Source organism: Leuresthes tenuis, unplaced genomic scaffold (genome assembly GCF_036924035.1).
Source record: "Leuresthes tenuis unplaced genomic scaffold, fLeuTen1.0.hap1 SCAF_10, whole genome shotgun sequence".
In the NCBI taxonomy this organism is placed as follows: domain Eukaryota; kingdom Metazoa; phylum Chordata; class Actinopteri; order Atheriniformes; family Atherinopsidae; genus Leuresthes; species Leuresthes tenuis.
Window position 1 is genome coordinate 25,755,135 of NW_027325364.1, and position 56,191 is coordinate 25,811,325.

General features: G+C 43.5%; 9 non-coding genes and 1 pseudogene across 9 annotated transcripts; 4 read left to right on the forward strand and 6 right to left on the reverse strand.

Annotated features, from left to right (window-relative positions):
* Nucleotides 1–14,108: 14,108 nt before the first annotated feature.
* Nucleotides 14,109–14,222, forward strand: LOC140317388 (U5 spliceosomal RNA). The gene has a single exon (XR_011917707.1). It is a non-coding gene; the product is annotated as a U5 spliceosomal RNA (small nuclear RNA).
* A 316-nt stretch (nt 14,223–14,538) lies between these two features.
* Nucleotides 14,539–14,729, forward strand: LOC140317012 (U2 spliceosomal RNA). The gene has a single exon (XR_011917366.1). It is a non-coding gene; the product is annotated as a U2 spliceosomal RNA (small nuclear RNA).
* Nucleotides 14,730–17,358: 2,629 nt separating this feature from the next.
* Nucleotides 17,359–17,549, reverse strand: LOC140317013 (U2 spliceosomal RNA). Its single transcript, XR_011917367.1, has one exon. It is a non-coding gene; the product is annotated as a U2 spliceosomal RNA (small nuclear RNA).
* A 316-nt stretch (nt 17,550–17,865) lies between these two features.
* LOC140317199 (U5 spliceosomal RNA) lies at nt 17,866–17,979 on the reverse strand. The gene has a single exon (XR_011917533.1). It is a non-coding gene; the product is annotated as a U5 spliceosomal RNA (small nuclear RNA).
* Nucleotides 17,980–20,259: 2,280 nt separating this feature from the next.
* Nucleotides 20,260–20,443, reverse strand: LOC140317081 (U2 spliceosomal RNA). The gene has a single exon (XR_011917429.1). It is a non-coding gene; the product is annotated as a U2 spliceosomal RNA (small nuclear RNA).
* Nucleotides 20,444–20,751: 308 nt separating this feature from the next.
* On the reverse strand, nt 20,752–20,865 carry LOC140317311 (U5 spliceosomal RNA). Its single transcript, XR_011917636.1, has one exon. It is a non-coding gene; the product is annotated as a U5 spliceosomal RNA (small nuclear RNA).
* Nucleotides 20,866–33,203: 12,338 nt separating this feature from the next.
* LOC140317312 (U5 spliceosomal RNA) lies at nt 33,204–33,317 on the forward strand. Its single transcript, XR_011917637.1, has one exon. It is a non-coding gene; the product is annotated as a U5 spliceosomal RNA (small nuclear RNA).
* A 316-nt stretch (nt 33,318–33,633) lies between these two features.
* On the forward strand, nt 33,634–33,824 carry LOC140317200 (U2 spliceosomal RNA). The gene has a single exon (XR_011917534.1). It is a non-coding gene; the product is annotated as a U2 spliceosomal RNA (small nuclear RNA).
* Nucleotides 33,825–36,458: 2,634 nt separating this feature from the next.
* Nucleotides 36,459–36,649, reverse strand: LOC140317212 (U2 spliceosomal RNA). The gene has a single exon (XR_011917546.1). It is a non-coding gene; the product is annotated as a U2 spliceosomal RNA (small nuclear RNA).
* Nucleotides 36,650–36,965: 316 nt separating this feature from the next.
* Nucleotides 36,966–37,092, reverse strand: LOC140317458 (U5 spliceosomal RNA; annotated as a pseudogene).
* Nucleotides 37,093–56,191: the final 19,099 nt, after the last annotated feature.

The following is a 56,191-nucleotide window of genomic DNA, read 5'->3' on the forward strand; positions in this document are numbered from 1 at the left end:
ACCTCCGCTCCCGCTTTTTATGGTGTATAGTCGGGCATTCGAACCTTTTCTTACCCGCTATTTACAAACTATGGTAGGACATTCAAACCTTCGTGTATCCGAAAACCTCCGCTCTCTCTTTTGATCATACATTTTCGGACATTCGCACCTTTTCTTACCCGCTTTTTACAAACCATGGTCGGACTGTCACACCTTCTTGTAGCCGAACACATCCGCTCCCGCTATTGATTGTGTACAGTCGGGTATTTTAACCTTTTCTTACCCGCTTTTTACCAAGTATGGTCGGACATTCACAACTTCGTACAGCGGAACACCTCCGCTCCCTCTTTTGATGGTGTATGTTCGGGCATTCAAACCTTTTCTTACCCGCTTTTTCCAAACTATGGTCGGCTATTCACAGCTTCCTCTCCACCATACTTGTATGGTGGGATATTCACACCCACTTGCATCCGAAGACCTCCGCCCCCACTTTTGTTGATATTTAGTCGGTCATTCGCAGCTTACCCGCTTTTGGCAAACTATGGCCTTCTTGCAGCCAAACACCTCTGATCTCGCTTTTGATGATGTAAGGTTGGGCATTCAGACCTTGCTTCACCTGCTTTTCACCAAATATAGTCGGACATTCACACCTTCTTGCAGCCGAACACTTCCGCTCCACCTTTTAGTGTTCTATCACACCTTTTTTTTCACCGCATTTTATACATTAAGGTTGGAAATTTTCAACCAATTTCATCCGAAGACCTCTCCTCCCGCTTTTGTTAATATATTTGAACTTTAGTTTGACATTCAAACCTTCTTGCAGCTGAACCACCTCCGCTCCCTGTTTTGATCATATATGGTCTGGCAATACTACCTTTTCTTACCCGTTTGTGAGTAATTATGGCTGGACATTCACACCTACTCACAGCCGAACAACTCCGCTCCCGCATTTGATGATGTATAGTCGGGCATTCTCACCCTTTCTCATCAGCTTTTTGCAAATTATGATCTGACATTCACACCTACTTGCAGTCGAACAGCTCTGCTCCCGCTTTTGATTATGTTTGGTTGGATATTCGAACCTTTTCTTAACTTCTTTTTACATATTTTGGTTGGACGTTCACACCTTCTTGTAGCTGAACACTTCCACTCCTGCTTTTGATGATGTATGGTTGGGCATTCACACCTTTTTTTTGCCCATTTTTCAGGAATTATGGGTGGACATTCACACCTTGCAGCTGAACACCTCCTATCCCACTTATGATCATGTGCGGTTTGATTTTCGAAAAGTTTCTTTCATGTTTTCTAGCAATTATTGATGGACATGTAGACCTTCTTGCAGCTGAACACCTCCGCTCCCGCTTTTGATCATACATTGTCAGGCATTCGCACTTTGTCTTACCCACTTTTTACAAACTTTAGTCGAACAGTCACACCTTTTTGCAGCCGAACACCATCTCTACCGCTTTTGATGATGTATGGTCCAGCATTCTTACCTTTTCTAACACATTCTTCAGCAATTATGGTCGGACATTCACACCTACTCAGAGCCGAACACCTCCGCTCCCGCATTTGATGGTCTATAGTCGGGCATTCTACAGCGGAAAAGACTCATTCTTATGTTTGGTTAGATATTCGAACCTTTTCTTAACTGCTTTTTACAAACTTTGGTCGGACGTTCACAATATCTTGCAGCCGAACACCTCCGCTTCCGCTTTTGATGGTGTATATTCGGGCATACGAACCTTTTCTTACCCGCTTTTTACAAACCAAGGTCGGACTTTCACACCTTCTCTTAGCTGAACAACTCCGCTCCCTCTTTTGATTGTGTACAGTCGGGTAATTTAACCTTTTCTTACCCGCTTTTTACCATCTATGGTCGGACATTCACACCGTCTTACAGCGGAACATCTCCGCTCCCTCTTTTGATGATGTATGGTTAGGCATTCGCACCTTTTCTTACCCATTTTTCAGTAATTATGGGTAGACATTCACACCTTCTTGCAGCTGAACACCTCCTCTCCTGCTTATGATCATGTGCAGTTTGATATTCGAAAATTTTCTTTCATGTTTTCTAGCAATTATTGATGGACATTCAGACCGTCTTGAAGCTGAACACCTCCGCTCCCACTTTTGATGGTGTATAGTCGGGCTTTCGAGCCTTTTCTTCCCCGGTTTTTACAAATTATGGTTGGACATTCAGACCTTCTTGCAGCCGAAAACCTCCACTCCCTCTTTTGATCATACATTGTCGGGCATTCGCACCTTTTCTTACCCGCTTTTTACAAACCATGGTCGGACTTTCACACCTTCTTGTAGCCGAACAACTCCGCTCCCGCTATTGATTGTGTACAGTCGGGTATTTTAACCTTTTCTTACCCGCTTTTTACCAACTATGGTTGGACATTCACACCGTCTTACAGCGGAACACCTCCGCTCCCTCTTTTGATGGTGTATGTTCGGGCACTCGAACCTTTTCTTACCCGCTTTTTACAAACTATGGTCAGACATTCAAACCTTCTTGTAGCGGAACATATCCACTCTTGCTTTTGATGATGGGTATTCAAACCTACTTGTTGCCCGCTTTTCATTAATTATGGGTGGACATACACACCTTGTCGCAGCCAAACACCTCCGCTCCCTGTTTTGATCATGTATGATTGGACATTCGCACCTTTTCTCACCCGCTTTTTACTATGGTCGGCCATTCACAGCTTCCTCTCCACCATACTTGTATGGTGGGATATTCACACCCACTTGCATCCGAAGACCTCCGCCCCCACTTTTGTTAATATTTAGTCGGTCATTCGCAGCTTACCCGCTTTTGGCAAACTATGGCCTTCTTGCAGCCAAACACATCTGATCTCGTTTTTGATGATGTAAGGTTAGGCATTCAGACCTTGCTTCACCTGCTTTTCACCAAATATAGTCGAACAGTCACACCTTCTTGCAGCCGAACACTTCTGCTCCACCTTTTAGTGTTCTCTGGGGTATTCACACCTTTTTTTTCACCGCATTTTATTGATTATGGTTGGAAATTCTCACCCACTCTTATCCGAAGACCTCTCCTCCTGCTTTTGTTAATATATAGTCGGGCATTCAAACCTTTTCTTACCCGCTTTTTACAAATTATGGTCGAACATTCACACCTACTTGCAGCCGAACACCTCCGCTCCCGCTTTTGATGGTGTATAGTCGGGCTTTCGAGCCTTTTCTTCCCCGGTTTTTACAAATTATGGTTGTACATTCAGACCTTGCAGCCGAAAACCTCCGCTCCCTCATTTGATCATACATTGTCAGGCATTCGCACCTTGTCTTACCCGCTTTTTATAAACTTTAGTCAGACATTCACACCTTGCAGCTGAACCACCTCCGCTCCCTGTTTTGATAATGTATGGTCTGGCAATACTACCTTTTCTTACCGGTTTGTGAGTAATTATGGCTGGACATTCACACCTACTTGCAGCCGAACACCACTTTTCCAGCTTTTGATGATGTATGGTCCGGCATTCTAGTCTTTTCTAACACATTTTTCAGCAATTATGGTTTGACATTCACACCTACTCACAGCCTAACACTTCCGCTCCCGCATTTGATGGTGTATAGTCGGGCATTCTCACCCTTTCTCATCAGCTTTTTGCAAATTATGATCTGACATTCACACCTACTTGCAGTCGAACAGCTCTGCTCCCGCTTTTGATTATGTTTGGTTGGATATTCGAAACTTTTCTTCACTGCTTTTTACAAACTTTGGTTGGACGTTCACACCTTCTTGCAGCCGAACACCTCCGCTTCCGCTTTTGATGGTATATATTCGGGCATTCGAACGTTTTCTTACCCGCTTTTTACAAACCATGGTCGGACTTTCACACCTTCTTGTAGCCGAACAACTCCGCTCCCGCTATTGATTGTGTACAGTCGGGTATTTTAACCTTTTCTTACCCGCTTTTTACCAACTATTGTTGGACATTCACACCGTCTTACAGCGGAACACCTCCGCTCCCTCTTTTGATGGTGTATGTTCGGGCATTCGAACCTTTTCTTACCCGCATTTTACGAACTATGGTCGGACATTCAAAACTTCTTTTAGCCGAACACATCCACTCCTGCTTTTGATGATGTATGGTTGAGCATTCGCACCTTTTCTTACCCATTTTTTACAAACTATGGTCGGACATTCACACCTTCTTGCAGCTGAACACCTCCTCTCCCGCTTATGATGATGTGTGGTTTGATATTCGAAAATTTTCTTTCATGTTTTCTAGCAATTATTGATGGACATTCAGACCTTCTTGCAGCTGAACACCTCCGCTCCCGCTTTTGATGATGTATAGTCGGGCTTTCGAGCCTTTTCTTCCCCGGTTTTTACAAATTATGGTTGGACATTCAGACCTTCTTGCAGCCGAAAACCTCCACTCCCTCTTTTGATCATACATTGTCGGGCATTCGCACCTTTTCTTACCCGCTTTTTACAAACCATGGTCGGACTTTCACACCTTCTTGTAGCCGAACAACTCCGCTCCCGCTATTGATTGTGTACAGTCGGGTATTTTAACCTTTTCTTACCCGCTTTTTACCAACTATGGTTGGACATTCACACCGTCTTACAGCGGAACACCTCCGCTCCCTCTTTTGATGGTGTATGTTCGGGCACTCGAACCTTTTCTTACCCGCTTTTTACAAACTATGGTCAGACATTCAAACCTTCTTGTAGCGGAACATATCCACTCTTGCTTTTGATGATGGGTATTCAAACCTACTTGTTGCCCGCTTTTCATTAATTATGGGTGGACATACACACCTTGTCGCAGCCAAACACCTCCGCTCCCTGTTTTGATCATGGATGATTGGACATTCGCACCTTTTCTCACCCGCTTTTTACTATGGTCGGCCATTCACAGCTTCCTCTCCACCATACTTGTATGGTGGGATATTCACACCCACTTGCATCCGAAGACCTCCGCCCCCACTTTTGTTGATATTTAGTCGGTCATTCGCAGCTTACCCGCTTTTGGCAAACTATGGCCTTCTTGCAGCCAAACACATCTGATCTCGTTTTTGATGATGTAAGGTTAGGCATTCAGACCTTGCTTCACCTGCTTTTCACCAAATATAGTCGAACAGTCACACCTTCTTGCAGCCGAACACTTCTGCTCCACCTTTTAGTGTTCTATGGGGTATTCACACCTTTTTTTTCACCGCATTTTATTGATTATGGTTGGAAATTCTCACCCACTCTTATCCGAAGACCTCTCCTCCTGCTTTTGTTAATATATAGTCGGGCATTCAAACCTTTTCTTACCCGCTTTTTACAAATTATGGTCGAACATTCACACCTACTTGCAGCCGAACACCTCCGCTCCCGCTTTTGATGGTGTATAGTCGGGCTTTCGAGCCTTTTCTTCCCCGGTTTTTACAAATTATGGTTGTACATTCAGACCTTGCAGCCGAAAACCTCCGCTCCCTCATTTGATCATACATTGTCAGGCATTCGCACCTTGTCTTACCCGCTTTTTATAAACTTTAGTCAGACATTCACACCTTGCAGCTGAACCACCTCCGCTCCCTGTTTTGATAATGTATGGTCTGGCAATACTACCTTTTCTTACCGGTTTGTGAGTAATTATGGCTGGACATTCACACCTACTTGCAGCCGAACACCACTTTTCCAGCTTTTGATGATGTATGGTCCGGCATTCTAGTCTTTTCTAACACATTTTTCAGCAATTATGGTTTGACATTCACACCTACTCACAGCCTAACACTTCCGCTCCCGCATTTGATGGTGTATAGTCGGGCATTCTCACCCTTTCTCATCAGCTTTTTGCAAATTATGATCTGACATTCACACCTACTTGCAGTCGAACAGCTCTGCTCCCGCTTTTGATTATGTTTGGTTGGATATTCGAAACTTTTCTTCACTGCTTTTTACAAACTTTGGTTGGACGTTCACACCTTCTTGCAGCCGAACACCTCCGCTTCCGCTTTTGATGGTATATATTCGGGCATTCGAACGTTTTCTTACCCGCTTTTTACAAACCATGGTCGGACTTTCACACCTTCTTGTAGCCGAACAACTCCACTCCCGCTATTGATTGTGTACAGTCGGGTATTTTAACCTTTTCTTACCCGCTTTTTACCAACTATTGTTGGACATTCATACCGTCTTACAGCGGAACACCTCCGCTCCCTCTTTTGATGGTGTATGTTCGGGCATTCGAACCTTTTCTTACCCGCATTTTACGAACTATGGTCGGACATTCAAAACTTCTTTTAGCCGAACACATCCACTCCTGCTTTTGATGATGTATGGTTGAGCATTCGCACCTTTTCTTACCCATTTTTTACAAACTATGGTCGGACATTCACACCTTCTTGCAGCTGAACACCTCCTCTCCCGCTTATGATGATGTGTGGTTTGATATTCGAAAATTTTCTTTCATGTTTTCTAGCAATTATTGATGGACATTCAGACCTTCTTGCAGCTGAACACCTCCGCTCCCGCTTTTGATGATGTATAGTCGGGCTTTCGAGCCTTTTCTTCCCCGGTTTTTACAAATTATGGTTGGACATTCAGACCTTCTTGCAGCCGAAAACCTCCACTCCCTCTTTTGATCATACATTGTCGGGCATTCGCACCTTTTCTTACCCGCTTTTTACAAACCATGGTCGGACTTTCACACCTTCTTGTAGCCGAACAACTCCGCTCCCGCTATTGATTGTGTACAGTCGGGTATTTTAACCTTTTCTTACCCGCTTTTTACCAACTATGGTTGGACATTCACACCGTCTTACAGCGGAACACCTCCGCTCCCTCTTTTGATGGTGTATGTTCGGGCACTCGAACCTTTTCTTACCCGCTTTTTACAAACTATGGTCAGACATTCAAACCTTCTTGTAGCGGAACATATCCACTCTTGCTTTTGATGATGGGTATTCAAACCTACTTGTTGCCCGCTTTTCATTAATTATGGGTGGACATACACACCTTGTCGCAGCCAAACACCTCCGCTCCCTGTTTTGATCATGTATGATTGGACATTCGCACCTTTTCTCACCCGCTTTTTACTATGGTCGGCCATTCACAGCTTCCTCTCCACCATACTTGTATGGTGGGATATTCACACCCACTTGCATCCGAAGACCTCCGCCCCCACTTTTGTTGATATTTAGTCGGTCATTCGCAGCTTACCCGCTTTTGGCAAACTATGGCCTTCTTGCAGCCAAACACATCTGATCTCGTTTTTGATGATGTAAGGTTAGGCATTCAGACCTTGCTTCACCTGCTTTTCACCAAATATAGTCGAACAGTCACACCTTCTTGCAGCCGAACACTTCTGCTCCACCTTTTAGTGTTCTATGGGGTATTCACACCTTTTTTTTCACCGCATTTTATTGATTATGGTTGGAAATTCTCACCCACTCTTATCCGAAGACCTCTCCTCCCGCTTTTGATTATGTTTGGTTGGATATTCGAAACTTTTCTTCACTGCTTTTTACAAACTTTGGTTGGACGTTCACACCTTCTTGCAGCCGAACACCTCCGCTTCCGCTTTTGATGGTATATATTCGGGCATTCGAACGTTTTCTTACCCGCTTTTTACAAACCATGGTCGGACTTTCACACCTTCTTGTAGCCGAACAACTCCGCTCCCGCTATTGATTGTGTACAGTCGGGTATTTTAACCTTTTCTTACCCGCTTTTTACCAACTATTGTTGGACATTCACACCGTCTTACAGCGGAACACCTCCGCTCCCTCTTTTGATGGTGTATGTTCGGGCATTCGAACCTTTTCTTACCCGCATTTTACGAACTATGGTCGGACATTCAAAACTTCTTTTAGCCGAACACATCCACTCCTGCTTTTGATGATGTATGGTTGAGCATTCGCACCTTTTCTTACCCATTTTTTACAAACTATGGTCGGACATTCACACCTTCTTGCAGCTGAACACCTCCTCTCCCGCTTATGATGATGTGTGGTTTGATATTCGAAAATTTTCTTTCATGTTTTCTAGCAATTATTGATGGACATTCAGACCTTCTTGCAGCTGAACACCTCCGCTCCCGCTTTTGATGATGTATAGTCGGGCTTTCGAGCCTTTTCTTCCCCGGTTTTTACAAATTATGGTTGGACATTCAGACCTTCTTGCAGCCGAAAACCTCCACTCCCTCTTTTGATCATACATTGTCGGGCATTCGCACCTTTTCTTACCCGCTTTTTACAAACCATGGTCGGACTTTCACACCTTCTTGTAGCCGAACAACTCCGCTCCCGCTATTGATTGTGTACAGTCGGGTATTTTAACCTTTTCTTACCCGCTTTTTACCAACTATGGTTGGACATTCACACCGTCTTACAGCGGAACACCTCCGCTCCCTCTTTTGATGGTGTATGTTCGGGCACTCGAACCTTTTCTTACCCGCTTTTTACAAACTATGGTCAGACATTCAAACCTTCTTGTAGCGGAACATATCCACCTTTGCTTTTGATGATGGGTATTCAAACCTACTTGTTGCCCGCTTTTCATTAATTATGGGTGGACATACACACCTTGTCGCAGCCAAACACCTCCGCTCCCTGTTTTGATCATGTATGATTGGACATTCGCACCTTTTCTCACCCGCTTTTTACTATGGTCGGCCATTCACAGCTTCCTCTCCACCATACTTGTATGGTGGGATATTCACACCCACTTGCATCCGAAGACCTCCGCCCCCACTTTTGTTGATATTTAGTCGGTCATTCGCAGCTTACCCGCTTTTGGCAAACTATGGCCTTCTTGCAGCCAAACACATCTGATCTCGTTTTTGATGATGTAAGGTTAGGCATTCAGACCTTGCTTCACCTGCTTTTCACCAAATATAGTCGAACAGTCACACCTTCTTGCAGCCGAACACTTCTGCTCCACCTTTTAGTGTTCTATGGGGTATTCACACCTTTTTTTTCACCGCATTTTATTGATTATGGTTGGAAATTCTCACCCACTCTTATCCGAAGACCTCTCCTCCTGCTTTTGTTAATATATAGTCGGGCATTCAAACCTTTTCTTACCCGCTTTTTACAAATTATGGTCGAACATTCACACCTACTTGCAGCCGAACACCTCCGCTCCCGCTTTTGATGGTGTATAGTCGGGCTTTCGAGCCTTTTCTTCCCCGGTTTTTACAAATTATGGTTGTACATTCAGACCTTGCAGCCGAAAACCTCCGCTCCCTCATTTGATCATACATTGTCAGGCATTCGCACCTTGTCTTACCCGCTTTTTATAAACTTTAGTCAGACATTCACACCTTGCAGCTGAACCACCTCCGCTCCCTGTTTTGATAATGTATGGTCTGGCAATACTACCTTTTCTTACCGGTTTGTGAGTAATTATGGCTGGACATTCACACCTACTTGCAGCCGAACACCACTTTTCCAGCTTTTGATGATGTATGGTCCGGCATTCTAGTCTTTTCTAACACATTTTTCAGCAATTATGGTTTGACATTCACACCTACTCACAGCCGAACACTTCCGCTCCCGCATTTGATGGTGTATAGTCGGGCATTCTCACCCTTTCTCATCAGCTTTTTGCAAATTATGATCTGACATTCACACCTACTTGCAGTCGAACAGCTCTGCTCCCGCTTTTGATTATGTTTGGTTGGATATTCGAAACTTTTCTTCACTGCTTTTTACAAACTTTGGTTGGACGTTCACACCTTCTTGCAGCCGAACACCTCCGCTTCCGCTTTTGATGGTATATATTCGGGCATTCGAACGTTTTCTTACCCGCTTTTTACAAACCATGGTTGGACTTTCACACCTTCTTGTAGCCGAACAACTCCGCTCCCGCTATTGATTGTGTACAGTCGGGTATTTTAACCTTTTCTTACCCGCTTTTTACCAACTATTGTTGGACATTCACACCGTCTTACAGCGGAACACCTCCGCTCCCTCTTTTGATGGTGTATGTTCGGGCATTCGAACCTTTTCTTACCCGCATTTTACGAACTATGGTCGGACATTCAAAACTTCTTTTAGCCGAACACATCCACTCCTGCTTTTGATGATGTATGGTTGAGAATTCGCACCTTTTCTTACCCATTTTTTACAAACTATGGTCGGACATTCACACCTTCTTGCAGCTGAACACCTCCTCTCCCGCTTATGATGATGTGTGGTTTGATATTCGAAAATTTTCTTTCATGTTTTCTAGCAATTATTGATGGACATTCAGACCTTCTTGCAGCTGAACACCTCCGCTCCCGCTTTTGATGATGTATAGTCGGGCTTTCGAGCCTTTTCTTCCCCGGTTTTTACAAAATTATCGTTGGACATTCAGACCTTCTTGCAGCCGAAAACATCCGCTCCCTCTTTTGATCATACATTGTCGGGCATTCGCACCTTCTCTTACCCGCTTTTTACAAACCAGGGTCGGACTTTCACACCTTTTAGTAGCCGAACAACTCCGCTCCCGCTATTGATTGTGTACAGTCGGGTATTTTGACCTTTTCTTACCCGCTTTTTACCAACTATGGTCAGACATTCATACCTTCTTACAGTGGAACACCTCCGCTCCCTCTTTTGATGGTGTATGTTCGGGCATTCGAACCTTTTCTTACCCGCTTTTTACAAACTATGGTCGGACATTAAAACCTTCTTGTAGCCGAACACATCCACTCCTGCTTTTGATGATGTATGGTTGGGCATTCGTACCTTTTCTTACCCATTTTGCAGTAATTATGGGTGGACATTCACACCTTTTTGCATTTTAACACCTCCTCTCCCGCTTATGATCATGTGCGGTTTGATATTCGAAAATTCTCTTCCATGTTTTCTAGCAATTATTGATGGACATTCAGACCTTCTTGCAGCTGAACACCTCCGCTCCCTCCTTTGATGGTGTATGTTCGGGCATTCGAACCTTTTCTTACCCGCTTTTTACAAACTATGGTCAGACATTCAAACCTTCTTGTAGCCGAACACATCCACTCCTGCTTTTGATGATGGGTATTCAAACCTACTTGTTGCCCGCTTTTCATTAATTATGGGTGGACAAACACACCTTGTCGCAGCCAAACACCTCCGCTCCCTGTTAGGATCATGTATGGTTGGGCATTCGTACCTTTTCTTACCCATTTTGCAGTAATTATGGGTGGACATTCACACCTTCTTGCATTTGAACACCTCCTCTGCCGCTTATGATCATGTGCGGTTTGATATTCGAAAATTCTCTTCCATGTTTTCTAGCAATTATTGATGGACATTCAGACCTTCTTGCAGCTGAACACCTCCGCTCCAGCTGTTGATGGTGTATAGTCGGGCTTTCGAGCCTTTTCTTCCCAGATTTTTACAAAATATGGATGGACATTCAGACCTTGTTTCAGCCGAAAACCTCCGCTCCCTCTTTTGATCATACATTGTCGGGCATTCGCACCTTTTCTTACCCGCTTTTTACAAACCATGGTCGGACTTTCACACCTTTTAGTAGCGGAACAACTCTGCTCCCGCTATTGATTATGTACAATCGGGTATTTTAACCTTTTCTTACCTGCTTTTTGCCAACTATGGTCGGACATTCACACCTTCTTACAGCGGAACACCTCCGCTCCCTCCTTTGATGGTGTATGTTCGGGCATTCGAACCTTTTCTTACCCGCTTTTTACAAACTATGGTCAGACATTCACACCTTCTTGCAGCCGAACACTTCCGCTCTACCTTTTAGTGTTCTATGGGGTATTCACACCTTTTTTTTCACCGCATTTTATAGATTTTGGTTGTAAATTCTCACCCACTCTTATCCGAAGACCTCTCCTCCTGCTTTGGTTAATATATAGTCGGGCATTCGAACCTTTTCTTACCCGCTTTTTACAAATTATGGTCGAACATTCACACCTACTTGCAGCCGAACACCTCCGCTCCCGCTTTTGATGGTGTATAGTCGGGCTTTCGAGCCTTTTCTTCCCCGGTTTTTACAAATTATGGTCGGACATTCAGACCTTGCAGCCGAAAACCTCCGCTCCCTCTTTTGATCATACATTGTCAGGCATTCGCACCTACTTGCAGCCGAATACTTCCGCTCCACCTTTTAGTGATGTATGGTTGGCATTTGCACCTTTTCTTACCCTTTCTTACCCTACTGATTGCTTACGATTAAGTTGTTTTTTCTCAAACTACAACATTTTTTTAATTGTTGAAACTTGATTTGAAGTGGATAAATAAGGAGGACAAACAGTTTTGAGTCAGGCTGATAGAAGGAATTAATTTTATAGCAAAATCTGTATTTCGTCATATGTCGAGAGATGCTTATTGCTGAAGAAGTACAAAGTACAACGTTGTTTATCGTTGAAACTTGATTAGACATGAATAAATATGAAGGACAAAGCAGTCTTAACTTGGTTAGAGTTAAGGTTTTATAGGAGAATCCGAATTCGTGCATAACTCGTAAAATAGAGCTTATTTTCGGATTCCTGAAGAATGAGTCTGGTTCTTTCTCATAATACAAAGTTTGTTGTTTATTGTTGAAACTTCATCAGAAGTGAAGAAATAAATGAATGCCTATCAACAAATGTGGGATCTAAACTCTAGTGCTTCCTCTAAAATAATTTCCTTTCTCAATTCAGAAATGTGTGTGTGTAAGTTACAACACCCGTGACACCAAAACGGCTTTCTTTTCTCTCTTTTCTCTACACTCTGCACTGTGAGAACACACACCAAATCAGAAAGGCTTTTTTCTCTCTTTTCTACGTTATGGACTGTGGGGACACAAAACCGCTCTCTCTTTTTTTTTTTGATTGTGTGCCAGGGCGTTGTCTCACGTATTAGATTATGCTTACGATACGAATGGGTTTATCAGTCACATCAGAATCCATACATACTGATCCTCCCGTAATAAAATGGTCGGATCTTATCAAACACACTTTGTTTCTTGTGACAATCAAGTCAGCGAAACAGCGTATACACGTCAAGACACTGAATCAAGTTTGCCACAAGAACTCATAAGTTTGGCAGTATTGCTCTGCCGTCAGCAATCATACACCCATTTTATTTTCGTGAGACATGTGCAGGCACCTGTTCATCTACTGTTCTATCACTATGAATTAGTTTATCTATTATCAATAAGGATACTTCTACAACTACTATCAAAGTATGTCCAGACTTCTTATGTTGTCAGTTGCTATATATGAATAAGTGGGTAGCTACTGACAAGCATTAAGCATGTCACACAGCCCAAACATATAACATTTCAGGACACACCACACAGTTAACAACCACCGTGAAGTGTCAAAGCCCAAACATGTAACATTCAACAGGACACATTCAAATCAAACAGTCAGACAACATACAAGAACATATACCCCAGCCGGCATTGCTCCCTGCCTATTTTCCTACAGCTCACTATGTGTGCGCACACCTTTATTCACAAACTCTTCAACTTATACTCTTTTACCGAAGCTGCTACAGCTCGATTGGCCGAATACCGAATAATCCTAATTCGGTGAATTTGACATCTGCCTTACATGTAACAGATTAGCGGTTTAGCAGTTTTAATTTAGTTTGAGTGAAGGAATTCATTTTATAGCAAAATCCGAAATCGTGAAGAACTCATGAAAGTAAGCTTATTCTCGGATTCCTGAAACTTTGGATTTGCTATTTCATTTACTGCAAAGTACAACGTTGGTTTTTTTGTTTAAATCTTTCAAGACAAGGTAAATATGAAGGACAAAGCAGTTTTAACATAGTTTGAGTGAAGGAATTCATTTTATTGATAAAATCCCAAGAGTCTACTGAGAAAAGAGAGTGAATGCGAAGTAGACTTTAACACGGCTCTGGGAGCGAGCCGAGTGCGGGCTAACCGGGAGAATTGCTTGAAAGAAACGCGACACCGAATGAGCGGTCAGAACAAAGCCTCAATACGGTTTTCCCGTGGTGTTTTTGTTGCTGCCTTGTCTTTTGCACAGAGTAAAAGACAAGGCAGCCATCGAATAGGGCCCGATTGTTCCTACTTGGTCAGCCGAGGAGCAAGGGGGGGGGGGGGGGGGGGGGGGGAGCAAGCGTTTCAACCAAGCAAAGCTCACCATGGGGAAGGTGGCTATGCCAACTAGCCTGATGCCCTGCTCCCGCAGTGACGGATAATCGTACTCTGGTTTCTCTTCATAACGTACAAGTCTTTCACCTTTTACTAAAGACTTCTGTGGAGAGCAGCACTAATGAGTTGTTTCTATTTTTGGCAGGCTTTACCTTTGCGGGTGAAGCCCTTTCTGTCTGTGCAAAAGAAATCTTGTTACTGTGCAGAGTGACTTCTCTGAGTAGAGTCGCCTTACTTGTTGCGACTGTGCCGATGTTCGAAGCTGGAGTGCAAAGTTGTTGCTTGAATGGTGCTTGCTGGAGCGTGCGGGAGTGCAAAGTTATACCATTTAAAAGGGCTGAAGAGTGCTCAGTGCAGCGGGTGGGCGGAGGTGCAAAGTGACACTCTGGCCACCTATGGCCATAAAAAGAACAGGGGTGTTAGCGGACAAGTGCGCATTGTGCCAGGAAGGGCCCTCGGACGTGAACCAGTGGACAGTTGTCGCTTCTCGGCCTTTTGGCTAAGATCAAGTGTAGTATCTGTTCTTATCAGTTTAATATCTGATATGTCCTCTATACGAGGACTACATATTAAATGGATTTTTAGCAATAGGAGTTGAAAAAGTAGCTTGCTCCGTTCACTCCAACCATTGACCCCGTACTGCAGTGCCGCTGGGAACGGTGCGCTCTTCTCTACTCTTGTGAAAAAGCAAACAGCGGTGCAGGATGCAAGTTTCAGGGAGCCCAAGATGAAACTTTCTTTTAGTCTGCTGAGAAAAGAGAGTGAATGCGATGTAGACTTTAACCCGGCTATGGGAGCGAGCCGAGTGTCGGCTAACCGGGAGAATTGCTTGAAAGAAACGCCATACCAAATGAGCGGTCAGAACAAAGCCTCAATACGGTGTTCCCGTTGTGTTTTTGTTGCTGCCGCTGTTTGCTTTTTCACAAGAGCGCACCTGTTGAGGGGGGCTCTGGGGGGGCCTGGGTGATGGTGGGTCTCAGGCCCGGGCTGCTGCGACTGGTGTGACCGGGTGGTTTGTTTGTTTGTTGTTGTTTGTTTGTTTTTTGTAAAGGTCCTCCGGAGTGGGGTTGGGTTGAGTGGGGTGGGGCGGGATGGGTACCTTCTGGGGGTACAGTAGCTCCCAGAATATGGTCGCTGCAGGCCCCGAGCCTGGTGGACATCAGGCCCTCCTGTCCTGTGTTGGCTCCCTGGTAGCGGGGATGCCTATTGCAGCCAGTCCCTGGCTGCCCCCAGTGTATATCCCCATTCTCCCTTCTGGCTCCTGTACACAGCACACACTCACACATGAAGGGTTTTGGGGGCGTGTGTGTTCGGTGGGGTGTAGTGGACTCTGCAGTAGTTGCACTCTGCAGTTCCCACCCCTGTTTTAATTACACCTTAGACATTACTACTTATCAAACACACTCACACACACACATTAGGTCTTGGGGGGTGGTTACACTGAGTGGCATCTGGTGGGCGGGGCTCTTTGGGTATGTAGGCTGCCCAGAGGGCCACGCTCCCAGTTCTACAAGTTTGGCTGCCCCTCAATTTTAATTGCTCACTATTAGAAAATATTGAAGAGCCAGAAGGGTGAGGGGAGGGGTCTTCTTCGCACACCCCTGCTTCCTGGTTGCTGCTCGGGGCGGGAGGGGCCAGGAGGATTAATTAATTGTTCTGCTGGTTTGGGGTCTGTGGTGGCTGGGGGGCTGCTGGCCCCCTGGTGTGCCCGCTGCACTACACCCCAGCGGAGTCGAGGGAGGGAGGACGTGTGGATGTATGGGACATGAAAGTGTGTGTGGTAATGATTGGGCCTGGATCTTGGACTTGCTGTCGCCTGGCCTGCCTGTACTTCTCCCGATGGGGGGGGGCGGCGTGGCCTCTCTCCGCTGCTCGCGACTTCACCCACCTGTGGGCACGTCTTGACTCCCAGGGCACTTGGCCAGGGGTGCTGGGGCAGGCGCTGACCCACTGTGTGGCTGTCTGGGGCGCTTGGCCCTCCTGGGTATTGGGTGGGGCCTCTGTCGGGGGGTTTGGGGGCGCTCGGGCTCCTGGGGCCCGGATCCAGTGCACGGCCCATGTCTGGGCGGCTGGGGCCTGGCGACGTCGGTGGGCTGTTGCCCCTGGCTCCCGGAGAGCCTCTGCCCTATGCTTATGGGGGCTCTTTCCGGGGGCTTCCTCTGCAGTCTTCTGGGTGGATGCGTGGTTGCCCCTGCGGTGGGCTTCCTGGGTTCTGTGCTCTGTGGGGGCTGCTGGTGGCCTGGGTCTTGTGGCCCTCTCTGCCTGCTTCTGATTGCTTGGGGGGGCTGTGGATTGTGGCCCTGTACGCTTATACACTCATAACTAAGCACGGTTATCATGTAGGTCCTGTGCCATGGGTGTTGCATGTTCTCACACACACACAACCACATTCATTAGTCCAGTAGCATGGTCGCTAAGCAGTTGATGTATTATCATGTCGTCTCAGGTCATCTATATCCACAGCTGTGTTGTATGCGATGTATGTTCTGTTTTTCTCTTCTTTCCTCTTCTTCTTTCCTTGTCCCCCGGTCCGGTTCAGTTCTATTACATGTCATATATTGTAAACAGAAATAAATAAATGGGCATCAAGGGGAGCTTTACATTTATAAAACTTCCCTTGGCAAAGCAAATCTGTTTGGCATCAAAGGTATTCAGACTACAATTCTGCTGCCATAATGCTGAACACGATAAGGGGAAAAAAAAAAAAAGTAAAGAAGACAGTTCTGCCGAAAGCCAGGGACTAGACCTGTTCTAAGTTCTGTACTTTTTAAAAGGGAGCCAACACAGGACAGGAGGGCCTGATGTCCACCAGGCTCGGGGCCTGCAGCGACCATATTCTGGGAGCTACTGTACCCCCAGAAGGTACCCATCCCGCCCCACCCCACTCAACCCAGCCCCACTCCGGAGGACCTCTACAAAAAACAAACAAACAACAACAAAAAACAAACAAACAAACCACCCGGTCACACCAGTCGCAGCAGCCCGGGCCTGAGACCCACCATCACCCAGGCCCCCCCAGGCCCCCCCCTCAACAGGTGCGCTCTTGTGAAAAAGCAAACAGCGGCAGCAACAAAAACACAACGGGAACACCGTATTGAGGCTTTGTTCTGACCGCTCATTTGGTATGGCGTTTCTTTCAAGCAATTCTCCCGGTTAGCCCGCACTCGACTCGCTCCCAGAGCCGTGTTAAAGTCTACTTCGCATTCACTCTCTTTTCTCAGCAGACTAAGAGAAAGTTTCATCTTGGGCTCCCTGAAACTTGCATCCTGCACCGCTGTTTGCTTTTTCACAAGAGTAGAGAAGAGCGCACCGTTCCCAGCGGCACTGCAGTACGGGGTCAATGGTTGGAGTGAACGGAGCAAGCTACTTTTTCAACTCCTATTGCTAAAAATCCATTTAATATGTAGTCCTCGTATAGAGGACATATCAGATATTAAACTGATAAGAACAGATACTACACTTGATCTTAGCCAAAAGGCCGAGAAGCGACAACTGTCCACTGGTTCACGTCCGAGGGCCCTTCCTGGCACAATGCGCACTTGTCCGCTAACACCCCTGTTCTTTTTATGGCCATAGGTGGCCAGAGTGTCACTTTGCACCTCCGCCCACCTGCTGCACTGAGCACTCTTCAGCCCTTTTAAATGGTATAACTTTGCACTCCCGCACGCTCCAGCAAGCACCATTCAAGCAACAACTTTGCACTCCAGCTTCGAACATCGGCACAGTCGCAACAAGTAAGGCGACTCTACTCAGAGAAGTCACTCTGCACAGTAACAAGATTTCTTTTGCACAGACAGAAAGGGCTTCACCCGCAAAGGTAAAGCCTGCCAAAAATAGAAACAACTCATTAGTGCTGCTCTCCACAGAAGTCTTTAGTAAAAGGCGAAAGACTTGTACGTTATGAAGAGAAACCAGAGTACGATTATCCGTCACTGCGGGAGCAGGGCATCAGGCTAGTTGGCATAGCCACCTTCCCCATGGTGAGCTTTGCTTGGTTGAGACGCTTGCTCCCCCCCCCCCCCCCCCCCCCCCCCTTGCTCCTCGGCTGACCAAGTAGGAACAATCGGGCCCTATTCGATGGCTGCCTTGTCTTTTACTAAAAGACAAGGCAGCAACAAAAACACCACGGGAAAACCGTATTGAGGCTTTGTTCTGACCGCTCATTCGGTGTCGCGTTTCTTTCAAGCAATTCTCCCAGTTAGCCCGCACTCGGCTCGCTCCCAGAGCCGTGTTAAAGTCTACTTCGCATTCACTCTCTTTTCTCAGCAGACTTTTGGGATTTTATCAATAAAATGAATTCCTTCACTCAAACTATGTTAAAACTGCTTTGTCCTTCATATTTACCATGTCTTGAAAGATTTAAACAAAAAAACCAACGTTGTACTTTGCAGTAAAAGAAATAGCAAATCTAAAGTTTCAGGAATCCGAGAATAAGCTTACTTTCATGAGTTCTTCACGATTTCGGATTTTGCTATAAAATGAATTCCTTCACTCAAACTAAATTAAAACTGCTAAACCGCTAATCTGTTACATGTAAGGCAGATGTCAAATTCACCGAATTAGGATTATTCGGTATTCGGCCAATCGAGCTGTAGCAGCTTCGGTAAAAGAGTATAAATTGAAGAGTTTGTGAATAAAGGTGTGCACACACATGGTGAGCTGTAGGAAAATAGGCAGGGAGCAATGCCGACTGGGGTATATGTTCTTGTATGTTGTCTGACTGTTTGATTTGAATATGTTGTGTAAGTGTCCTGTTGAATGTTACATGTTTGGGCTTTGACACGCTTCACTGTGGTTGTTAACTGTGTGGTGTGTCCTGAAATGTTATATGTTTGGGCTGTGTGACATGCTTAATGCTTCTCAGTAGCTACCCACTTATTCATATATAGCAACTGACAACGTAAGAAGTCCGGACATACTTTGATAGAGTAGTTGTAGAAGTATCCTTATTGATAATAGATAAACTAATTCATAGTGATAGAACAGTAGATGAACAGGTGCCTGCACATGTCTCACGAAAATAAAATGGATGTATGATTGCTGACGGCAGAGCAATACTGCCAAACTTATGAGTTCTTGTGGCAAACTTGATTCAGTGTCTTGACGTGTATACGCTGTTTCGCTGACTTGATTGTCACAAGAAACAAAGTGTGTTTGATAAGATCCGACCATTTTATTACGGGAGGATCAGTATGTATGGATTCTGATGTGACTGATAAAACCCATTCGTATCTTAAGCACAATCTAATACGTGAGACAACGCCCTGGCACACGATAAAAAAAAAAAGAGAGAGCGGTTTTGTGTCCCCACAGTCCATAATGTAGAAAAGAGAGAAAAAAGCCTTTCTGATTTGGTGTGTGTGCTCACAGTGCAGAGTGTAGAGAAAAGAAAGCCGTTTTGGTGTCACGGGTGTTGTGACTTACACACACACATTTCTAAATTGAGAAAGGAAATTATTTTAGAGGAAGCACTAGAGTTTAGATCCAACATTTGTTGATAGGCATTCATTTATTTCTTCACTTTTGATAAAAATGATAAGACTGACCTAAAGAATTGGAGGCCCATCACACTTTTAAACTTTGACTGTAAACTTTTTAGCAAGGTTTTAACGACACGGATGTCCTCTGTTTTAGAGGAGGTAATTCACCCAGACCAGGCTTGTGCCATCTCAGAGAGACAACTCACCGACAGCCTCGTACTGATTCGAGACATCATTGATTACGCTAGAGACAGAAACACCCGGCTTGTCATCTTAAATTTAGACTTTGAAAAAGCTTTTGATCGGGTCTCGCATCAATATCTCTTTCAGGTGTTGCAGCAATCGAATAGGGCCCGATTGTTCCTACTTGGTGAGATTTGCTTGGTTGAGACGCTTGCTCCCCCCCTTGCTCCTCGGCTGACCAAGTAGGAACAATCGGGCCCTATTCGATGGCTGCCTTGTCTTTTACTCTGTGCAAAAGACAAGGCAGCCACAAACACCACGGGAACACCGTATTGAGGCTTTGTTCTGACCACTCATTCGGTGTCGCGTTTCTTTCAAGCAATTCTCCTGGTTAGCCCACACTCGGCTCGCTTCCAGAGCTGTGTTAAAGTCTACTTCGCATTCACTCTCTTTTCTCAGCAGATTAAAAGAAAGTTTCATCTTGGGCTCCCTGAAACTTCCATCCTGCACCGCTGTTTGCTTTTTCACAAGAGCAGAGAAGAGCGCACCGTTCCCAGCGGCACTGCAGTACTGGGTCGATGCTTGGAGTGAACGGAGCAAGCTTCTTTTTCAACTCCTATTCTTAAAAATCCATTTAATATGTAGTCCTCGTATAGAGGACACATTAAACTGATAAGAACAGATACTACACTTGATCTTAGCCAAAAGGCCGAGAAGCGATAACTGTCCACTGTTTCAGGTCCGAGGGCCCTTGCTGGCACAATGCGCACTTGTAGCAGTGTTCTTTTTATGGCCATAGGTGGCCAGAGTGTCACGTTGCACCTCCGCCCACCCGCTGCACTGAGCACTCTTCAGCCCTTTTAAATGGTATAACTTTGCACTCCCGCATGCTCCAGCAAGCACCATTCAAGCAACAACTTTGCACTCCAGCTTCGAACATCGGCACAATCGCAACAAGTAAGGCGACTCTACTCAGAGAAGTCACTCTGCACAGTAACAAGATTTCTTTTGCACAGACAGAAAGGGCTTCACCCGCAAAGGTAAAGCCTGCCAAAAATAGAAACAACTCATTAGTGCTGCTCTCCACGAAAGTCTTTAGTAAAAGGCGAAAGACTTGTATGTTATGAAGAGAAACCAGAGTACGATTATCCGTCACTGCGGGAGCAGGGCATCAGGCTAGTTGCCATAGCCACCTTCCCCATGGTGAGCGTTGCTTGGTTGAAACGCTTGCCCCTGTGCAATCGACAAGGCAGCAACAAAAACACCACGGGAACACCGTATTGAGGCTTTGTTCTGACCGCTCATTCGGTGTCGCGTTTCTTTCAAGCAATTCTCCCAGTTAGCCCACACTCGGCTCGCTCCCAGAGCCGTGTTAAAGTCTACTTCGCATTCACTCTCTTTTCTCAGCAGACTCTTGGGATTTTATCTATAAAATGAATTCCTTCACTCAAACTATGTTAAAACTGCTTTGTCCTTCATATTTACCATGTCTAGAAAGATTTAAACAAAAAAAAAACAACGTTGTACTTTGCAGTAAAAGAAAGAGCAAATCTAAAGTTTCAGGAATCCGAGAATAAGCTTACTTTCATGAGTTCTTCACGATTTCGGATTTTGCTATAAAATGAATTCCTTCACTCAAACTAAATTAAAACTGCTAAACCGCTAATCTGTTACATGTAAGGCAGATGTCAAATTCACCGAAATAGGATCTAAGGGTATACGGCCAATCGAGCTGTAGCAGCTTTGGTAAAAGAGTATAAGTTGAAGAGTTTGTGAATAAAGGTGTGCGCACACATAGTGAGCTGTAGGAAAATAGGCAGGGAGCAATGCCGGCTGGGGTATATGTTCTTGTATGTTGTCTGACTGTTTGATTAGAATGTCTTGTGTAAGTGTCCTGTTGAATGTTACATGTTTGGGCTTTGACACTTCACGGTGGTTGTTAACTGTGTGGTGTGTCCTGAAATGTTATATGTTTGGGCTGTGTGACATGCTTAATGCTTGTCAGTAGCTACCCACTTATTCATATATAGCAACTGACAACATAAGAAGTCTGGACATACTTTGATAGTAGTTGTAGAAGTATCCTTATTGATAATAGATAAACTAATTCATAGTGATAGAACAGTAGATGAACAGGTGCCTGAACATGTCTCACGAAAATAAAATGGGTGTATGATTGCTGACGGCAGAGCAATACTGCCAAACTTATGAGTTCTTGTGGCAAACTTGATTCAGTGTCTTGACGTGTATACGCTGTTTCGCTGACTTGATTGTCACAAGAAACAAAGTGTGTTTGATAAGATCCGACCATTTTATTACGGGAGGATCAGTATGTATGGATTCTGATGTGACTGATAAACCCATTCGTATCGTAAGCATAATCTAATACGTGAGACAACGCCCTGGCACACAATAAAAAAAAAAAAGAGAGAGCGGTTTTGTGTCCCCACAGTCCATAATGTAGAAAAGAGAGAAAAAAGCCTTTCTGATTTGGTGTGTGTTCTCACAGTGCAGAGTGTAGAGAAAAGAGAGAAAAGAAAGCCGTTTTGGTGTCACGGGTGTTGTAACTTACACACACACATTTCTGAATTGAGAAAGGAAATTATTTTAGAGGAAGCACTAGAGTTTAGATCCCACATTTGTTGATAGGCATTCATTTATTTCTTCACTTCTGATGAAGTTTCAACAATAAACAACAAACTTTGTATTATGAGAAAGAACCAGACTCATTCTTCAGGAATCCGAAAATAAGCTCTATTTTACGAGTTATGCACGAATTCGGATTCTCCTATAAAACCTTAACTCTAACCAAGTTAAGACTGCTTTGTCCTTCATATTTATTCATGTCTAATCAAGTTTCAACGATAAACAACGTTGTACTTTGTACTTCTTCAGCAATAAGCATCTCTCGACATATGACGAAATACAGATTTTGCTATAAAATTAATTCCTTCTATCAGCCTGACTCAAAACTGTTTGTCCTCCTTATTTATCCACTTCAAATCAAGTTTCAACAATTAAAAAAATGTTGTAGTTTGAGAAAAAACAACTTAATCTTAAGCAATCAGTAGGGTAAGAAAGGGTAAGAAAAGGTGCAAATGCCAACCATACATCACTAAAAGGTGGAGCGGAAGTATTCGGCTGCAAGTAGGTGCGAATGCCTGACAATGTATGATCAAAAGAGGGAGCGGAGGTTTTCGCTGCAAGGTCTGAATGTCCAACCATAATTTGTAAAAACCGGGGAAGAAAAGGCTCGAAAGCCCGACTATACACCATCAAAAGCGGGAGCGGAGGTGTTCGGCTGCAAGTAGGTGTGAATGTTCGACCATAATTTGTAAAAAGCGGGTAAGAAAAGGTTCGAATGCCCGACTATATATTAACCAAAGCAGGAGGAGAGGTCTTCGGATAAGAGTGGGTGAGAATTTACAACCATAATCTATAAAATGCGGTGAAAAAAAAGGTGTGAATACCCCATAGAACACTAAAAGGTAGAGCGGAAGTGTTCGGCTGCAAGAAGGTTTGAATGTCTGACCATAGTTTGTAAAAAGCGGGTAAGAAAAGGTTCGAATGCCCGAACATACACCATCAAAGGAGGGAGCGGAGGTGTTCCGCTGTAAGAAGGTGTGAATGTCCGACCATAGTTGGCAAAAAGCAGGTAAGAAAAGGTTAAAATACCCGAATGTACACAATCAATAGCGGGAGCAGAGTTGTTCCGCTACTAAAAGGTGTGAAAGTCCGACCATGGTTTGTAAAAAGCGGGTAAGAAAAGGTGCGAATGCCCGACAATGTATGATCAAAAGAGGGAGCGGAGGTTTTCGGCTGAAACAAGGTCTGAATGTCAATCCATATTTTGTAAAAATCTGGGAAGAAAAGGCTCGAAAGCCCGACTATACACCATCAACAGCTGGAGCGGAGGTGTTCAGCTGCAAGAAGGTCTGAATGTCCATCAATAATTGCTAGAAAACATGGAAGAGAATTTTCGAATATCAAACCGCACATGATCATAAGCGGGAGAGGAGGTGTTCAAATGCAAGAAGGTGTGAATGTCCACCCATAATTACTGAAAAATGGGTAAGAAAAGGTACGAATGCCCAACCATACATGATCCTAACAGGGAGCGGAGGTGTTTGGCTGCGACAAGGTGTGTTTGTCCACCCATAATTAATGAAAAGCGGGCAACAAGTAGGTTTGAATACCCATCATCAAAAGCAGGAGTGGATGTGTTCGGCTACAAGAAGGTTTGAATGTCTGACCATAGTTTGTAAAAAGCGGGTAAGAAAAGGTTCGAATGCCCGAACATACACCATCAAAGGAGGGAGCGGAGGTGTTCCGCTGTAAGAAGGTGGGAATGTCCAACAGTAATTGCTAGAAAACATGAAAGAAAATTTTCGAATATCAAACTGCACATGATCATAAGCAGGAGAGGAGGTGTTCAGCTGCAAGAAGGTGTGAATGTCTACCCATAATTACTGAAAAATGGGTAAGAAAAGGTGCGAATGCCTAACCATACATCATCAAAAGAGGGAGCGGAGGTGTTCCGCTGTAAGACGGTGTGAATGTCCGACCATAGATGGTAAAAAGCGGGTAAGAAAAGGTTAAATTACCCGACTGTACACAATCAAAAGAGGGAGCGGAGTTGTTCAGCTAAGAGAAGGTGTGAAAGTCCGACCTTGGTTTGTAAAAAGCGGGTAAGAAAAGGTTCGTATGCCCGAATATACACCATCAAAAGCGGAAGCGGAGGTTTTCGGCTGCAAGATATTGTGAACGTCCGACCAAAGTTTGTAAAAAGCAGTTAAGAAAAGGTTCGAATATCTAACCAAACATAAGAATGAGTCTTTTCCGCTGTAGAATGCCCGACTATAGACCATCAAATGCGGGAGCGGAGGTGTTCGGCTCTGAGTAGGTGTGAATGTCCGACCATAATTGCTGAAGAATGTGTTAGAAAAGGTAAGAATGCTGGACCATACATCATCAAAAGCGGTAGAGATGGTGTTCGGCTGCAAAAAGGTGTGACTGTTCGACTAAAGTTTGTAAAAAGTGGGTAAGACAAAGTGCGAATGCCTGACAATGTATGATCAAAAGCGGGAGCGGAGGTGTTCAGCTGCAAGAAGGTCTACATGTCCATCAATAATTGCTAGAAAACATGAAAGAAACTTTTCGAAAATAAAACCGCACATGATCATAAGGGTAAGAAAAGGTTAAAATACCCGACTGTACACAATCAATAGCGGGAGCGGATGTGTTTGGCTACAAGAAGGTGTGACAGTCCGACCATGGTTTGTAAAAAGCGGGTAAGAAAAGGTGCGAATGTCCGAAAATGTATGATCAAAAGAGAGAGCGGAGGTTTTCGGATACACGAAGGTTTGAATGTCCTACCATAGTTTGTAAATAGCGGGTAAGAAAAGGTTCGAATGCCCGACTATACACCATAAAAAGCGGGAGCGGAGGTGTTCCGCTGTAAGACGGTGTGAATGTCCGACCATAGTTGGTAAAAAGCGGGTAAGAAAAGGTTAAAATACCCGACTGTACACAATCAATAGCGGGAGCAGAAGTGTTCGGCTACAAGAAGGTGTGAAGAAGATGCAGTAGAAGAAGTTGAAATCCAAATACACATTGATAAATATGAAGGACAAAGCAGTTCCCACTTGCCCATAAGAAAATAAGCTTATTCTCGGATTCCTGATCCTTCAGTGTTGCTCTTTCTTCTACTGCAAAATACAGTGTTGTTCTTTGTTGAAGTCGATCTAGACATTGATAAATATGAAGGAAAAAGCAGTTTTAACTTGGTTTGAGTGAATGAATTCATTTTATACATAAAATCCGAAATCGTGCAGAACTCATGAAAATAAGCTTATTCTCGGATTCCTAAAACTTTTGATTGGCTCTTTCTTTTACTGCAAAGTACAACGTTGTTTTTTTGTTTAAATCTATCGAGACATTGATAAATATGAAGGTAAAAGCCGTTTTAACATAGTTTGAGTGAAGGAATTGATTTTATAGAAAAAATCCCAAATCATGCAGAACTCCTCAAAAGGGGCGTATGGCTTAATCACAAGTGTGGTTCTTTCTCATTCAGGGTAGTATGAGGAAGTTTATGCTTGAAATATATGTAGAAATGGGTACATATGAAGGACAAAGCAGTGTTAACTTAGTTTGAGAGAAGGAATTCATTTTATACATAAAATCCCAAATCATGCAGAACGTATGAAAAGAAGCTTATTCTCGGATTCCTGATCCTTCAGTTTTGCTCTTTCTTCTACTGCAAAATACAATGTTGTTCTTTGTTGAAGTCGATCTAGACATTGATAAATATGAAGGAAAAAGCAGTTTTAACTTGGTTTGAGTGAATGAATTCATTTTATACATAAAATCCGAAATCGTGCAGAACTCATGAAAATAAGCTTATTCTCGGATTCCTAAAACTTTTGATTTGCTCTTTCTTTTATTGCAAAGTACAACGTTGTTTTTTTGCTTAAATCTATTGAGACATTGATAAATATGAAGGAAAAAGCAGTTTTAACTTGGTTTGAGTGAATGAATTCATTTTATACATAAAATCCGAAATCGTGCAGAACTCATGAAAATAAGCTTATTCTCGGATTCCTAAAACTTTTGATTGGCTCTTTCTTTTACTGCAAAGTACAAAGTTGTTTTTTTTTTTGTTTAAATCTATCGAGACATTGATAAATATGAAGGTAAAAGCCGTTTTAACATAGTTTGAGTGAAGGAATTGATTTTATAGATAAAATCCCAAATCATGCAGAACTCCTCAAAAGGGGCGTATGGCTTAATCACAAGTGTGGTTCTTTCTCATTCAGGGTAGTATGAGGAAGTTTATGCTTGAAATATATGTAGAAATGGGTACATATGAAGGACAAAGCAGTGTTAACTTAGTTTGAGTGAAGAAATTCATTTTATACATAAAATCCGAAATCGTGCAGAACGTATGAAAAGAAGCTTATTCTCGGATTCCTGATCCTTCAGTTTTGCTCTTTCTTCTACTGCAAAATATAATGTTGTTCTTTGTTGAAGTCGATCTAGACATTGATAAATATGAAGGAAAAAGCAGTTTTAACTTGGTTTGAGTGAATGAATTCATTTTATACATAAAATCCGAAATCGTGCAGAACTCATGAAAATAAGCTTATTCTCGGATTCCTAAAACTTTTGATTTGCTCTTTCTTTTATTGCAAAGTACAACGTTGTTTTTTTGTTTAAATCTATCGAGACATTGATAAATATGAAGGTAAAAGCCGTTTTAACATAGTTTGAGTGAAGGAATTAATTTTATAGATAAAATCCCAAATCATGCAGAACTCCTCAAAAGGGAGGTATGGCTTAATCACAAGTGTGGCTCTTTCTCATTCAGGGTAATATGAGGAAGTTTATGCTTGAAATATATGTAGAAATGGGTACATATGAAGGACAAAGCAGTGTTAACTTAGTTTGCGTGAAGAAATTCATTTTATACATAAAATCCGAAATCGTGCAGAACTCATGAAAATAAGCTTATTCTCGGATTCCTAAAACTTTTGATTTGCACTTTCTTTTACTGCAAAGTACAACGTTGTTTTTTGTTGAAATCTATCTAGACATTCTAAATACCAGCCGAAACTCTGCTGCCGCTTTTGATAATTTATGGTTGGGCATTCTTACCTTTTCTTACCCGCTTTTTACAAATTATGATCTTACATTCACACCTACTTGCAGTCGAACACATTCTCATCCACTTATGATCATGTGCGGTTGGGCTTTCGCACCTTTTCTTACCCATTTTTCAGTAATTATGGGTGGACATTCAGACCTTCTTGCAGCCGAAAACCTCCGCTCCTCTTTTGATCATACATTGTCGGGCATTCACACCTTGTCTTACCCGCTTTTTACAAACTTTAGTCGGACATTCAAACCTTCTTGCAGCTGAACCACCTCCACTCCCTGTTTTGATCATATATGGTCTGGCAATAGTACCTTTTCTTACCCGTTTGTAAGTAATTATGGCTGGACATTCACACCTTCTTGCAGCCAAACACAACCTCTCCCGCTTTTGATGATATATGGTCCGGCATTCTTACCTTTTCTAACACATTTTTCAGCAATTATGGTCGGACATTCACACCTACTCACAGACGAACACCTCCGCTCCCACATTTGATAGTGTATAGTCGGGCATTCTCACCCTTTCTCATCAGCTTTTTGCAAATTATGATCTGATATTCACACCTACTTGCAGTCGAACAGCTCTGCTCCCGCTTTTGATTATGTTTGGTTGGATATTCGAACATTTTCTTAATGCTTTTTACAAACTTTGGTCGGACGTTCACACCGTCTTGCAGCCGAACACCTCCGCTTCCGCTTTTGATGGTGTATAGTCGGGCATTCGAGCCTTTTCTTACCCACCTATTACTTACTATGGTTGGACATTCAAACCTTCTTGTAGCCGATCACATCCGCTCCTGCTTTTGATGATGTGTGATTTGGCATTCGCACCTTTTCTTACCCATTTTTCAGTAATTATTGGTCGGACATTCAGACCTTCTTGCACCTGAACACCTCTGCTCCCGCTTTTGATGGTGTATAGTCGGGCTTTCGAGCCTTTTCTTCCCCGATTTTTACAAATTATGGTTGGACATTCAGACCTTGCAGCCGAAAACCTCCGCTCCCTCTTTTGATCATACATTGTCGGGCATTCGCCCCTTGTCTTACACGGTTTTTACAAACTTTAGTCAGACATTCACACCTTGCAGCTGAACCACCTCCATTCCCTGTTTTGATCATGTGCGGTCTGGAAATACTACCTTTTCTTCCCCCGTTTGTGAGTAATTATGGCTGGACATTCACACCTACTTGCAGCCGAAAAACCACCTCTCCCGCTTTTGATGATGTATTGTCCGGCATTCTAGTCTTTTCTATCACATTTTTCAGCAATTATGATCTGACATTCACACCTACTTGCAGTCGAACAGCTCTGCTCCCGCTTTTGATTATGTTCGGTTGGATATTCAAACCTTTTCTTAACTGCTTTTTACAAACTTTGGTCGGACGTTCACACCTTCTTGCAGCCGAACACCCCCGCTTCCGCTTTTGATGGTATATATTCAGGTATTCGAACCTTCTCTTACCCGCTTTTTACAAACCATGGTTGGACTTTCATACCTTCTTGTAGCTGAAAAACTCCACTCCTGCTTTTGATGATTTATGGTTGGACATTCGCATCTTTTCCTACCCATTTTTCAGTAATTATGGGTGGATATTCACATCTTCTTGCAGCTGAACACCTCCTCTCCCGCTAATGATCATGTAAGGTTTGATATTCGAAAATTTTCTTTCATGTTTTAAAGCAATTATTAATTGACATTCACACCTACTTGCAGCCGAACACCACCTCTCCCGCTTTTGATGATGTATGGACCGGCATTCTTACCTTTTCTAACACATTTTTCAGCAATTATGGTTGGAGAATCACACCTACTCACAGCCGAACAACTCCGCTACAGCATTTGATGGTGTATAGTCGGGATTTCTCACCCTTTCTCATCAGCTTTTTGCAAATTATTCTCTGACATTCACACCTACTTTGCAGTCGAACAGCTCTGCTCCCGCTTTTGATTATGTTTGGTTAGATATTCGAACCTTTTCTTAACTGCTTTTTTACAAACTTTGGTCGGACGTTCACACCTTCTTGCAGCCGAACACCTACGCTTCCGGTTTTGATAGTGTATATTCGGGCATACGAACCTTTTCTTACCCGCTTTTTACAAACCATGGTCGGACTTTCACACCTTCTCTTAGCTGAACAACTCCGCTCCCTCTTTTGATTGTGTACAGTCGGGTATTTTAACCTTTTCTTACCCGCTTTTTACCAACTATGATCGGACATTCACACCGTCTTACAGCGGAACACCTCCGCTCCCTCTTTTGATGGTGTATGTTCGGGCATTCGAACCTTTTCTTACCCGCTTTTTACAAACCAGGGTCGGACTTTCACACCTTTTAGTAGCCGAACAACTCCGCTCCCGCTATTGATTGTGTACAGTCGGGTATTTTAACCTTTTCTTACCCGCTTTTTACCAACTATGGTCGGACATTCACACCGTCTTACAGCGGAACACCTCCTCTCCCGCTTATGATCATGTACGGTTTGATATTCGAAAATTTACTTTCTTATTTTAAAGCAATTATTGATGGACATTCAAACCTTCTTTTTGATGGTGTATAGTCGGGCTTTCGAGCCTTTTCTTCCCGATTTTTACAAACCATGGTGTGACTTTCACACCTTCTTGTAGCCGAACAACTCCGCTCCCGCTATTGATTGTGTACAGTCGGGTATTTTAACCTTTTCTTACCCGCTTTTTACCAACTATGGTCGGACATTCACACCGTCTTACAGCGGAACACCTCTGCTCCCGCTTTTGATCATGTAAGGTTTGATATTCGAAAATTTTCTTTCATGTTTTAAAGCAATTATTAATGGACATTCACACCTACTTGCAGCCGAACACCACCTCTCCCGCTTTTGATGATGTATGGACCGGCATTCTTACCTTTTCTAACACATCTTTCAGCAATTATGGTTGGAGAATCACACCTACTCACAGCCGAACAACTCCGCTACCGCATTTGATGGTGTATAGTCGGGATTTCTCACCCTTTTTCATCAGCTTTTTGCAAATTATTCTCTGACATTCACACCTACTTGCAGTCGAACAGCTCTGCTCCCGCTTTTGATTATGTTTGGTTAGATATTCGAACCTTTTCTTAACTGCTTTTTTACAAACCTTGGTCGGACGTTCACACCTTCTTGCAGCCGAACACCTACGCTTCCGGTTTTGATCGTGTATATTCGGGCATACGAACCTTTTCTTACCCGCTTTTTACAAACCATGGTCGGACTTTCACACCTTCTCTTAGCTGAACAACTCCGCTCCCTCTTTTGATTGTGTACAGTCGGGTAATTTAACCTTTTCTTACCCGCTTTTTACCATCTATGGTCGGACATTCACACTGTCTTACAGCGGAACACCTCCGCTCCCTCTTTTGATGATGTATGGTTAGGCATTCGCACCTTTTCTTACCCATTTTTCAGTAATTATGGGTAGACATTCACACCTTCTTGCAGCCGAACACTTCCGCTCTACCTTTTAGTGTTCTATGGGGTATTCACACCTTTTTTTTCACCGCATTTTATAGATTATGGTTGTAAATTCTCACCCACTCTTATCCGAAGACCTCTCCTCCTGCTTTGGTTAATATATAGTCGGGCATTCGAACCTTTTCTTACCCGCTTTTTACAAATTATGGTCGAACATTCACACCTACTTGCAGCCGAACACCTCCGCTCCCGCTTTTGATGGTGTATAGTCGGGCTTTCGAGCCTTTTCTTCCCCGGTTTTTACAAATTATGGTTGGACATTCAGACCTTGCAGCCGAAAACCTCCGCTCCCTCTTTTGATCATACATTGTCAGGCATTCGCACCTACTTGCAGCCGAATACTTCCGCTCCACCTTTTAGTGATGTATGGTTGGCATTTGCACCTTTTCTTACCCTTTCTTACCCTACTGATTGCTTAAGATTAAGTTGTTTTTTCTCAAACTACAACATTTTTTTAATTGTTGAAACTTGATTTGAAGTGGATAAATAAGGAGGACAAACAGTTTTGAGTCAGGCTGATAGAAGGAATTAATTTTATAGCAAATTCTGTATTTCGTCATATGTCGAGAGATGCTTATTGCTGAAGAAGTACAAAGTACAACGTTGTTTATCGTTGAAACTTGATTAGACATGAATAAATATGAAGGACAAAGCAGTCTTAACTTGGTTAGAGTTAAGGTTTTATAGGAGAATCCGAATTCGTGCATAACTCGTAAAATAGAGCTTATTTTCGGATTCCTGAAGAATGAGTCTGGTTCTTTCTCATAATACAAAGTTTGTTGTTTATTGTTGAAACTTCATCAGAAGTGAAGAAATAAATGAATGCCTATCAACAAATGTGGGATCTAAACTCTAGTGCTTCCTCTAAAATAATTTCCTTTCTCAATTCAGAAATGTGTGTGTGTAAGTTACAACACCCGTGACACCAAAACGGCTTTCTTTTCTCTCTTTTCTCTACACTCTGCACTGTGAGAACACACACCAAATCAGAAAGGCTTTTTTCTCTCTTTTCTACATTATGGACTGTGGGGACACAAAACCGCTCTCTCTTTTTTTTTTTGATTGTGTGCCAGGGCGTTGTCTCACGTATTAGATTATGCTTACGATACGAATGGGTTTATCAGTCACATCAGAATCCATACATACTGATCCTCCCGTAATAAAATGGTCGGATCTTATCAAACACACTTTGTTTCTTGTGACAATCAAGTCAGCGAAACAGCGTATACACGTCAAGACACTGAATCAAGTTTGCCACAAGAACTCATAAGTTTGGCAGTATTGCTCTGCCGTCAGCAATCATACACCCATTTTATTTTCATGAGACATGTGCAGGCACCTGTTCATCTACTGTTCTATCACTATGAATTAGTTTATCTATTATCAATAAGGATACTTCTACAACTACTATCAAAGTATGTCCAGACTTCTTATGTTGTCAGTTGCTATATATGAATAAGTGGGTAGCTACTGACAAGCATTAAGCATGTCACACAGCCCAAACATATAACATTTCAGGACACACCACACAGTTAACAACCACCGTGAAGTGTCAAAGCCCAAACATGTAACATTCAACAGGACACTTACACAAGACATTCTAATCAAACAGTCAGACAACATACAAGAACATATACCCCAGCCGGCATTGCTCCCTGCCTATTTTCCTACAGCTCACTATGTGTGCGCACACCTTTATTCACAAACTCTTCAACTTATACTCTTTTACCAAAGCTGCTACAGCTCGATTGGCCGAATACCCTTAGATCCTATTTCGGTGAATTTGACATCTGCCTTACATGTAACAGATTAGCGGTTTAGCAGTTTTAATTTAGTTTGAGTGAAGGAATTCATTTTATAGCAAAATCCGAAATCGTGAAGAACTCATGAAAGTAAGCTTATTCTCGGATTCCTGAAACTTTAGATTTGCTCTTTCTTTTACTGCAAAGTACAACGTTGTTTTTTTTTTGTTTAAATCTTTCTAGACATGGTAAATATGAAGGACAAAGCAGTTTTAACATAGTTTGAGTGAAGGAATTCATTTTATAGATAAAATCCCAAGAGTCTGCTGAGAAAAGAGAGTGAATGCGAAGTAGACTTTAACACGGCTCTGGGAGCGAGCCGAGTGTGGGCTAACCGGGAGAATTGCTTGAAAGAAACGCGACACCGAATGAGCGGTCAGAACAAAGCCTCAATACGGTGTTCCCGTGGTGTTTTTGTTGCTGCCTTGTCGATTGCACAGGGGCAAGCGTTTCAACCAAGCAACGCTCACCATGGGGAAGGTGGCTATGGCAACTAGCCTGATGCCCTGCTCCCGCAGTGACGGATAATCGTACTCTGGTTTCTCTTCATAACATACAAGTCTTTCGCCTTTTACTAAAGACTTTCGTGGAGAGCAGCACTAATGAGTTGTTTCTATTTTTGGCAGGCTTTACCTTTGCGGGTGAAGCCCTTTCTGTCTGTGCAAAAGAAATCTTGTTACTGTGCAGAGTGACTTCTCTGAGTAGAGTCGCCTTACTTGTTGCGATTGTGCCGATGTTCGAAGCTGGAGTGCAAAGTTGTTGCTTGAATGGTGCTTGCTGGAGCGTGCGGGAGTGCAAAGTTATACCATTTAAAAGGGCTGAAGAGTGCTCAGTGCAGCAGGGGGGCGGAGGTGCAAAGTGACACTCTGGCCACCTATGGCCATAAAAAGAACAGGGGTGTTAGCGGACAAGTGCGCATTGTGCCAGGAAGGGCCCTCGGACGTGAACCAGTGGACAGTTGTCGCTTCTCGGCCTTTTGGCTAAGATCAAGTGTAGTATCTGTTCTTATCAGTTTAATATCTGATATGTCCTCTATACGAGGACTACATATTAAATGGATTTTTAGCAATAGGAGTTGAAAAAGTAGCTTGCTCCGTTCACTCCAAGCATTGACCCCGTACTGCAGTGCCGCTGGGAACGGTGCGCTCTTCTCTACTCTTGTGAAAAAGCAAACAGCGGTGCAGGATGCAAGTTTCAGGGAGCCCAAGATGAAACTTTCTTTTAGTCTGCTGAGAAAAGAGAGTGAATGCGAAGTAGACTTTAACACGGCTCTGGGAGCGAGTCGAGTGCGGGCTAACCGGGAGAATTGCTTGAAAGAAATGCCATACCAAATGAGCGGTCAGAACAAAGCCTCAATACGGTGTTCCCGTTGTGTTTTTGTTGCTGCCGCTGTTTGCTTTTTCACAAGAGCGCACCTGTTGAGGGGGGGCCTGGGGGGGCCTGGGTGATGGTGGGTCTCAGGCCCGGGCTGCTGCGACTGGTGTGACCGGGTGGTTTGTTTGTATGTTTTTTGTTGTTGTTTGTTTGTTTTTTGTAGAGGTCCTCCGGAGTGGGGTTGGGTTGAGTGGGGTGGGGCGGGATGGGTACCTTCTGGGGGTACAGTAGCTCCCAGAATATGGTCGCTGCAGGCCCCGAGCCTGGTGGACATCAGGCCCTCCTGTCCTGTGTTGGCTCCCTTTTAAAAAGTACAGAACTTAGAACAGGTCTAGTCCCTGGCTTTCGGCAGAACTGTCTTCTTTACTTTTTTTTTTTTTCCCCTTATCGTGTTCAGCATTATGGCAGCAGAATTGTAGTCTGAATACCTTTGATGCCAAACAGATTTGCTTTGCCAAGGGAAGTTTTATAAATGTAAAGCTCCCCTTGATGCCCATTTATTTATTTCTGTTTACAATATATGACATGTAATAGAACTGAACCGGACCGGGGGACAAGGAAAGAAGAAGAGGAAAGAAGAGAAAAACAGAACATACATCGCATACAACACAGCTGTGGATATAGATGACCTGAGACGACATGATAATACATCAACTGCTTAGCGACCATACTACTGGACTAATGAATGTGGTTGTGTGTGTGTGAGAACATGCAACACCCATGGCACAGGACCTACATGATAACCGTGCTTAGTTATGAGTGTATAAGCGTACAGGGCCACAATCCACAGCCCCCCCAAGCAATCAGAAGCAGGCAGAGAGGGCCACAAGACCCAGGCCACCAGCAGCCCCCACAGAGCACAGAACCCAGGAAGCCCACCGCAGGGGCAACCACGCATCCACCCAGAAGACTGCAGAGGAAGCCCCCGGAAAGAGCCCCCATAAGCATAGGGCAGAGGCCCTCCGGGAGCCAGGGGCAACAGCCCACCGACGTCGCCAGGCCCCAGCCGCCCAGACATGGGCCGTGCACTGGATCCGGGCCCCAGGAGCCCGAGCGCCCCCAAACCCCCCGACAGAGGCCCCACCCAATACCCAGGAGGGCCAAGCGCCCCAGACAGCCACACAGTGGGTCAGCGCCTGCCCCAGCACCCCTGGCCAAGTGCCCTGGGAGTCAAGACGTGCCCACAGGTGGGTGAAGTCGCGAGCAGCGGAGAGAGGCCACGCCGCCCCCCCCATCGGGAGAAGCACAGGCAGGCCAGGCGACAGCAAGTCCAAGATCCAGGCCCAATCATTACCACACACACTTTCATGTCCCATACATCCACACGTCCTCCCTCCCTCGACTCCGCTGGGGTGTAGTGCAGCGGGCACACCAGGGGGCCAGCAGCCCCCCAGCCACCACAGACCCCAAACCAGCAGAACAATTAATTAATCCTCCTGGCCCCTCCCGCCCCGAGCAGCAACCAGGAAGCAGGGGTGTGCGAAGAAGACCCCTCCCCTCACCCTTCTGGCTCTTCAATATTTTCTAATAGTGAGCAATTAAAATTGAGGGGCAGCCAAACTTGTAGAACTGGGAGCGTGGCCCTCTGGGCAGCCTACATACCCAAAGAGCCCCGCCCACCAGATGCCACTCAGTGTAACCACCCCCCAAGACCTAATGTGTGTGTGTGAGTGTGTTTGATAAGTAGTAATGTCTAGGGTGTAATTAAAACAGGGGTGGGAACTGCAGAGTGCAACTACTGCAGAGTCCACTACACCCCACCGAACACACACGCCCCCAAAACCCTTCATGTGTGAGTGTGTGCTGTGTACAGGAGCCAGAAGGGAGAATGGGGATATACACTGGGGGCAGCCAGGGACTGGCTGCAATAGGCATCCCTGCTACCAGGAAGCCAACACAGGACAGGAGGGCCTGATGTCCACCAGGCTCGGGGCCTGCAGCGACCATATTCTGGGAGCTACTGTACCCCCAGAAGGTACCCATCCCGCCCCACCCCACTCAACCCAACCCCACTCCGGAGGACCTCTACAAAAAACAAACAAACAACAACAAAAAACAAACAAACAAACCACCCGGTCACACCAGTCGCAGCAGCCCGGGCCTGAGACCCACCATCACCCAGGCCCCCCCAGAGCCCCCCTCAACAGGTGCGCTCTTGTGAAAAAGCAAACAGCGGCAGCAACAAAAACACAACGGGAACACCGTATTGAGGCTTTGTTCAGACCGCTCATTTGGTATGGCGTTTCTTTCAAGCAATTCTCCCGGTTAGCCGACACTCGGCTCGCTCCCATAGCCGGGTTAAAGTCTACATCGCATTCACTCTCTTTTCTCAGCAGACTAAAAGAAAGTTTCATCTTGGGCTCCCTGAAACTTGCATCCTGCACCGCTGTTTGCTTTTTCACAAGAGTAGAGAAGAGCGCACCGTTCCCAGCGGCACTGCAGTACGGGGTCAATGCTTGGAGTGAACGGAGCAAGCTACTTTTTCAACTCCTATTGCTAAAAATCCATTTAATATGTAGTCCTCGTATAGAGGACATATCAGATATTAAACTGATAAGAACAGATACTACACTTGATCTTAGCCAAAAGGCCGAGAAGCGACAACTGTCCACTGGTTCACGTCCGAGGGCCCTTCCTGGCACAATGCGCACTTGTCCGCTAACACCCCTGTTCTTTTTATGGCCATAGGTGGCCAGAGTGTCACTTTGCACCTCCGCCCACCCGCTGCACTGAGCACTCTTCAGCCCTTTTAAATGGTATAACTTTGCACTCCCGCACGCTCCAGCAAGCACCATTCAAGCAACAACTTTGCACTCCAGCTTCGAACATCGGCACAGTCGCAACAAGTAAGGCGACTCTACTCAGAGAAGTCACTCTGCACAGTAACAAGATTTCTTTTGCACAGACAGAAAGGGCTTCACCCGCAAAGGTAAAGCCTGCCAAAAATAGAAACAACTCATTAGTGCTGCTCTCCACAGAAGTCTTTAGTAAAAGGTGAAAGACTTGTACTTGTACGTCGGGCCCTATTCGATGGCTGCCTTGTCTTTTACTCTGTGCAAAAGACAAGGCAGCAACAAAAACACCACGGGAAAACCGTATTGAGGCTTTGTTCTGACCGCTCATTCGGTGTCGCGTTTCTTTCAAGCAATTCTCCCGGTTAGCCCGCACTCGGCTCGCTCCCAGAGCCGTGTTAAAGTCTACTTCGCATTCACTCTCTTTTCTCAGCAGACTCTTGGGATTTTATCAATAAAATGAATTCCTTCACTCAAACTATGTTAAAACTGCTTTGTCCTTCATATTTACCATGTCTTGAAAGATTTAAACAAAAAAACCAACGTTGTACTTTGCAGTAAAAGAAATAGCAAATCTAAAGTTTCAGGAATCCGAGAATAAGCTTACTTTCATGAGTTCTTCACGATTTCGGATTTTGCTATAAAATGAATTCCTTCACTCAAACTAAATTAAAACTGCTAAACCGCTAATCTGTTACATGTAAGGCAGATGTCAAATTCACCGAATTAGGATTATTCGGTATTCGGCCAATCGAGCTGTAGCAGCTTCGGTAAAAGAGTATAAGTTGAAGAGTTTGTGAATAAAGGTGTGCACACACATAGTGAGCTGTAGGAAAATAGGCAGGGAGCAATGCCGGCTGGGGTATATGTTCTTGTATGTTGTCTGACTGTTTGATTTGAATGTGTTGTGTAAGTGTCCTGTTGAATGTTACATGTTTGGGCTTTGACACTTCACGGTGGTTGTTAACTGTGTGGTGTGTCCTGAAATGTTATATGTTTGGGCTGTGTGACATGCTTAATGCTTGTCAGTAGCTACCCACTTATTCATATATAGCAACTGACAACATAAGAAGTCTGGACATACTTTGATAGTAGTTGTAGAAGTATCCTTATTGATAATAGATAAACTAATTCATAGTGATAGAACAGTAGATGAACAGGTGCCTGCACATGTCTCACGAAAATAAAATGGGTGTATGATTGCTGACGGCAGAGCAATACTGCCAAACTTATGAGTTCTTGTGGCAAACTTGATTCAGTGTCTTGACGTGTATACGCTGTTTCGCTGACTTGATTGTCACAAGAAACAAAGTGTGTTTGATAAGATCCGACCATTTTATTACGGGAGGATCAGTATGTATGGATTCTGATGTGACTGATAAACCCATTCGTATCTTAAGCATAATCTAATACGTGAGACAACGCCCTGGCACACAATCAAAAAAAAAAAGAGAGAGCGGTTTTGTGTCCCCACAGTCCATAATGTAGAAAAGAGAGAAAAAAGCCTTTCTGATTTGGTGTGTGTTCTCACAGTGCAGAGTGTAGAGAAAAGAGAGAAAAGAAAGCCGTTTTGGTGTCACGGGTGTTGTAACTTACACACACACATTTCTGAATTGAGAAAGGAAATTATTTTAGAGGAAGCACTAGAGTTTAGATCCCACATTTGTTGATAGGCATTCATTTATTTCTTCACTTCTGATGAAGTTTCAACAATAAACAACAAACTTTGTATTATGAGAAAGAACCAGACTCATTCTTCAGGAATCCAAAAATAAGCTCTATTTTACGAGTTATGCACGAATTCGGATTCTCCTATAAAACCTTAACTCTAACCAAGTTAAGACTGCTTTGTCCTTCATATTTATTCATGTCTAATCAAGTTTCAACGATAAACAACGTTGTACTTTGTACTTCTTCAGCAATAAGCATCTCTCGACATATGACGAAATACAGATTTTGCTATAAAATTAATTCCTTCTATCAGCCTGACTCAAAACTGTTTGTCCTCCTTATTTATCCACTTCAAATCAAGTTTCAACAATTAAAAAAATGTTGTAGTTTGAGAAAAAACAACTTAATCTTAAGCAATCAGTAGGGTAAGAAAGGGTAAGAAAAGGTGCAAATGCCAACCATACATCACTAAAAGGTGGAGCGGAAGTATTCGGCTGCAAGTAGGTGCGAATGCCTGACAATGTATGATCAAAAGAGGGAGCGGAGGTTTTCGGCTGCAAGGTCTGAATGTCCAACCATAATTTGTAAAAACCGGGGAAGAAAAGGCTCGAAAGCCCGACTATACACCATCAAAAGCGGGAGCGGAGGTGTTCGGCTGCAAGTAGGTGTGAATGTTCGACCATAATTTGTAAAAAGCGGGTAAGAAAAGGTTCGAATGCCCGACTATATATTAACCAAAGCAGGAGGAGAGGTCTTCGGATAAGAGTGGGTGAGAATTTACAACCATAATCTATAAAATGCGGTGAAAAAAAAGGTGTGAATACCCCATAGAACACTAAAAGGTAGAGCGGAAGTGTTCGGCTGCAAGAAGGTGTGAATGTCTGACCATAGTTTGTAAAAAGCGGGTAAGAAAAGGTTCGAATGCCCGAACATACACCATCAAAGGAGGGAGCGGAGGTGTTCCGCTGTAAGAAGGTGTGAATGTCCGACCATAGTTGGCAAAAAGCAGGTAAGAAAAGGTTAAAATACCCGATTGTACACAATCAATAGCGGGAGCAGAGTTGTTCCGCTACTAAAAGGTGTGAAAGTCCGGCCATGGTTTGTAAAAAGCGGGTAAGAAAAGGTGCGAATGCCCGACAATGTATGATCAAAAGAGGGAGCGGAGGTTTTCGGCTGAAACAAGGTCTGAATGTCCATCCATATTTTGTAAAAATCTGGGAAGAAAAGGCTCGAAAGCCCGACTATACACCATCAACAGCTGGAGCGGAGGTGTTCAGCTGCAAGAAGGTCTGAATGTCCATCAATAATTGCTAGAAAACATGGAAGAGAATTTTCGAATATCAAACCGCACATGATCATAAGCGGGAGAGGAGGTGTTCAAATGCAAGAAGGTGTGAATGTCCACCCATAATTACTGCAAAATGGGTAAGAAAAGGTACGAATGCCCAACCATACATGATCCTAACAGGGAGCGGAGGTGTTTGGCTGCGACAAGGTGTGTTTGTCCACCCATAATTAATGAAAAGCGGGCAACAAGTAGGTTTGAATACCCATCATCAAAAGCAGGAGTGGATGTGTTCGGCTACAAGAAGGTTTGAATGTCTGACCATAGTTTGTAAAAAGCGGGTAAGAAAAGGTACGAATGCCCAACCATACATCATCAAAAGCAGGAGTGGATGTGTTCGGCTACAAGAAGGTTTTAATGTCCGACCATAGTTTGTAAAAAGCGGGTAAGAAAAGGTTCGAATGCCCGAACATACACCATCAAAAGAGGGAGCGGAGGTGTTCCACTGTAAGAAGGTAAGAATGTCTGACCATAGTTGGTAAAAAGCGGGTAAGAAAAGGTGAAAATACCCGACTGTACACAATCAATAGCGGGAGCGGAGTTGTTTGGCTACTAAAAGGTGTGAAAGTCCGACCCTGGTTTGTAAAAAGCGGGTAAGAGAAGGTGCGAATGCCCGACAATGTATGATCAAAAGAGGGAGCGGAGGTTTTCGGCTGCAAGAAGGTCTGAATGTCCAACAATAATTTTGTTTAAACCGGGGAAGAAAAGGCTCGAAAGCCCGACTATACATCATCAAAAGCGGGAGCGGAGGTGTTCAGCTGCAAGAAGGTCTGAATGTCCATCAATAATTGCTAGAAAACATGAAAGAAATTTTTCGAATATCAAAGCACACATCATCATAAGCGGGAGAGGAGGTGTTCAGCTGCAAGAAGGTGTGAATGTCCGACCATAGTTTGTAAAAAATGGGTAAGAAAAGGTGCGAATGCTCAACCATACATCATCAAAAGCAGGAGTGGATGTGTTCGGCTAAAAGAAGTTTTGAATGTCCGACCATAGTTCGTAAAATGCGGGTAAGAAAAGGTTCGAATGCCCGAACATACACCATCAAAAGAGGGAGCGGAGGTGTTCCGCTGTAAGACGGTGTGAATGTCCAACAATAGTTGGTAAAAAGTGGGTAAGAAAAGGTTAAAATACCCGACTGTACACAATCAATAGCGGGAGCGGAGTTGTTCGGCTACAAGAAGGTGTGAAAGTCCGACCATGGTTTGTAAAAAGCGGGTAAGAAAAGGTTCGAATGCCCGAATATATACCATCAAAAGCGGAAGCGGAGGTGTTCGGCTGCAAGAAGGTGTGAACGTCCAACCAAAGTTTGTAAAAAGCAGTGAAGAAAAGTTTCGAATATCCAACCAAACATAATCAAAAGCGGGAGCAGAGCTGTTCGACTGCAAGTAGGTGTGAATGTCAGATCATAATTTGCAAAAAGCTGATGAGAAAGGGTGAGAATGCCCGACTATACACCATCAAATGCGGGAGCGGAAGTGTTCGGCTGTGAGTAGGTGTGAATGTCAAACCATAATTGCTGAAAAATGTGTTAGAAAAGACTAGAATGCCGGACCATACATCATCAAAAGCTGGAAAAGTGGTGTTCGGCTGCAAGTAGGTGTGAATGTCCAGCCATAATTACTCACAAACCGGTAAAAAAAGGTAGTATTGCCAGACCATACATTATCAAAACAGGGAGCGGAGGTGGTTCAGCTGCAAGGTGTGAATGTCTGACTAAAGTTTATAAAAAGCGGGTAAGACAAGGTGCGAATGCCTGACAATGTATGATCAAAAGAGGGAGCGGAGGTTTTCGGCTGCAAGGTCTGAATGTCCGACCATAATTTGTAAAAACCGGGGAAGAAAAGGCTCGAAAGCCCGACTATACACCATCAAAAGCGGGAGCGGAGGTGTTCGGCTGCAAGTAGGTGTGAATGTTCGACCATAATTTGTAAAAAGCGGGTAAGAAAAGGTTTGAATGCCCGACTATATATTAACAAAAGCAGGAGGAGAGGTCTTCGGATAAGAGTGGGTGAGAATTTCCAACCATAATCAATAAAATGCAGTGAAAAAAAAGGTGTGAATACCCCATAGAACACTAAAAGGTGGAGCAGAAGTGTTCGGCTGCAAGAAGGTGTGAATGTCCGACTATATTTGATGAAAAGCAGGTGAAGCAAGGTCTGAATGCCCAACCTTACATCATCAAAAGCGAGATCAGAGGTGTTTGGCTGCAAGAAGGCCATAGTTTGCCAAAAGCGGGTAAGCTGCGAATGACCAACTAAATATCAACAAAAGTGGGGGCGGAGGTCTTCGGATGCAAGTGGGTGTGAATATCCCACCATACAAGTATGGTGGAGAGGAAGCTGTGAATGGCCGACCATAGTAAAAGGCGGGTGAGAGAAGGTGCGAATGTCAAACCATACATAATCAAAAAAGGGAGCGGAGGTGTTCTGCTGTAAGAAGGTGTGAATGTCCAACCATAGTTGGTAAAAAGCGGGTAAGAAAAGGTTAAAATACCCGACTGTACACAATCAATAGCGGGAGCGGAGTTGTTCGGCTACTAAAACGTGTGAAAGTCCGACCATGGTTTGTAAAAAGCGGGTAAGAAAAGGTGCGAATGCCCGACAATGTATGATCAAAAGAGGGAGTGGAGGTTTTCGGCTGCAAGAAGGTCTGAATGTCCAACCATAATTTGTAAAAACCGGGGAAGAAAAGGCTCGAAAGCCCGACTATACACCATCAAAAGTGGGAGCGGAGGTGTTCAGCTGCAAGAAGGTGTGAATGTCTACCCATAATTACTGAAAAATGGGTAAGAAAAGGTGCGAATGCCTAACCATACATCATCAAAAGAGGGAGCGGAGGTGTTCCGCTGTAAGACGGTGTGAATGTCCGACCATAGATGGTAAAAAGCGGGTAAGAAAAGGTTAAATTACCCGACTGTACACAATCAAAAGAGGGAGCGGAGTTGTTCAGCTAAGAGAAGGTGTGAAAGTCCGACCTTGGTTTGTAAAAAGCGGGTAAGAAAAGGTTCGTATGCCCGAATATACACCATCAAAAGCGGAAGCGGAGGTGTTCGGCTGCAAGATATTGTGAACGTCCGACCAAAGTTTGTAAAAAGCAGTTAAGAAAAGGTTCGAATATCTAACCAAACATAATCAAAAGCGGGAGCAGAGCTGTTCGACTGGAAGTAGGTGTGAATGTCAGATCATAATTTGCAAAAAGCTGATGAGAAAGGGTGAGAATGCCCGACTATACACCATCAAATGCGGTAGCGGAGTTGTTCGGCTGTGAGTAGGTGTGAATCTCCAACCATAATTGCTGAAAAATGTGTTAGAAAAGGTAAAAATGCCGGTCCATACATAATCAAAATCGGGAGAGGTGGTGTTCAGCTGCAAGAAGGTCTAAATGTCCATCAATAATTGCTAGAAAACATGAAAGAAAATTTTCGAAAATCAAACCACACATGATCATAAGTGGGAGAGGAGGTGTTCAGCTGCAAGAAGGTGTGAATGTCCACCCATAATACCTGAAAAATGGGTAAAAAAAAGGTGCGAATGCCCAACCATACATCATCAAAAGCAGGAGTGCATGTGTTCGGCTACAAGAAGGTGTGAACGTCCAACCAAAGTTTGTAAAAAGCAGTTAAGAAAAGGTTCGAATATCCAACCATACATAATCAAAAGCGGGAGCAGAGCTGTTCGACTGCAAGTAGGTGTGAATGTCAGATCATAATTTGCAAAAAGCTGATGAGAAAGGGTGAGAATGCCCGACTATACACCATCAAATGCGGGAGCGGAGTTGTTCGGCTGTGAGTAGGTGTGAATCTCCGACCATAATTGCTGAAAAATGTGTTAGAAAAGGTAAGAATGCCGGTCCATACATCATCAAAAGCGAGAGAGGTTGTGTTCGGCTGCAAGTAGGTGTGAATGTCCAGCCATAATTACTCACAAACGGGTAAGAAAAGGTAGTATTGCCAGACCATATATGATCAAAACAGGGAGCGGAGGTGGTTCAGCTGCAAGAAGGTTTGAATGTCCGACTAAAGTTCAAATATATTAACAAAAGCGGGAGGAGAGGTCTTCGGATGAGAGTGGTTGAAAATTTCCAACCATAATGTATAAAATGCGGTGAAAAAAAGGTGTGATAGAACACTAAAAGGTGGAGCGGAAGTGTTCGGCTGCAAGAAGGTGTGAATGTTCGACTATATTTGGTGAAAAGCAGGTGAAGCAAGGTCTGAATGCCCAACCTTACATCATCAAAAGCGAGATCAGAGGTGTTTGGCTGCAAGAAGGCCATAGTTTGCCAAAAGCGGGTAAGGTGCGAATGTCCGACTAAATATCAACAAAATTTGGGGCGGAGGTCTTCGGATGCAAGTGGGTGTGAATGTCCGACTATATTTGGTGAAAAGCAGGTGAAGCAAGGTCTGAATGCCCAACCTTACATCATCAAAAGCGAGATCAGAGGTGTTTGGCTGCAAGAAGGCCATAGTTTGCCAAAAGCGGGTAAGGTGCGAATGACCGACTAAATATCAACAAAAGTGGGGGCGGAGGTCTTCGGATGCAAGTGGGTGTGAATATCCCACCATACAAGTATGGTGGAGAGGAAGCTGTGAATGGCCGACCATAGTAAAAGGCGGGTGAGAGAAGGTGCGAATGTCAAACCATACATAATCAAAACAGGGAGCGGAGGTGTTCTGCTGTAAGAAGGTGTGAATGTCCAACCATAGTTGGTAAAAAGCGGGTAAGAACAGGTTAAAATTCCCGACTGTACACAATCAATAGCGGGAGCGGAGTTGTTCGGCTACTAAAAGGTGTGAAAGTCCGACCATGGTTTGTAAAAAGCGGGTAAGAAAAGGTGCGAATGCCCGACAATGTATGATCAAAAGAGGGAGTGGAGGTTTTCGGCTGCAAGAAGGTCTGAATGTCCAACCATAATTTGTAAAAACCGGGGAAGAAAAGGCTCGAAAGCCCGACTATACACCATCAAAAGTGGGAGCGGAGGTGTTCAGCTGCAAGACGGTCTGAATGTCTATCAATAATTGCTAGAAAACATGAAAGAAAATTTTCGAATATCAAACTGCACATGATCATAAGCGGGAGAGGAGGTGTTCAGCTGCAAGAAGGTGTGAATGTCTACCCATAATTACTGAAAAATGGGTAAGAAAAGGTGCGAATGCCTAACCATACATCATCAAAAGAGGGAGCGGAGGTGTTCCGCTGTAAGACGGTGTGAATGTCCGACCATAGATGGTAAAAAGCGGGTAAGAAAAGGTTAAATTACCCGACTGTACACAATCAAAAGAGGGAGCGGAGTTGTTCAGCTAAGAGAAGGTGTGAAAGTCCGACCTTGGTTTGTAAAAAGCGGGTAAGAAAAGGTTCGTATGCCCGAATATACACTATCAAAACCGGAAGCGTAGGTGTTCGGCTGCAAGATATTGTGAACGTCCGACCAAAGTTTGTAAAAAGCAGTTAAGAAAAGGTTCGAATATCTAACCAAACATAATCAAAAGCGGGAGCAGAGCTGTTCAACTGGAAGTAGGTGTGAATGTCAGATCATAATTTGCAAAAAGCTGATGAGAAAGGGTGAGAATGCCCGACTATACATCATCAAATGCGGGAGCGGAGTTGTTCGGCTGTGAGTAGGTGTGAATCTCCGACCATAATTGCTGAAAAATGTGTTAGAAAAGGTAAAAATGCCGGTCCATACATCATCAAAATCGGGAGAGGTGGTGTTCAGCTGCAAGAAGGTCTAAATGTCCATCAATAATTGCTAGAAAACATGAAAGAAAATTTTCGAAAATCAAACCACACATGATCATAAGTGGGAGAGGAGGTGTTCAGCTGCAAGAAGGTGTGAATGTCCACCCATAATACCTGAAAAATGGGTAAAAAAAAGGTGCGAATGCCCAACCATACATCATCAAAAGCAGGAGTGCATGTGTTCGGCTACAAGAAGGTGTGAACGTCCAACCAAAGTTTGTAAAAAGCAGTTAAGAAAAGGTTCGAATATCCAACCAAACATAATCAAAAGCGGGAGCAGAGCTGTTCGACTGCAAGTAGGTGTGAATGTCAGATCATAATTTGCAAAAAGCTGATGAGAAAGGGTGAGAATGCCCGACTATACACCATCAAATGCGGGAGCGGAGTTGTTCGGCTGTGAGTAGGTGTGAATCTCCGACCATAATTGCTGAAAAATGTGTTAGAAAAGGTAAGAATGCCGGTCCATACATCATCAAAAGCGAGAGAGGTTGTGTTCGGCTGCAAGTAGGTGTGACTGTTCGACTAAAGTTTGTAAAAAGTGGGTAAGACAAGGTGCGAATGCCTGACAATGTATGATCAAAAGCGGAAGCGGAGGTGTTCAGCTGCAAGAAGGTCTACATGTCCATCAATAATTGCTAGAAAACATGAAAGAAACTTTTCCAAAATCAAACCGCACATGATCATAAGTGGGATAGGAGGTGTTCAGCTGCAAGGTGTGAATGTCCACCCATAATTCCTGAAAAATGGGCAAAAAAAAGGTGTGAATGCCCAACCATACATCATCAAAAGCAGGAGTGGAAGTGTTCGGCTACAAGAAGGTGTGAACGTCCAACCAAAATATGTTAAAAGCAGTTAAGAAAAGGTTCGAATATCCAACCAAACATAATCAAAAGCGGGAGCAGAGCTTTTCGACTGCAAGTAGGTGTGAATGTCAGATCATAATTTGCAAAAAGCTGATGAGAAAGGGTGAGAATGCCCGACTATACATCATCAAATGCGGGAGCGGAGTTGTTCGGCTGTGAGTAGGTGTGAATCTCCGACCATAATTGCTGAAAAATGTGTTAGAAAAGGTAAAAATGCCGGTCCATACATCATCAAAAGCGAGAGAGGTTGTGTTCGGCTGCAAGTAGGTGTGAATGTCCAGCCATAATTACTCACAAACGGGTAAGAAAAGGTAGTATTGCCAGACCATATATGATCAAAACAGGGAGCGGAGGTGGTTCAGCTGCAAGAAGGTTTGAATGTCTCCGACTAAAGTTCAAATATATTAAAGAAAGCGGGAGGAGAGGTCTTCGGATGAGAGTGGTTGAAAATTTCCGACCATAATGTATAAAATGCGGTGAAAAAAAGGTGTGATAGAACACTAAAAGGTGGAGCGGAAGTGTTCGGCTGCAAGAAGGTGTGAATGTCCGACTATATTTGGTGAAAAGCAGGTGAAGCAAGGTCTGAATGCCCAACCTTACATCATCAAAAGCGAGATCAGAGGTGTTTGGCTGCAAGAAGGCAATAGTTTGCCAAAAGCGGGTAAGGTGCGAATGTCCGACTAAATATCAACAAAATTTGGGGCAGAGGTCTTCGGATGCAAGTGGGTGTGAATATCCAACCATACAAGTATGGTGGAGAGGAAGCTGTGAATAGCCGACCATAGTTTGGAAAAAGCGGGTAAGAAAAGGTTTGAATACCCGAACATACACCATCAAAAGAGGGAGCGGAGGTGTTCCGCTGTACGAAGGTGTGAATGTCCGACCATAGTTGGTAAAAAGCGGGTAAGAAAAGGTTAAAATACCCGACTGTACACAATCAATAGCGGGAGCGGATGTGTTCGGCTACAAGAAGGTGTGAAAGTCCGACCATGGTTTGTAAAAAGCGGGTAAGAAAAGGTGCGAATGTCCAACAATGTATGATCAAAAGAGAGAGCGGAGGTTTTCGGATACAAGAAGGTTTGAATGTCCCACCATAGTTTGTAAAAAGCGGGTAAGAAAAGGTTCGAATGCCCGACTATACACAATCAATAGCGGGAGCGGATGTGTTCGGCTACAAGAAGGTGTGAAAGTCCGATCATGGTTTGTAAAAACCGGGAAGAAAAGGCTCGAAAGCCCGACTATACACCATCAAAAAGAAGGTTTGAATGTCCATCAATAATTGCTTTGAAACAAGAAAGTAAATTTTCGAATATCAAACCGTACATGATCATAAGCGGGAGAGGAGGTGTTCCGCTGTAAGACAGTGTGAATGTCCGACCATAGTTGGTAAAAAGCGGGTAAGAAAAGGTTAAAATACCCGACTGTACACAATCAATAGCGGGAGCGGAGTTGTTCGGCTACTAAAAGGTGTGAAAGTCCGACCCTGGTTTGTAAAAAGCGGGTAAGAAAAGGTTCGAATGCCCGAACATACACCATCAAAAGAGGGAGCGGAGGTGTTCCGCTGTAAGACGGTGTGAATGTCCGATCATAGTTGGTAAAAAGCGGGTAAGAAAAGGTTAAAATACCCGACTGTACACAATCAAAAGAGGGAGCGGAGTTGTTCAGCTAAGAGAAGGTGTGAAAGTCCGACCATGGTTTGTAAAAAGCGGGTAAGAAAAGGTTCGTATGCCCGAATATACACTATCAAAACCGGAAGCGTAGGTGTTCGGCTGCAAGAAGGTGTGAACGTCCGACCAAAGTTTGTAAAAAAGCAGTTAAGAAAAGGTTCGAATATCTAACCAAACATAATCAAAAGCGGGAGCAGAGCTGTTCGACTGCAAGTAGGTGTGAATGTCAGAGAATAATTTGCAAAAAGCTGATGAAAAAGGGTGAGAAATCCCGACTATACACCATCAAATGCGGTAGCGGAGTTGTTCGGCTGTGAGTAGGTGTGATTCTCCAACCATAATTGCTGAAAAAAGTGTTAGAAAAGGTAAGAATGCCGGTCCATACATCATCAAAAGCGGGAGAGGTGGTGTTCGGCTGCAAGTAGGTGTGAATGTCCATTAATAATTGCTTTAAAACATGAAAGAAAATTTTCGAATATCAAACCTTACATGATCATTAGCGGGAGAGGAGGTGTTCAGCTGCAAGAAGATGTGAATATCCACCCATAATTACTGAAAAATGGGTAGGAAAAGATGCGAATGTCCAACCATAAATTATCAAAAGCAGGAGTGGAGTTGTTCAGCTACAAGAAGGTATGAAAGTCCAACCATGGTTTGTAAAAAGCGGGTAAGAGAAGGTTCGAATACCCGAATATATACCATCAAAAGCGGAAGCGGGGGTGTTCGGCTGCAAGAAGGTGTGAACGTCCGACCAAAGTTTGTAAAAAGCAGTTAAGAAAAGGTTTGAATACCCAACCGAACATAATCAAAAGCGGGAGCAGAGCTGTTCGACTGCAAGTAGGTGTGAATGTCAGATCATAATTGCTGAAAAATGTGATAGAAAAGACTAGAATGCCGGACAATACATCATGAAAAAAGCGGGAGAGATTGTTTTTCGGCTGCAAGTAGATGTGAATGTCCAGCCATAATTACTCACAAACGGGGGAAGAAAAGGTAGTATTTCCAGACCACACATGATCAAAACAGGGAGCGGAGGTTTTCGGCTGCAAGGTCTGAATGTCCAACCGTAATTTGTAAAAATCGGGGAAGAAAAGGCTCGAAAGCCCAACTATACACCATCAAAAGCGGGAGCAGAGGTGTTCAGGTGCAAGAAGGTCTGAATGTCCGACCAATAATTACTGAAAAATGGGTAAGAAAAGGTGCGAATGCTAAATCATACATCATCAAAAGCAGGAGCGGATGTGTTCGGCTACAAGAAGGTTTGAATGTCCAACCATAGTAAGTAATAGGTGGGTAAGAAAAGGCTCGAATGCCCGACTATACACCATCAAAAGCGGAAGCGGAGGTGTTCGGCTGCAAGACGGTGTGAACGTCCGACCAAAGTTTGTAAAAAGCATTAAGAAAATGTTCGAATATCCAACCAAACATAATCAAAAGCGGGAGCAGAGCTGTTCGACTGCAAGTAGGTGTGAATATCAGATCATAATTTGCAAAAAGCTGACGAGAAAGGGTGAGAATGCCCGACTATACACTATCAAATGTGGGAGCGGAGGTGTTCGTCTGTGAGTAGGTGTGAATGTCCGACCATAATTGCTGAAAAATGTGTTAGAAAAGGTAAGAATGCCGGACCATATATCATCAAAAGCGGGAGAGGTTGTGTTCGGCTGCAAGAAGGTGTGAATGTCCAGCCATAATTACTCACAAATGGGTAAGAAAAGGTACTATTGCCAGACCATATATGATCAAAACAGGGAGCGGAGGTGGTTCAGCTGCAAGAAGGTTTGAATGTCCGACTAAAGTTTGTAAAAAGCGGGTAAGACAAGGTGCGAATGCCTGACAATGTATGATCAAAAGCGGAAGCGGAGGTGTTCAGCTGCAAGAAGGTCTACATGTCCATCAATAATTGCTAGAAAACATGAAAGAAACTTTTCCAAAATCAAACCGCACATGATCATAAGTGGGATAGGAGGTGTTCAGCTGCAAGGTGTGAATATCCACCCATAATTCCTGAAAAATGGGCAAAAAAAAGGTGTGAATGCCCAACCATACATCATCAAAAGCAGGAGTGGAAGTGTTCGGCTACAAGAAGGTGTGAACGTCCAACCAAAATATGTAAAAAGCAGTTAAGAAAAGGTTCGAATATCCAACCAAACATAATCAAAAGCGGGAGCAGAGCTTTTCGACTGCAAGTAGGTGTGAATGTCAGATCATAATTTGCAAAAAGCTGATGAGAAAGGGTGAGAATGCCCGACTATACATCATCAAATGCGGGAGCGGAGTTGTTCGGCTGTGAGTAGGTGTGAATCTCCGACCATAATTGCTGAAAAATGTGTTAGAAAAGGTAAAAATGCCGGTCCATACATCATCAAAAGCGAGAGAGGTTGTGTTCGGCTGCAAGTAGGTGTGAATGTCCAGCCATAATTACTCACAAACGGGTAAGAAAAGGTAGTATTGCCAGACCATATATGATCAAAACAGGGAGCGGAGGTGGTTCAGCTGCAAGAAGGTTTGAATGTCTCCGACTAAAGTTCAAATATATTAAAGAAAGCGGGAGGAGAGGTCTTCGGATGAGAGTGGTTGAAAATTTCCGACCATAATGTATAAAATGCGGTGAAAAAAAGGTGTGATATAACACTAAAAGGTGGAGCGGAAGTGTTCGGCTGCAAGAAGGTGTGAATGTCCGACTATATTTGGTGAAAAGCAGGTGAAGCAAGGTCTGAATGCCCAACCTTACATCATCAAAAGCGAGATCAGAGGTGTTTGGCTGCAAGAAGGCAATAGTTTGCCAAAAGCGGGTAAGGTGCGAATGTCCGACTAAATATCAACAAAATTTGGGGCAGAGGTCTTCGGATGCAAGTGGGTGTGAATATCCAACCATACAAGTATGGTGGAGAGGAATCTGTGAATAGCCGACCATAGTTTGGAAAAAGCGGGTAAGAAAAGGTTTGAATACCCGAACATACACCATCAAAAGAGGGAGCGGAGGTGTTCCGCTGTACGAAGGTGTGAATGTCCGACCATAGTTGGTAAAAAGCGGGTAAGAAAAGGTTAAAATACCCGACTGTACACAATCAATAGCGGGAGCGGATGTGTTCGGCTACAAGAAGGTGTGAAAGTCCGACCATGGTTTGTAAAAAGCGGGTAAGAAAAGGTGCGAATGTCCAACAATGTATGATCAAAAGAGAGAGCGGAGGTTTTCGGATACAAGAAGGTTTGAATGTCCCACCATAGTTTGTAAAAAGCGGGTAAGAAAAGGTTCGAATGCCCGACTATACACAATCAATAGCGGGAGCGGATGTGTTCGGCTACAAGAAGGTGTGAAAGTCCGATCATGGTTTGTAAAAACCGGGAAGAAAAGGCTCGAAAGCCCGACTATACACCATCAAAAAGAAGGTTTGAATGTCCATCAATAATTGCTTTGAAACAAGAAAGTAAATTTTCGAATATCAAACCGTACATGATCATAAGCGGGAGAGGAGGTGTTCCGCTGTAAGACAGTGTGAATGTCCGACCATAGTTGGTAAAAAGCGGGTAAGAAAAGGTTAAAATACCCGACTGTACACAATCAATAGCGGGAGCGGAGTTGTTCGGCTACTAAAAGGTGTGAAAGTCCGACCCTGGTTTGTAAAAAGCGGGTAAGAAAAGGTTCGAATGCCCGAACATACACCATCAAAAGAGGGAGCGGAGGTGTTCCGCTGTAAGACGGTGTGAATGTCCGATCATAGTTGGTAAAAAGCGGGTAAGAAAAGGTTAAAATACCCGACTGTACACAATCAAAAGAGGGAGCGGAGTTGTTCAGCTAAGAGAAGGTGTGAAAGTCCGACCATGGTTTGTAAAAAGCGGGTAAGAAAAGGTTCGTATGCCCGAATATACACTATCAAAACCGGAAGCGTAGGTGTTCGGCTGCAAGAAGGTGTGAACGTCCGACCAAAGTTTGTAAAAAAGCAGTTAAGAAAAGGTTCGAATATCTAACCAAACATAATCAAAAGCGGGAGCAGAGCTGTTCGACTGCAAGTAGGTGTGAATGTCAGAGAATAATTTGCAAAAAGCTGATGAAAAAGGGTGAGAAATCCCGACTATACACCATCAAATGCGGTAGCGGAGTTGTTCGGCTGTGAGTAGGTGTGATTCTCCAACCATAATTGCTGAAAAAAGTGTTAGAAAAGGTAAGAATGCCGGTCCATACATCATCAAAAGCGGGAGAGGTGGTGTTCGGCTGCAAGTAGGTGTGAATGTCCATTAATAATTGCTTTAAAACATGAAAGAAAATTTTCGAATATCAAACCTTACATGATCATTAGCGGGAGAGGAGGTGTTCAGCTGCAAGAAGATGTGAATATCCACCTATAATTACTGAAAAATGGGTAGGAAAAGATGCGAATGTCCAACCATAAATTATCAAAAGCAGGAGTGGAGTTGTTCAGCTACAAGAAGGTATGAAAGTCCAACCATGGTTTGTAAAAAGCGGGTAAGAGAAGGTTCGAATACCCGAATATATACCATCAAAAGCGGAAGCGGGGGTGTTCGGCTGCAAGAAGGTGTGAACGTCCGACCAAAGTTTGTAAAAAGCAGTTAAGAAAAGGTTTGAATACCCAACCGAACATAATCAAAAGCGGGAGCAGAGCTGTTCGACTGCAAGTAGGTGTGAATGTCAGATCATAATTGCTGAAAAATGTGATAGAAAAGACTAGAATGCCGGACAATACATCATGAAAAAAGCGGGAGAGATTGTTTTTCGGCTGCAAGTAGATGTGAATGTCCAGCCATAATTACTCACAAACGGGGGAAGAAAAGGTAGTATTTCCAGACCACACATGATCAAAACAGGGAGCGGAGGTTTTCGGCTGCAAGGTCTGAATGTCCAACCGTAATTTGTAAAAATCGGGGAAGAAAAGGCTCGAAAGCCCAACTATACACCATCAAAAGCGGGAGCAGAGGTGTTCAGGTGCAAGAAGGTCTGAATGTCCGACCAATAATTACTGAAAAATGGGTAAGAAAAGGTGCGAATGCCAAATCATACATCATCAAAAGCAGGAGCGGATGTGTTCGGCTACAAGAAGGTTTGAATGTCCAACCATAGTAAGTAATAGGTGGGTAAGAAAAGGCTCGAATGCCCGACTATACACCATCAAAAGCGGAAGCGGAGGTGTTCGGCTGCAAGACGGTGTGAACGTCCGACCAAAGTTTGTAAAAAGCATTAAGAAAATGTTCGAATATCCAACCAAACATAATCAAAAGCGGGAGCAGAGCTGTTCGACTGCAAGTAGGTGTGAATATCAGATCATAATTTGCAAAAAGCTGACGAGAAAGGGTGAGAATGCCCGACTATACACTATCAAATGTGGGAGCGGAGGTGTTCGTCTGTGAGTAGGTGTGAATGTCCGACCATAATTGCTGAAAAATGTGTTAGAAAAGGTAAGAATGCCGGACCATATATCATCAAAAGCGGGAGAGGTTGTGTTCGGCTGCAAGAAGGTGTGAATGTCCAGCCATAATTACTCACAAATGGGTAAGAAAAGGTACTATTGCCAGACCATATATGATCAAAACAGGGAGCGGAGGTGGTTCAGCTGCAAGAAGGTTTGAATGTCCGACTAAAGTTTGTAAAAAGCGGGTAAGACAAGGTGTGAATGCCCGACAATGTATGATCAAAAGAGGAGCGGAGGTTTTCGGCTGCAAGAAGGTCTGAATGTCCACCCATAATTACTGAAAAATGGGTAAGAAAAGGTGCGAAAGCCCAACCGCACATGATCATAAGTGGATGAGAAGGTAGTAAGTAGTGCAAGTAGGTGTGAATCTAAGATCATAATTTGTAAAAAGCGGGTAAGAAAAGGTAAGAATGCCCAACCATAAATTATCAAAAGCGGCAGCAGAGTTTCGGCTGGTATTTATCAATGTCTAGATAGATTTCAACAAAAAACAACGTTGTACTTTGCAGTAAAAGAAAGTGCAAATCAAAAGTTTTAGGAATCCGAGAATAAGCTTATTTTCATGAGTTCTGCACGATTTCGGATTTTATGTATAAAATGAATTTCTTCACGCAAACTAAGTTAACACTGCTTTGTCCTTCATATGTACCCATTTCTACATATATTTCAAGCATAAACTTCCTCATACTACCCTGAATGAGAAAGAGCCACACTTGTGATTAAGCCATACCTCCCTTTTGAGGAGTTCTGCATGATTTGGGATTTTATCTATAAAATTAATTCCTTCACTCAAACTATGTTAAAACGGCTTTTACCTTCATATTTATCAATGTCTCAATAGATTTAAACAAAAAAACAACGTTGTACTTTGCAATAAAAGAAAGAGCAAATCAAAAGTTTTAGGAATCCGAGAATAAGCTTATTTTCATGAGTTCTGCACGATTTCGGATTTTATGTATAAAATGAATTCATTCACTCAAACCAAGTTAAAACTGCTTTTTCCTTCATATTTATCAATGTCTAGATCGACTTCAACAAAGAACAACATTGTATTTTGCAGTAGAAGAAAGAGCAAAACTGAAGGATCAGGAATCCGAGAATAAGCTTCTTTTCATACGTTCTGCATGATTTGGGATTTTATGTATACAATGAATTCCTTCTCTCAAACTAAGTTAACACTGCTTTGTCCTTCATATGTACCCATTTCTACATATATTTCAAGCATAAACTTCCTCATACTACCCTGAATGAGAAAGAGCCACACTTGTGATTAAGCCATACCTCCCTTTTGAGGAGTTCTGCATGATTTGGGATTTTATCTATAAAATTAATTCCTTCACTCAAACTATGTTAAAACGGCTTTTACCTTCATATTTATCAATGTCTCAATAGATTTAAGCAAAAAAACAACGTTGTACTTTGCAATAAAAGAAAGAGCAAATCAAAAGTTTTAGGAATCCGAGAATAAGCTTATTTTCATGAGTTCTGCACGATTTCGGATTTTATGTATAAAATTAATTCATTCACTTAAACCAAGTTAAAACTGCTTTTTCCTTCATATTTATCAATGTCTAGATCGACTTCAACAAAGAACAACATTGTATTTTGCAGTAGAAGAAAGAGCAAAACTGAAGGATCAGGAATCCGAGAATAAGCTTCTTTTCATACGTTCTGCATGATTTGGGATTTTATGTATAAAATGAATTCCTTCTCTCAAACTAAGTTAACACTGCTTTGTCCTTCATATGTACCCATTTCTACATATATTTCAAGCATAAACTTCCTCATACTACCCTGAATGAGAAAGAACCACACTTGTGATTAAGCCATACGCCCCTTTTGAGGAGTTCTGCATGATTTGGGATTTTTTTCTATAAAATCAATTCCTTCACTCAAACTATGTTAAAACGGCTTTTACCTTCATATTTATCAATGTCTCGATAGATTTAAACAAAAAAACAACGTTGTACTTTGCAGTAAAAGAAAGAGCCAATCAAAAGTTTTAGGAATCCGAGAATAAGCTTATTTTCATGAGTTCTGCACGATTTCGGATTTTATGTATAAAATGAATTCATTCACTCAAACCAAGTTAAAACTGCTTTTTCCTTCATATTTATCAATGTCTAGATCGACTTCAACAAAGAACAACACTGTATTTTGCAGTAGAAGAAAGAGCAACACTGAAGGATCAGGAATCCGAGAATAAGCTTATTTTCTTATGGGCAAGTGGGAACTGCTTTGTCCTTCATATTTATCAATGTGTAGATGGATTTCAACTTCTTCTACTGCATCTTCTTCACACCTTCTTGTAGCCGAACACTTCCGCTCCCGCTATTGATTGTGTACAGTCGGGTATTTTAACCTTTTCTTACCCGCTTTTTACCAACTATGGTCGGACATTCACACCGTCTTACAGCGGAACACCTCCGCTCCCGCTTTTTATGGTGTATAGTCGGGCATTCGAACCTTTTCTTACCCGCTATTTACAAACTATGGTAGGACATTCAAACCGTGTATCCGTAAACCTCCGCTCTCTCTTTTGATCATACATTTTCGGACATTCGCACCTTTTCTTACCCGCTTTTTACAAACCATGGTCGGACTGTCACACCTTCTTGTAGCCGAACACATCCGCTCCC